Here is a 72,089-nt window from a genome sequence, read left to right as displayed (position 1 = left end):
CCACTCTTATTGTCAAACCACTTACACTTGAACAATGGAACAAAAAACTTGGTGTAATCAACCTCCCATATCTCTTCTATTATACCATAATATCTCATTGATCCAAGTACAGGAGATTGATCTTTTGATGTGGAAAATTGAAGTGACTCAGCTTCTAAACTGACTCCACTATTTTGTACTGTGCTTTTATCATCCAAAGTCTTCGTATAGAATGTGCAATTATTGACTTCATAACCTGTACAACACACGGCATCAAACTTCAAACCATTTGCAAGCCACAATAAAGTTTCAGAAGAATGTGGTTCTTTGTCAATTTCGGATTTAAAACAAGACATAAATGTTTTGTTATGCTCCATCAATTGCCATTTCTCTGATTGTCTTGGATTTTTATTCTTAACAATGGCTTTGTGTGCTTCCAAAAAAGGGATCACCTCATCTGTGTTGTTCAATATATAAAGATTCGCTTGCAACAATTCTTCGCGATCTTTTGTCACCACATTGACACCTCGGATGCTTTTACTTGTAGAAAATTTATTCAACCATGCTGTGCGAGGAACTCCTATTGGATTCGTTGATGTCATGTAATCTGAACAAAACTCGATACTTTCTTCAGCAATATACCTTTCAATCATCGAACCTTCAGGACGATATGGATTTTTAACGTACCCTTTCAAAATCTTCATATAACGCTCAATAGGATACATCCATCTTAAGTATACCGGTCCGCACAACTTGATTTCTCTAACCAAATGAACAAGTAAATGTACCATGATGTCAAAAAAAGATGGAGGGAAAAACATCTCTAGTTGACACAAGATGATAACAATCTCGCCTTGAAGTTCATCTAACTTTGTAGGATCGATGGCGTTACTACATATTGACAAGAAAAATGAACACAACCTGTTTATGGTGTGCCTAACATTTTTGGGCAAAATTCCACGAATAGCCACCGGTAACAACTGTTGCATTAAGACGTGACAATCGTGAGACTTCATGCCAACAAGCTTTAAGTCCTGCATTGACACTAAACTCTTCATATTTGAAGAGTATCCTTGTGGTACTTTGATACTCTTTAAACATACACAAAAACTTATCTTCTCTTGTCTAGACATTGTGTAACATGCAGGGGGCAAATAAGTACGTTTACCAATCTCCTTGGGTGCCAACTCTTCTCGGATATTCATGTCAACCAAATCCAAACGAGCATTCACTCCATCTTTTGTCTTTCCCTGAATGTTGAGTAATGTACCAATCAAGCTATCACACACATTCTTTTCTACATGCATCACATCTATGCAATGTCGAACATCTAACTTTGACCAATATGGAAGATCAAAGAATATTGATTTCTTCTTCCAAGGGGTCGTTACAGATGACTTCTTCGATGTTTTCCCAAATACATGATGTATTTTATTAACTTTTTCAAGAACTTCAAGGCCAGTAAGTGGATTTGGTGCTTCGTCCCTCTCTTGATCTCCATTGAATGCTTTTTTTAACCTTCGATATGGATGATTACGTTTTAGAAATCTCCGATGACGCAGATACACCGTCTTTCTTCCATGTTTCAATTGATGAGCTGCAGTGTTTTCTTCACATATAGGACACGCTTTATGACCCTTGACACTGTATCCTGACAAATTACCATAAGCAGGAAAGTCATTAATGGTGCAAAATAACATTGCACGCATCATAAAAGTCTCTGAAGCGAATGCATCAAATATTTTAACCCCATCAACCCACAAAACCTTCAAGTCTTCAACTAGTGGGCTTAGATAAACATCTATGTCATTTCCAGGCTGCTTTGGACCAGATATCATCATAGACAACATCATGTACTTCCTCTTCATGCACAATGCAGGAGGTAAGTTGTAAATTATCAATATAATTGGCCAACAACTGTGATTGGTACTCAGATTACTAAATGGGTTCATTCCATCAGTGGCTAAACCAAGCCTAAGATTTCTACACTCTTTACCAAATTCGGGGAATTGTCGATCAATATTTTTCCATTGCTTTGAATCAGCTGGATGACGAAGCAGCCCGTCAATTTTTCTCTCATCTGCATGCCATCTAAGATTTTTAGCATCTTTGGGATTCGCAAACAAACGCTTAAGTCTGGGCACTATTGGAAGGTACCAAACTACTTTCAAAGCAGATCCATTTTTTTCTATCTGACCATTATCTTCACTATTGTTTTTTGACTTGTATCGTGATAAGCCACATTTTGGACACTTTGTCAAAAATTCGAACTCTTTCCTATACAAAATGCAGTCATTGGGACAAGCATGTATCCTTTTATACTCCATACCCATTGGACAAAGAATTTTCTTCGCATCATAATTACGAGTGGGCAGTGTATTTCCATCTGGCAACATTTCATTCAACAACGTCAACAGTTCTGTAAAACTCTTATCAGTCCATCCATTGCTCGCCTTCAAATTCATGAGCCTTAACACCGCTGACAAACGTGTGAACTTAGTTGAACCGACATACAAAGGTGTTTCCGCATCAGTCGACATCGTCTCATACACATGAGCTTTGGCAAAATTTTCTGCTCCAACATCGCGGATCATGTCCTCCAATTTGTCTTCATCCGGTCGATCTTCTTCCATGGTGGAATCAGTAACATTTACAGTTTGAGAGTCAGTGGGAAAATGCATTTCTTCGCCGTGCCATATCCATGTTGTATAGCATCTTAGAAAACCATCACATATAAGATGTTCTCTAATTTGAGTTGCGTTCAACTTTCTCCCATTCAAACAGTTCACACAAGGACATCTAAACTTCACTTCATCATCACTTCTCCCCTCATTACGTTGCGCAAATTGTATAAATTCCTCTACACCTCTCTCGTACTCAGCACTAATACGTGGTAAATTAATCCAATTTCGATCCATATTCCTAAATATTACATAAAAAGATAAGCTACTAAAAATCAAACTTGCAATTTCATACATATCATTGAAACTTAGTGAATAATATTTTAAGGTTTATAAATAATACAAGAACTACAACACACATTACCAAAACTATAGCAAAAACCATACCATACATTACCAAAACTATAGCAATTTCATGCATTACCAAAATTTTAGCAAAAACTATACCATACATTACCAAAACTATAGAAATTTCATACATTACCAAAACTATAGCATTATGCAAAATCTAATGAAGAAATCATGTTAAGAATGCAAAAGGGCATAAATACCTGGAACAGGGGCGGCGAAAACGCTTGGTGCAAAAAAAATGAAATGGCAGCGGAGAGGAATGACAGTCGTTTCAAACGATTTTGATCGGCTAAAACTGTTTTTTATCGTCACAAATGAGAAATGACCGAACAATTTCAAGTTTAAACGGTGAAAAACGCGTATCTGAGATGATGGCTGTCGGAGGAGAAGAAAACGCGAACAGAAAACGCGAAGAAGACGACACTGTTCCAAGTTTTGTTTTTTAACTCTGAACTGGGGAATCTACCGCGGTTCACTACTTAACCGCGGTATAAAAGGGATATATGCCGCGGTTTCACAAGCAACCGCGGCCTATACTGATTAAAAAAATTAACCTAGATGGCATTTTTGAAATTATTTTCAAACTATATACAGCGGTTCAGCGTGCAACCGCGGTATATTCCTCGAAATATTTAAAATTCATTTTAAATTTATTTCAGGTAGGAGAATAGGTCGCGGTTGCTCGTAGAACCGCGGCCTATACCCCTGTAACGTGCTGAACATACTGTCTCCCCAACTGCCTTTTGGGGAATTTTAGTAGATGACAGGGGTATATGCCGCGGTTACTCTGCGAAACCGCGGCATATACCCCTGTAACTTCTGAAATTCTCTGACTGGCAGAGAAGTTGAGAAGTTACTGCGGTATATGCCGCGGTTGTTCTGAGCAACCGTGGCATATACCCTTGTAACTTTTGAAATTCTCTGACTTAGTCAGCCCCTGCAATAAATTGGCAGGGGTATATGCCGCGGTTCTCTGGACAACCGCGGCATATACTCTGTTATTTAAATTTTTATTCACACGTGGCGTCAAAGGGGATGGTTGACTGGAGTATATGCCGCGGTTCCGCTCTGAACCGCGGCATATGTGTTCGATTTATTTACAAAACTGCCACCGCGCACCATTATGCTGCGGTTTCCGATGAACCGTGGCATAATGTGCGCTGCAAAAACCCAATTTTTTACTAGTGTGCGTTGCTTTGGAAAACACCATATATTATTAAAGAAATGAGATCAAAAGGTCCACCAGATTGTGTCGTGCAATGATGCAGAGATTGTTAATCACGTGTTGATGTTCTGATTATTTCAAGTGACCAACATTTGGAACGTTAAACTTTATGCAATCTAAATTTATTTTATTATTGGCTAAATAATTTAATTCAAAAGCTTTTCTGCGTCCACTTTTCTTGGAAAACCTGTAAGGAGAAAAGTAAAATTTCTATTTTTTCCTTTCTTTTTGTCTTTTCAAGAAACTTTGATTTTGATGAATTAGGGGTTGGAATTTATGTCCTTCAATCAATCAAAGTTCAAGAAGCGCGACGCTGGGTATCGAAAACCCAGGCGATCCGCTAGCTTCAATCAACAGAGGAGTTCCTTTGGTGGTGCGTGCGGCAGGGGCGATGGCGGAGTCATGTTTTCTCCTTCGCTCTCCTCTAACCGAAGTTTACTAATGTAACTGCCAAGCCATTCGAATCGTCAGTTGTGCAAAGGAGCACCAGAGCTATTCCAAAAGCTCTTACCTCTCAGCCCTCCACCATGCAAGTCTGGAACCACAAAACAATTGGTGGTGGAATAAAACTACAAAACAATTCTTTAGTACAATTCAGTCTTATTATAATTTAACTTATTTGTAATGGTGATTCTTGCAAAGTGATATTAATACCAGATATTTCATTTCAACCAACCACTCAAGCAACTATAATGGGCATACTTAGGAGTAGCTTCCTTTTCATTGCTGGGACGACGGTTGGGATTTACTTGGTTCAGAATTATCAAATTCTTACTAGCAGACATAGCCTTGGTACATGCAAAACAATTTATCGCTATACGACCATTGATCTTCTTGCTGGGATCCTTCAGAGCAAGGATGGCGCCATCCACGTGGCGAAAGACCACAATGCCATAGCCGAAGATTTTGTACCATTGGCTTGGTGAAGCATATGACCAAGCATTGTTTGCATCAATAAAAGGCAAATATCCAGTTCTGTATGCAGGGAGAAATCGAACTTGGTTCGGTTCTAAAAGTTCATGATTATGGTGGTTAGTAAAGCCAGTCACACCCCATTCTAGAGCTCCAAATTCTGTTGTTTTCCTAATACGCATAGGTGTTGCCAACAAGGTGACAAACAAAGAAGTGTCAAAATTCATAAGCAGTATCATGAGCGACAAGTTAGCTACGAGTTAGCTACACTTTTGGTGTGGTTTTGCCGGGAGAGCAAAACTTGGTTTCAAGGTCTCGTCCATATTTTAGTGATTGCAGAAAAGTTTGTGCATATGGTTGATTCTCTTTTACAGATTTTTTCAGAGTATCATGAAGTGCACAGACATGGTGGGCGCAACTCACCGTAACAACCATCTTCTACGAAAATGGACAAAAATTAATATTCGCAGGTTCACAAGACATTGAGCACTAAGGTCTCGGTCGTTATATATCCAAACTAGGATTTCTCAAGACATTGAGGAAAAACGTTCAATCGAAGACCGAATGGTCTCGCTAGGCTTTATAGCCTAAACTAGTTCGATATTAACGGACTAATATCGTGAATGTGCATATGACAAGATTCTGTAAACAAATCACTTGGTCAACTATAGCCTGCCGCTCGGTGAGGAACGTTGTTCGTGAATTTTCACCTTGATCTTAGGGAACACTCCAAGTGAACTCCTAAGATCTAAAACGCTTGGTGAGGAATGTTCTTCGTGAACTCTCACCTTGATCTTTAGGGAACGTTCTAAGTGAACTCCTAGAGTCCACTGCTTGGGGAGGAACGTTCTTTGTGAACTCTCACCTTAGTCTCTTCGACCTAGGAAGCGTTCTAAGTGAGCTCCTAGAGTGCACAGCTCGGTGCAGAAAGGAACGAAGACTTAAAGCGCATCAAAAAATACTCAAGCTCACAATAATCCCTTCGCACATTATATCGTGCTTGGGCTTGGAGGGCTTGTCTACGGTAGGACCACCCGGTCAGCCAAAGGACCCGGCGACTAACCATCCAGTGAGAAAATGACCGACCGGTTTGGAAATTAATATGAGCAATCAATGGGAAGTTAATGAAAATAATTGTCATTAATTGTCAATTAATAGGAATAATTTCATTTATTGGTGATTAATGAGTCAGACCTAATGGTAAGCTCATTATAATATTTATAAATATTTGTCTAGTAGAAAAAGACAGGTAATTTTAACTCTGATCACTAATCTTTATTACAAGATTATGACGCAAAATCACTGACTTGAACGTCAGAATGTCTTTTGCAGGCACCCTCCCCCACGGATAAGACAAGAAGAAGAGAGAGAACAGTGCAACTGGATGATGGAGCAGACAACTTTTAATATTTTGGGTCAGGGATTTCAATCCTACCGAAACATTTAGTATTTTTTTGTTACTTATAAAAGTGTACTACTAATCTTCTTACTCATAGATATTACACTTAAGATATAGGAAAATTAATTATTATTTAAATGATGAGTGGATGCACGAGTAAAGGAAGTCAATAAATAATATTATCAAATCGTTTATATCGAAAATCATTTTAAATAATTCAATAAATATTTTTGATAAATATAATATAATAATGAAGAATGATTGATAATAATATTTTGTATTTCTATTTACTCTTAATAGTATTTGAAAAATTAAAAAAATATATAACAATATAAAAAAATGTATTAAACATCTTTATAGAGAGTAGAGAGTAGGGATGACAACGAGTCGGGTCGGGCATAGATAGAGCCTACCCATAACCTGATCCGCTGGATAAAATTGTACCCGCTACCCACCTTGCTACCCGCCTTAAAAAAACCCTCGGATACCCGTTGGATATCCGTTTTCAACCGCGAATATTTAAAAAAAAATATTTTATAAGTTTATAAATGAAATCCAAATTAAATTGGAAAAAAAATACAAAAAATATTTAAAACATATATCCAAGTAAAGTAAATGGATAAGTAAATAAAAGTTAAAAATTAAATTCAAATTAATACAAATTAATAGTAAAACATATATCCAACCTGACATAATAGAAGCTCGGTGGGCAGTATAACAACCCGACACTCTAAAACATATTGTAAAACCCGTGGAAAATATAGTGATTAGAAATAAAATAGTTTTGAGACTTTGGAGTTTTTGGGTTTGGTAATTGGTGTTCTTGTGTGTACATTTTGGTTAGAACATAATTGTTATGTTATTCTTTTATTTCAATTTAATAAAGTGCAACACATGTTTTAGTATGTTTGTTGGATTGTGATATATGTGTGTTCTTATCAATGTGATGTGTTGACTTGAAAGTAGAGAGGTTGTATATAATTAAAAGGTTGTGGGTTCAATTTCTAGGAAGAAAGCTTCAGGGAAACCTTAGTTTTATTTGTATTTTTGCCTAAGGGCAAAAAGGTCTTTATAACTTTATTAGTAAGGGCAGAAATTAAAATAGGGAGGGTGTAGAAGATAAAGCATGCAAAGATAAGTAAACAAAGTGAAAGATAGTTGTTATTTTAAAAATCAGTTGAGAGAAGGTAGGACGTATATAATCTTGGTGGGTTTTAGAGATTAAAAGAGATTTTATTAAAACACAAAGATGGAGATAGATTGAAAAAAATAAAAGTGAGAATAGGAGAGAGGGTTTGCACTTTTGCACCCTAAACCTAATGTGAAAAGGAGAGAAGAGAGAGAGAGAAAGAGAGAGAGAGAGATTTATTGGAGAAGGGAGAATGCACGTGTGAGGGGGAGAAATCTCTGTGGATTGGAAGGATAAAAAAAGGGATTAAAGTTGTGTGATCTTTGTTGTTAGAGAAAGCCTTAATATTGGCCAAGAAGGTACGAGGAAGCTTACCTTTGCTTTATTGTATCATGAATGTGGATATATTCTTGATTTTCTTGAGAGGTATGAGGAAGCTTACCTTGTTTGTGGTATGTTGTATGTTCTTGATTATCATGAAAGGTAATGCTTGTTTTGATACTTATGTATGTGTGAGAATATGTTTTGGATGATCATAGCCAAAAACTTGATATCTTTTTGGTAAGTATACCAAATCGTTCAAGTAATATAGTAAGATAAGTTAAGAGTATATTGCACATGAAATTTACATCAATGTATTGTCATACAACAATTTTCAATGAACGGAAAAATTAGCCTATCCTAGACATATCAAACGTACTCTTTACAGCAATTCCTTGCAGAAAGTGAAGTCTTGATGTCTTGAAAGGTCTCCTTAATGTCTCCTGAAGATAGTTTTTGTCTTTTTGTCACATCTTTTTAAGCCACTTAACTTCATTAATTCGCTCAGCGTACATGTTTGTATGCACTGTGCAAATTTTCTTAATTGATGCACTTCAACTTATGTTATTCGCACAGCGCACAAGTACTGGTGCGCTATGCAAATTTCTTCCTTCTGGCAGTGTGAATTTTGGGTTTCGCTTTCCGAGAATTTGCTGACAACAGTCCAAATAATACAACCTTTCCTGTACAATTTTAACATAACGTTCTACTACCTCTTATAACTTTCAATGAGTAACAACATGAATAAGTACCAGATTGAGTTCATTTATAAGTGTAAAAACAACTCTTTTTCACACTTATGAGGTTTATATCATGTTTGTGATGGGCTTTTCCTATGAAAGTATGTATGCCTTTGTGGAGTTTTCCTATGATAATATGTGTTGATGTCGAGAGGGGATAATTGTATGTTATTTGGTGGTTTTACCATGCAAATATATGTTGTAAAGAGTGATATGATGATTATATGTAGTATGTTGGATTTGTTTTGGGTTTTGGAGGATTTAAGTGATGTAATGTATGTATTTGGGTCTATTTATAAGAGTATGTGAGGCTTGAATGCATGTATGATGTGTTAAATATGTTTCCTCGTGGTTTGGGATGATGTATGTTTATTTTGAACACTTGATATTTGTCCAGAATGAGTTTAGATTCGACAATAATCGATTATCATTATGATAATCGATTATTTGCGCGTTGTTTTCCTTTTGAGTCTCGTCATTGGAATGATAGATTATCTGGGATGATAATCGATTACCCTTTCATACGTTGTATATATGGAAAACTGTTGTGTGAACCTTTCTGGAATAATCGATTATCATTAGGTGATAATCGATTATCCTAGAGTATTTTTGCTGGAAAAGTGTGTTTAGAGAAGAATGGAGGAGGGACATGCTTCAAGGGTTGTAGAACGTGATATTGAGTAGGTAATGAAACTGTTTGATAAGTTTGGGTCAGATTGGACTCTTGTTTGACATTAGGGCATGGACATGTGATGTGAGGCATTAAGGATTATCTGCGTGTGACACGGGATAATGACTCTCTTTTGCTATGATTGTAGCAAAGGGAGTGGTGTTCAAGTGTTGAACCTTCTTTGTGTGGAGAGAATGATGTTTCGCCTAGTTCGTGTGTGATAGGAAAACAGGTCCTTTAGCCGAAAGACAGGATGACTCGAGTAGACCTGTATGGAAAAGCTACATGTGACCTGTATGGGGAAGCTACAGGTGTGGTGAGGTAGGATACATGAGTGTGACTAGTTCTTTCATGATGGAGATCATGGTGTGGAGATGCTCTTAGTGATGACCATGATAGGGATATTCATGATGGTGTGTTCACGACGAGGATATTCATGATGATGATACTTATAATGGTGATGATGCTTTTGATGAGGTTACGTGATCGTGATGGTTACGATGATTGTGTAATAACTCGATTTTTGAGATGTCACGGGTTATTAAAAAAAATCAATAACATTCAAAATTTATCATAGTGCAGAAACGTACTTTGAAAAACAACCTTATCCAATTACATTATTTCGAGTAATAAAATAACGAATGAAACACTCCAATTATATTTTCTTAACTTGTAAAACAAAATAGCTTTAAATAAATCCCAAGGTTATTCCCTATCATCTCTCGAGTCAATTACGCCTCTAGAACATCTGTAACATTATATATTCACATATAACACATTATACGATCATCGCCGATAATTTCATTCACAAACACTCAAACATAAACATGCATGGGGTAAGCTACTGATAAAACAATCATAACAACAAGATACATACATATTGATTATATTAATCATAACCAAACACACAACAAGATACATATCTTCTGATTATACCAACCATAATCAAACACACAACAAGATACATACCTTCTGATTATATACACCATAATCCAACACCCCATACATAGTAGTAATAACAATAGGATTCCTAATCCTCTAACATAAACAATTTAATCATACTACTCGATCCTCAATCCCTGATCCTTGAAATTTGATCATCGATCTTTGATCTCTAACCTTTGATATCATTACTAACATCTCACACATAGATCCTTGTTCTATCCACTTATTAGCATACATTCTAACTACTTATTATAATCATTATAATAACACCACTATCAACATAACATCACCTGAAGCATCCTAAGTACCATGATCATCATCATAGATACGTCACCATCATGACTATCCCAATCATGAACAACAACATGAGCATCACCGTACCATAATACCATAGTGGAAAGAGTTCATCTCACTCTTGTACTCTATTGCACTGACTGTAGCTGCTCCTATAGCCCACCTGTAGCATCCCCTACAGATCATCTCCTTCCAATGCACACAAAACAAAAGGAAGTACCTATCCGTAAATAGAACCAGGATTCACGAGGTACAAGAAGTAGATTTATCCTCTCATGCTCATCAATCACATACTGAGGTACATCACAACACTCACTCATGCTTCACTCTCAACCACAAGTCAAACTGACCCTAAACATAACCACTAACATCAATCTCTGATTATCATCATGTTCCACCACTCCTCAGGTTTGGTTCACGTCTATTCTGCATCAACTTTTCCATTTTTCACCAAAATTCACTATGAATTTATTATCACTTAAGATAATCGATTATCTCAGTGAAATTTAGCCAGAAACATCACGCAAGAAGGGATATAATCGCTTATCATCACAAATAACTAATGTGAATCGATAATAACTCAAAACCAACACGTAGATAATCGATTATTCTCGAATCGAAACACATCCTGGACATGATTCAAACATTCAAACATACGTATATCAACCCTAGATCACGTGGAAACATAGTTAACACATCATATATGCATTCAAGCATCTCATACCCATGTAAACATATTCAAACACATATAATACATCACTTGAATCATCCCGATCCAATCATTGACATGTTATACCCCCAATAATAGAGTGCAAAAGAGTCTCCGATGAAAACACCAAATAGAGTTTTCAATCAGCCAAACTAACTAACAATAATGCTTACAAATCAAAACCAAGAAGATGAAAAATCTCCAAAATAAAGTTGCTGATGAGAGGCTATTTTCTCCCAAAATAGACCTCCGATTAACGGTCAGAATAAAGAACCATACGTCTAGAACTTACTGTTCAAATATCATTCTGATCCAACGGTAAACTACTTCACAACGACAAAAACACTAGTGTAGGTTTTATGAAATGCTCCAAAACAAAACTTTTGATGCAAGGTTATTTTCTCCCAAACTAGACCTCCTATTGACAATCCCAAGGGTCAGAATAAAGAACCATATCTGTAGAACCCACTGTCCAAAAATCAACCTGATCCAACGGTGAAGAACTTCACAACGATGAAAACACCAGTGCAGGTTTTATGTTATGAAGGAATGACTTCTTCTCTTCCTTTCTCTCTCACTTGCCTTTTCCCTCTTTTCAAATGACTCTAATGTGTCCTACTAATTTGACCTATCTCCATTAAAACAAAGTGAAACCTAATGGTCCACATTATTTGGCCTATTCTCCATATAGGAAGAGAACCTAATAACCCAACTCTTACAACATATATTTGTTCTCTCTTAGCATCAAACCCTATGTTGGGATAACCCAACAAAACATACATAATACATTCATAGGGAAAATCTATCACAAATATTACATAAACCATATGCTCATGCATACACAAACTCTTACCCAATAATAACCACACATAATCACAAATATTACATAAACCATATGTTCATGCACACAACAAAACTCTTACCCAAAAATATTGGTAACTTACCCCATACTTGTTTGTGTTTGTGAATGAAATTATCAACGATGATCATATAATGTATTACATGTGAACATATGATGTTACAGATGTTCCAGAAGCATGATAGATTCGAAAGATGACAGGGAAATATTTGGGATTTCTTTTAAAGTTCTTGTGTTTATACTTTTGAGACAATTTAATTGGCGTTATTTTGCTTCCTTAGTTATTTTAATTATCTTTTAATAATGTAATTAGACATGGATTTTGAAACTATTACGTTTTGAATTAATTATGCGTGTTAAAATATTGAGATTTTTGAGAAATATGTTTCTGCATTATAAGAAAATTTTGAAATATACAGTTTTTGTAATAACTCGTGACATCCTGATTTTTGGGGTGTTACCACACATCTCTTTTGATCATAATAGCCTAATTGGATTCACATCATAGTTCATGGACGTAGGTCGAATGACATGCATATACATGCTTGGCACCGAATCTATGAAGACTTAGAACCAGATTTGTGAAAACTTAGAATCGATTCCAAGAAGAATGGAATTTGTTCTCTTTTGTTTCAAACTAATTTCATGGTCTTGGAATCTATTTTTTTTTTGTTTGGAACCAATTCTAGGGTGTTGGAATATGTTCTCTCATGCTTGGAACTGATTCCAAAGCTTTCATTTGTTCTAAAAAATGTGTTGCATTGTAGGAAGCATTAGACATGTTGTACGAGGTGGTTTGAGAGCTGAACCGAAGGCTTGTGGTCGTGATTGTTCGTGGTGGAGGTGACTTCATCGTTGGAGGTGGTTGAGTGGTTTGATTTATGTGGAATTTGGTAGTTTGTGGTTAGGGAAGTTCTTGTAAGTGTGCTCATGGTGGAGGTGATAATGTTTCCATGTGTTATGTTTCATGAAAAATTATGATATTGCTTTGATTTGAATTTCATTCTTTGTTGTAGATGATAAATTGTGAAAGAAGGTGTAATGTGCCTTTTGTTTGGTGATGGAAAGTGAGTTCATACAAGCTTGTGTACACAATGTTATAGAGAGGTAAGTTATGCAAGTTTTATGTATGTAATATATTACTCTGAATGGATATTTTCGTTTTTCAATGAAAAAGTATTTACATTGAGTGAAAAATTGCATATAATATGTACATTGAGTTGTATGAATGGATTTTTTTTTAAATACTATAAATATGTATTATATGTATCTTAGTTTATACAAATTTTGAATGAGTTGGATAATAAATTTACCTGGTTTTGATATGGTATAGAAGATTATTTTATGGCTTCATCTTTATTATTTGTATGTAATATCCTTATATTTTTTATGCGGTAATATAGATGGAAGAGGAATTAGATGTGTCATATTTTGATGTTGAAGATGTTGTAAATGATGTTGTTGATGTCTACTTTAATGCAGTTGCACACTTACACTGACAATTACAATTGTGCAACTAGTAGTTGCACTGATAATGTTATGCAGTGTTGTGCATAAGTTGAATATATTGAATATATATTTCAGTTCTAGAAATAGAGTTCAGGATTTTGTCCCAGACAAATAGTGTAGAAGAGAGAAATTGATGTCTTACATAGTACATATAAATCGATGCAATGACATTATTCAAATGGAATTAGAGACATTTATTAACATATGTCAGTAGTTAAGGGCAATTGGGTTAGTGAAGGATGATATATGGTGCCCATTAAAGGAGTAAGTTGCTAAATTTTTACATGTTATTAATATAATGTGAAGAAATCATAGTGTGTCATTTTTCTACTATAATTAAAGATCGACTGTTAGTAGACATTTTCATGATGTGTTAGATGCAATTTTAACATTGGAGTCAGAGTTTTTAATTCAACTTACCGAAACAAAGGTACATCATCATATCTCAACACTAGTCGATTTTACTCGTACTTTAAGGTAATAGTCGCCATGATTGTATTTATAATTTTACAAATTACAATAGTAAAACAATCTTCATTTACATTTTTAATTTGTCTAAAATAAGACTGTAAATTAAACTCATATGTTCAAGTTGAGTTCTAATATTTGAGGCTCCCAAGAGGGAGAAAGAATTGGTGAACTCAAAATGTCGCGTATGATTTTGATACAAAATTCACGTTACTTAATTTGTTTTGTTTATAGTGCTTTCATTAAAAAGAAAATTATGAACATCATCCATAAAATTATTATCACTGTCATGTCATGAGTTTTGTTCGTTGTAGTTTTTTCAAATGAATATGAAAAATAAATCTTCGCTTCTTTTGTGATTCCTTGTGTCAGAACCATTAAATTTCCCATCGTAATGGGAAACGGGTGTCTGCAAGAGGAGAGCGAGCCTCAGGAAGTGGAAGACAGGTGGCGGCAGAAGAGTGGACGATCGGTTTTTCTGAGGGAGTATATAAGCTAAAATTTCAAAGTTGGTTCCATTCTCTGCATGCGATCTTCTCCTCCAAATCTTCTGAACTAGTTTCTCCTCCTTCTCTCTAACTTCTCTCTAAAATTATCAGTTTTTCCTCCATTGAATTTCACGTTTTCTTCCGTTTGATCATTCATCAGAGTGCACGTAAGGTTACTGGTGGCAAGGATCCTCCTTTCAACCGACCGTTTAGTGGTTTGAACTGGTAGGTCTTCCTGATTCTAATAAAGTCTAGTTTGGGGCACATGCAAACCAAGTTTTTGTTGCATGTGTTTATCTTCTTCTTCTTATAAGGTTCTGATCACGTTTCTGGTCTTTTGGGTGGTTTGTTGTACTCAAACAGTGAATCTGGGAGGTTGAGTGTTGGTCGTGGTGCAAAGTTCGTATTGTGAGCGATCGGTCTGTTAAGAGGTAAGGGAAGCTATTAAATTTAATTATGCATGTGTTGATTTTGCGTATGTATGGAATGAATGGATTGATGATTTGTATATGAGCGTGTGACTTATATGATTTCTGGATTTTGGTGGTTCTGTATAAGTCGATAAGGATTCTGCAAAATTTCGTAGAATAGTTGGGTGTTCGGTTTCAACCGTTCGGTTATGGTTAGTGAAAAAACTATCAATAGAGTTAGCATTTTGGCCTTACCAGTTTGTAGTCGTTCGTTTTATAGGAAGTGATTAATATATCAAGTGTTGATGGTTATATACTTTTATAATCAGTCTTATTCGATTAGGTATTTTAGTTTGTGATAGCTCATATATTATTATTATAGACTTCGTACTTAGACTAGGCTTAACGTTCGGTTTATGGGTATTTCAGCTAAAATGTCTTAACGTTCGGTTTCCTTAAAAGTACTAGATTTGATGAATAGTTTGTAGGAGTAGAAGCTCTAGGCGCTCGGTTTTTGTAAAATAAGTAAAATGTCGTTTGGTCTTACACCAAGGATCAGAAGTTATAAGTGTTCGATATAAGCTCTAAGCGTTCGGTTTTGTCAGATAGTGAAATAGTTTTCGTTCTTGTTTTGAGTATAGTAGAATATCGTTCGTTATTACTTTGAGGATATTGAAATACCATTCGTTCGAGTATTGAGGATAGTTAAATATGGTTCAGTCTTATATTAAGTATTTGGTTTAATTAGAGTGTTCTGTCCTTAAGTTGTGTTCGGCTCATGTCAAAGTCATATCTATTAAATAAACGTTCGGTTATATTCGTCTGTTGTTTAGATCCTTTCCGTTCGTTGGTAACTAAGGGTGGTGTTATTTGAGCGTTCGATCTTCTTATGTGAAATGTTGTTTGATCTTTCAATGCTGATGTTATGGCTTGGTGCTGGTTGTTTATTACCGCAATGATCTATTATGTATGGGAAGTATTATTGGTATTCAAGTAAAAGTTTATGTTTCAAGTAATGTGGAAGAGAATTCCGGGGAGGAATGTCTCAGTGTAAGGATAATGTTGTGGTAAAGTATGAATACGGATAGTGAAATTCACGGAGTTCATCCTGATATTCTGATGATTACCAGTTCTCAAGTAGAGATGGGTAAGTCATTGTGTTAGAATGGCGGGAGGTCCTAGCCCATAGGTTCTTGGGTGAGTTATAACGGACTAACCTCGGGTGGCAGCTGATGGTTTTCCAGTTACTCCACCACCCGAGTGCACGAATGACCTCAAGCTACGTATTCATACAATCCGGATGGTCAAGTCAAGTGTCGGTTGTATAGTATTATTATATTTCAGTTATGTGTGATATCTATATTGGCTCCTGTATGTTATAGCGTTCGTTCTGTAAGAGCTTGTAGTTTATTACATGTGTGAATACATGCTTAATTGAATTATAGTAGCTTACCCTTGTTTTCTGTTTTATCCATGTTACCGTTCGGTTTTCTATTGCAATGATCATCCTTGTTGGATGTGAGCACAAGGGGAAGAGCTTACGCTGGAACAGGAGCTGGGTGGTGAGACTCCTGCTGAATAGTTGATGACCGTTCGGTCGTATAGTAATTATAGTTTTGGTGAACCGAACGTTCACCATTTTTTGTTCTGTAAATATAACCGAACGTTCGGTTATATGTTGAACGTTCGGTAGTGGTATAGGAAGATCTTGCAAAGTTAAACGAAAAATTTAATAGGTATTTTGTAATAACTGTAAGTTTGATGTTCGTATTATAGTAATTGTTCTATCATATTATTAAATATGGACACTTGTATATAGTTGTGTGCTATATTTTTTGAATGTCCTTTAGAGTTTACGAAATGATGGATTGAGTACATGAATGTTAAATCAAAATATTGTATTCTTTAATATAATATTGGAAATTAAAATGTTAATTTTTTTAATACCAAATCTATTAAATAATAATGAGATATTTATATTGTTTTTATCACATATTAGTGGAAAAGAGATATTTTGTGTCTGTATTTTTAAGGAAATAATAGTTATTTAAATAAAATAAGGAGTGATTTGAAATGTGTTGTTATGCAATTACTTCTGATACTTATATTGTTTATTTTTATTTTCTAAAATATAATTAAAAAAAGAAAAAAATTAATATGTATTGGGGAATCCTGACAGTGTTTGAAATAACATAATATATAATAACGAATTTTTAATTGATGTTCATTATCTATAATATTAATAAAAGAGATTTCTTCTTTTTACTGGACATAATAAATATATATCTTTTAAGTGATTTTTTTTTAAATTAAAATAATTATGTTATCTTTTTATCTTTCAATAATTATTTATTTGAATTTATTATTTCTAAAATTAAATTAACTACGTACAATAAAAAATATAGAAGATGTGTTTGTATTTTATGCTACTTTTTTTATTTTTTTTTATTATAAATTGTGTTTTATAATTTAAAATAAATCAAGTAAATGATTGTGAGCGACAAATCAAGTGTATAAAAAAAGTTGATATTCTATCTTTTTAAACAATAACAAAATCTTGTTTTTAAGCAAGTTATTATGAAATTATCGAAAATAGATTTTGTAGTTATTATTTAGTTCAAGAACTCCCACCACCACATCTTTTCCGTCTGCTTTTGATAAGATGGTTTCTACGTCAATTGTTTACATTCATAGATTATATTTTAGCTTAAAAAAAAATATATATATATATATATATATATATTATATTTTTTATCTAATTGTAAAAATACCTTTTATTTTAAATTTTAAATTTAAACAAGGTTTATATTTTCAAAATTGGTATTTTCAATTTTAGATACATATTTAACATTTTTTATTAGTTCAAAACGTAAATTTTTTCTAATTCTGTTTATTTACGTGAAAAGAGAATGTCTTTATCTAAAAAGAATCGTAAACATCTTAAACATAGAAATATTTTGTTTTTCAATTAACAAATGAACATTTTTTCAACAGAACGAACATGCAACACGAAAAGTCAACAAAAAGTAACCAACCTTAAATAAATAATAAATATATGCAACACAGAAATATGGAAATTTATCCATAAATATTTAATACTTTCGTTGCATTGTAAAGAGCAGAGCAAAAGCTTCTCCGGTGAATTTTGGTTGATCTCAAACCTGCAAATTGGGATCAACCATATCAATTGATTGAATATCTTTCTCACTGTTAATTATTTGATAACATCAATTCAATTTGTTGGTTCATTAATCACTCTTAATATATCTTCTTCTTCACTTTTTGATACCTACCCATATACAAGGAAGAAGCAAAGCATCTTCTTTCAGAAATCACGCCTCTTCCGTATTTAATTTTACTTCTCAATTTTCTCTGTGAGTATTTCTACTCTTCTTTGCTTATTTACTTATCCATTGTTCTGTTTTTTTTTTCCGGTTGGGAATCTGTAATCTGTTATTCTATCTTCAGTTTGATAAAGTATCAAACTTTTTGAATTTTTCGTGAAAATTTTCAAGTAAGGAATCTAGGTTCTCAATTTAATCTCTGTATCGTGCACTTGGCTTAACTCTTCTAATCTTGGCAGAATATTGTTTTGCTCATCACTTGTGTATCGAATCTTAACTGGGTGCATAAAAAATCATGAAATTGGAGGAACTCGTTTAGCAAAGCAAATATAAGTGACTGACCAATTTCTTAATATTAACAGATCCATCCAGCATAGTGGACGATCCACTATGGCACTGCCGCCAGATACTACTCTCCTAAGTTATTGGTTGAATTGGAGGTTCTTCTTATGTGCCCTCTTTATGTTAATGACTATGGGTTTAGCATCATTTTTGATATGGAAGTACGAAGAATGCAGTAAGCCAAGGAATGAGAGAAGAGAAAGACAGAGGGAAACAGCTGGGACTCTTTACGAGGATGAAACATGGAATACATGCCTTAAAGGAATTCATCCTGCTTGGCTGCTTGCTTACAGGATATTTTCTTTTGTTGTGCTTTTGTCTTTGCTCACTACCAATCTGGTTGCTGAGGGAGGTGGCATATTTTTCTTCTACACTCAGTAAGCTTACATTCACATATCCTATCTATTCTAGTCTTGATGCAACATAAGTGATCATATATATTCATTTATTTAACAGTTATTTTTAGAACAACTGTCTTTAGATGAACCTAACTTAGAAGATGACTTTTTCAATAATGGTAGTCAATAAGGGAGTGACATGTCTTAAATGAATTAAATTATTTTTTTTTCACTTTTTGGATTTTAGATGGATGGATTAGATCATGTCTTAAATGTTCTTAGATTGTTATATTTAACTAACTTTTTGCAGATAATTTTTAATCTTTATTGCCTATTAAAATAATTCATAATGTTCAATGTATATATACACACACACAAAGTACTGACGTATCCTATATTTTGGAAATTATAACTGTTGCCATGTCTGTGTTTTTTTCTAAGCTTTGGATATAGTTATTCTATGTATAATTTGTTACAATCGTGGGACAACTTCTGCTGTAATTTTTTGTTCAACTAGTGTGCATAAATCTCAAAATTCAGTTTTCTATGAACTAAACCGGGCTGGCTGGATTCAATTCTTCTGTTCCTTCTCTCTACCTCAATCATATGTCCTCTTTAAAATGCTGCCAACAAATTGAAAAATGACACATCTCTCTTAAACATATGTTGTATTGGAGTATTCCAGACTCCTGTGATGAAAGAGTGCATGTTTGAAGAAAATGATCAAACATATGCTGATTAATCTTCCATCTTGATTAGTTGGTTAGAAATATGCTGATTACTTCTTTTTGTTGAACAGGTGGACGTTTACCCTGGTCACCATTTACTTTGGGGTAACACTTATCATCCTAACCCATCTTCTGATATTATAATAAAATTGCATTTTTTTTTAATTTTAGGGTGGAACTTGTTCTAGTTGGGTTATGATACATTTTATAAGTTACAGGATTATATGCTCCTTAGGAGAAAATTTTGAATCTGCCAGTCAACTTTCTTTTCTCTTGTTTTCATTTTATTCCTTCTCCAAGTGACTTCTGCTCTCAATTTCACTTTCAGTTTGGATCTTGTGTCTCCATATATGGATGTTTCTATAAACACAAAACAATTGATGGCAACACAGTCAATCAGGAACAGTTGGATGCTGAACAAGGCACTTATGTGGCTCCTACACTCGATGGTACTCCTGAATTACCTAACCTGTATAAGAATTCCAATACCAATCAGGAGCCTCGCACTCGGCATATTGCTGGTGTATGGGGTTATATTTTTCAAATAATTTTTCAGGTAATTTTCTTTCTGGATTTTATTGGAGTATTTTTTTGTGTGCCTTACTGTTAGGATATCTTTTGTCTCTTTTCAATGTTGGGTTCCTAATACTTACATTATTCTAAATTATATAGTGATGTATTTTAACAATTGCAAATTGACATTTAATCAGATTTTTTGTTAGTTAGGACATGCAATGCAACTGAGAATTTTCAAAGGGAATTAGTTTTGTTAAAAAGAAAGTATGATTGGAGATGGCAGCCTTAAACTAGACATAAGATATGTGAATTTGAAAAGTTATCAGGCTTATCTAGGAAAATTTTATCTGTTTGAGATGGACAAAGCATGGGTTGCTGGCTGAACAACATTTTTAAACTGGATTTTCCGAGGAGCCAAATAGAATTTTTCCAAAATTAATCATGACACTGTTACGTGCCTGACTACGTAACTGGCTTCTCACAGTGGATAAACGTACTCGACTGAATAAAAACCTCTTTATTATTGCACTTTGGAAAACACAAAACACAACCAATGACTGGGAGCAGGGTCTCCTTCAGTCACACGAGAGCATAACCTCTCTTACAGTACTCGAATAATCAAAAGCATACCCTAAGCTCTAGGTGCCTCCTTAATTAATACTAATCGCTCCTTCCAGAAAAGGTAGGAAATAATAGTAATTGCCTATTTATTATAATTATCTGGAAAGAATCATTCCATCCTTATTTACTATAGTAATTGCCTATTTATTATAATTATCTGGAAAGAATCATTCTATCCTTATTTACTATATTTATTGTATTTATTACTGTAATCCTCTGTTGACGTCCCTTGGGTCCCGCCTGTCCTTCCGCTTGCCAGTTAGACGCTCGTTGTCGTCTTCCTTTGTTCAAGACGCTCGTCCTCACTTAGGACGATCGTCCTCACTCCCTGCTGTCCCGTTCGCTCCGACCGTACGTCCTCGCTCTGTTCGCCCAGGGCGCTCGGCCTCACTCCCTGTTGCCCCGCTCGCTCGGCCTCCCCTTGCCGAGGACGTTCGTCCTCGCCCCTCGTCATCTCCGGCCCATGAGGACGTTCGTTCTCGCCCCTCGTCATCTCCGGCCCAGAACGCTCGTCCGTTACCGTACGATTAAGACGCTCGTCCTCTCCCCTATCCCTCCTATATCTTCTTCTCTCGTACACTCGCCAGGCCCTAACATTACCCACCTCCTGAAGATCAACCTTGCCCTCAAGGTTGAAGTCGGGGTATTGATCTTGGATGGTGAGGGCATCTTCCCATGTCGCCCCGTCAGGACCTCCCTCTTGCCATTCGATCAAGACTTCCTGCCGCTCGTCCTCTCCCTGGTGCACCTGCCTTCTATCCAAAACTCTGACCGGCCGTGGAGACGGTTCCTCCATCTCTAAGTCTATTGGTAACTCCTGTTCGATCCGGTGATCCCCTACTGCCTTCTTCAGCTGTGACGCATGGAATACGGGATGTATCCGAGCGGATTCCGGTAATTGCAGCTTAAAAGCGACTGCCCCCACCTGCTGGATGACCAAGAAAGGTCCAAAATAACGAGCGGCCAGTTTAGATTGTACTGTGGTCGCCATCGTCGTTTGTCGGTGAGGTCTAATCTTCAGATAGACCCAATCTCCCACCTCTACCTGGGACGGTCTCCTTGCCTTGTCGGCCTGCCTCACCATTAATTCCTGAGCCCTGGCTAGATGGAACTTTAACTGGTGGAGTGCTTCATCTCTTGTTTGTAACTCCTGATTGACTGCTTCCACTAAGGTTTCCCCCGGAACGAACCTGTGTAGTGAGGGAGGCGGCCTCCCATAGACGGTTTCAAATGGAGTGCATTTGGCCGACTCCTGGTAGCTGGTGTTGTACCAGTATTCCGCCCACGGTAACACGATGCTCCAGCCCTTGGGCTGTTCGGAGCAAAAGCATCTTAAGTACCCCTCCAAGACCCTGTTGACAACCTCCGTCTGCCCATCAGATTCAGGGTGATAGGCTGTGCTCATCTTTAGTTGAGTGCCTTGCAATTTAAACAACTCCTTCCAAAAATTACTCAAGAACAGTGGATCCCTGTCACTTACTATAGATAGCGGCACTCCATGCAACCGGACGATCTCCTTCACAAAGACTTCGGCTATGGTACGTGCGGAATAAGGGTGTTTTAAGGGTATGAAGTGTCCGTATTTGCTGAGACGGTCCACCACCACTAACACAGCATCATATCCTCTAGACTTGGGTAATTTGACGATAAAATCCATGCTTATCTCTTCCCAAATTGCGTTGGGGATGGGTAACGGTTGCAGCAACCCTTGCGGTGATGAGGTCAAGTATTTATGTTGTTGACAGACCAGACAGCTTGCAACGAAATCGGTCACGGCTTTCTTCATTCCCACCCAATAAAGAGATTGCGCCACCTTGCGGTACGTTCGGTAAACCCCCGAGTGGCCTCCTATCTGTGTGGTATGGAATTCGGCTATCAATTTGGGCACCCAGGCCGAACGGGCTGACAGCACGAGCCTCCCTTTATAGTGTAAACGCTCGTTCTCCAGCGTGAACGAAGGGTGGGAGTTGGGGTCGGCCTTCAAATCGTCAATCACTTTCCTTAGCTCCTCATCCGCCTCGACCTCTTCCAAAATTTCCCTGAAATCTTGCCAGTACGGCCGCGCAATCACCGTCAATTCCTTCTCTGCCTGCAGTTCGTCCTCATCCTTGCGTGATAGGGCGTCTGCCACCTTGTTGGTTACCCCGGATTTGTACACAATCTCAAAGTCGTAACCCAGGAGCTTCGCCAGCCAATTCTGCTGATTCTGAGTGGTGATGCGTTGCTCCAAAAGATACTTCAAACTCCTCTGATCAGTGTGGACCACAAATCGTTGCCCTAGCAGGTACGGCCTCCAGTGTTGTATGGCTAAAACCAGCGCCATTAATTCCTTCTCATATATTGACTTCCCCAACGACCCCTCAGATAGCGCTTTGCTGAAGAACGCTATGGGCTGCTTCCCTTGCATGAGTACTGCTCCAATTCCCCTTTCGGATGCGTCACACTCAATGTGAAACGGCTGGTCAAAGTCAGGCAGAATCAATACAGGAGCAGTCGTGATTGCCTTCTTCAACCTTAACATGGCTTCCTCGGCTTGTTCCGTCCACGCAAACTGCCCTTTTTTAAGAAGGTCGGTCAAAGGTCTGGCAATCTTTCCATAATCCTTTATGAACCTCCTGTAGTATCCCGTCAGTCCCAGGAATCCCCTCAAAGCCTTCACCGTCTTCGGTTTCTCCCATTCCAGCACAGCGCGTACCTTGTCTTCGTCCATCTCTACACCCTTCTCGGATATGCGGTGGCCCAAATAACCTATTTGAGTTCTGCCGAACTCACATTTCTTCCTGTTGGCTACCCATCTATTTGCCACTAGCTCCCGTAGCACCGTCCCCACATGTTCCAAGTGCTCCTCCCAGGTTCGGCTATACACCAGTATATCATCAAAGAATACCAGTACGAATTTCCGCAGATAAGGCTGCAATAGTTGGTTCATGGCACTCTGAAAAGTGGCTGGTGCGTTGGTTAGGCCGAACGGCATCACCATGAATTCGTAGTGACCCTGGTGTGTCCGGAAAGCCGTTTTCTCTATGTCGCCTGCTCCCATTCGTATCTGATGATAGCCTGACTTCAAGTCCACCTTTGAAAAATATTTGGCCCCCCTTAGTTCGTCTAGCAACTCCTCTATCAAGGGAATCGGGAATTTATCAGGTATAGTGGCTCGGTTTAAGGCCCTGTAGTCCACACAAAATCTCCAGCTGCCATCCTTCTTCTTGACCAAAATTACAGGGCTCGAATATGGACTGTTGCTTGTCCTTATAACGCCCGTTTTCAGCATTTCCCCCACCTGTTTCTCAATCTCCCCCTTCATCACATGGGGATATCTGTATGGCCTTACATTCACGGGGTCCGTTCCTTCTTTTAAGGGAATTTGATGAACCATTCCCCTATCTGGCGGTAGTCCGGTTTGTTCGTGAAATACGTCCCCGTACCTGTCCAAGATTCGTATCATGTCGAGCGTCTGCTTCCTTGTTAACTCCGGACCGAACGTTTCTTTTTCCTGAGCGTACGGTTTTTGCTCCTCTTCCTTCTCTGTCTCCCTAAGCTCCCACATTAGTAACCAGACCTCTACTTCCTTCATTTTAAGCAACGCTGCAGGTTCCACCACTCTCCGAGTTAGAGTCGGGTCTCCTTTAATTGTCATCTTGCGCCCGGCTTGCACGTACGCCATAGTTAGCTGCCCCCAATTTAAGGTTACCTCGCCAAGCTTGGCCAACCATTCTACCCCCAGTATCACATCCACTCCGCCCAACTCGAACAGGTGAAATCGTTCGTTGATCACCACCTCTCCCATGTGGATCGTTACTGCCTCACAGCACCCCCGCGTCTCCTTTCTCTGTCCATCACCCAAACTCACCCTATAGGGTGGTGTATCTACTACGGGTACTGCCAGGTCTTCTACCAATTTCCTGCTTATGAAATTGTGGCTGGCGCCACTGTCAATCAGAATCAGAACCTGCTTCGTCCCCATCTGCCCATACAGCTTCATCGTTCTGGGCTGGGTGAGCCCCCCTGCCGAGAAAGCAGATAGCTCCATTTGTTCGAGTTCAACCTCGACCTCTTCTTCCCCTCCTGGCTCCTCGTCCTCTGCCAATATCAGCATCCGAAGTCCCCTTTCTGGGCATTGATGCCCCGGACCGAACGGTCCTCCGCACCTGAAACACCTCCCTTCCTCCCTACGTTTGACGTACTCAGCGTACGGTAAATCCCGTACGTTCCTGCCTTGAGCGTTAGAGAACGTACGTGCTCCTTCTCTCCTTGGGCCTCCTTCCTTCTCAACTGTACCCGTTCGGTTCTGATTGTGGCGACTAGGATCCACCCTTGCCACTGAACCGCTCGGTTTTCCCCACGTTTGTCCTTTGCTGCTGATTCCTCCGCTTGCCCTTGCTCCAGCTTGGAATGCCTCCACGTCCCTTGCTAGTCTCATGACGTCCATGAACTCCTTCGGGTCAAGCAACCTGAGTTGGTTACGAATTCCCTCCTGTAGTCCGGCCATGAAATACCCCATCAACTGAGCCTCGGGTATTTTTTCTGCTTGGCCCACCAACATCTCGAATTCTTGGATATAGTCTCCCACGGATCCTGATTGTTTACAGGATGCTAGCCTCTCGAAGACCGTTCCTTGATTTCTGCCTCCAAATCGAACCACCAACGCTTCTTTTAATCCTGCCCATGTTCGGTTCCTGGCTTTCTCCCTCCAAAACCGAAACCAGTGTCCTGCTATCCCTTCCATACTGATGTATGCCAGGCGCAACTTTTCGTCCTCTGGTACCCCTTGTACTTCGAAAAATTTATCCGCCCTATAAATCCAGTTCATAGGCTCGTTACCTTCGAATACGGGTAACTCAATCCGCCTCCTCCAGTACGGCTGCTCCTCTCGGTGTCCACCCTCCAAGCCGCTACCGTCCTTCTCCTCCTCGTCATTCCTTCTTCCATTGACCGATCCCTGACTACCATCAAGGTGGCCATCCTCCCGTCAACCTCGCTCCCCTATCACCCTCACCAGTTCCTGGACCGCCGATTCCAGACCGCCCATGGAGATTTCTAGGGTCTCCATTCTTCCTTCCATAGCATTCAACCTTCCTTCCATGACGCTTTCCTCCCTTCAATAGGATCCGGCAGGTCGGACCAATTGTTACGTGCCTGACTACGTAACTGGCTTCTCACAGTGGATAAACGTACTCGACTGAATAAAAACCTCTTTATTATTGCACTTTGGAAAACACAAAACACAACCAATGATTGGGAGCAGGGTCTCCTTCAGTCACACGAGAGCATAACCTCTCTTACAGTACTCGAATAATCAAAAGCATACCCTAAGCTCTAGGTGCCTCCTTAATTAATACTAATCGCTCCTTCCAGAAAAGGTAGGAAATAATAGTAATTGCCTATTTATTATAATTATCTGGAAAGAATCATTCCATCCTTATTTACTATAGTAATTGCCTATTTATTATAATTATCTGGAAAGAATCATTCTATCCTTATTTACTATATTTATTGTATTTATTACTGTAATCCTCTGTTGACGTCCCTTGGGTCCCGCCTGTCCTTCCGCTTGCCAGTTAGACGCTCGTTGTCGTCTTCCTTTGTTCAAGACGCTCGTCCTCACTTAGGACGATCGTCCTCACTTAGGACGATCGTCCTCACTCCCTGCTGTCCCGTTCGCTCCGACCGTACGTCCTCGCTCTGTTTGCCCAGGGCGCTCGGCCTCACTCCCTGTTGCCCCGCTCGCTCGGCCTCCCCTTGCCGAGGACGTTCGTCCTCGCCCCTCGTCATCTCCGGCCCATGAGGACGTTCGTCCTCGCCCCTCGTCATCTCCGGCCCAGAACACTCGTCCGTTACCGTACGATTAAGACGCTCGTCCTCTCTCCTATCCCTCCTATATCTTCTTCTCTCGTACACTCGCCAGGCCCTAACAGACACTGTCAAATATTTGATCATAGTCTGGAGAGTCTTTTGAGAAACTTAATTCATTGGCATTTTAGGTAGTCACCATCCTCTGTCTGCATGTATTGTCTCTACCAAACATTTTTAGGGTGTTTCACCTACTAAAACTTATTATGGGACAGAGTTGTTTAACTAAATTTGTTTTACAGATTGAGCATCTTTAGAGAATTGTTTTTCTTGTCCTCTTAGTTGCCCTTTCCCCCCTTTTCTTTTTTTTTCTTTTTTTTTTTTCTCATGAACAACATTGGGTAAGAAAGTTCCTGATGTAATAATATTTGATCCATCATGGCTGAAAAGGACTTCTGCTCTATGTCCATGGTAGTAGTAAGCTATCCTTACCCAGATAGCCAATTAATCATTTAAATTCTAGTTTGAAAGTCCCGGTTACCTGTTTGATTTTTAGAGAACAGTGTTAAAAGATGTATTGTTAAATATAAATTTGCAGATGAAGGTTTCCACAACAACGATCATAAGTTTGTAAAAGTCTGTGATGCAATCTCTCTGTCAAAGTTGTGTTTTTTATAACGTCTTCTTATTTACCTTGCTCTTTTTTCTGCTACTTGATTAAACACTATTGCATGCTGTAAAAAAGACTAAGTACTTGCATGTTGATTATCATTGTGTTATTAACTGGTTGAACTCAGGAGGCAATCTACTGATTTATTTTCATTTTCCTTAAAATATATAGACTTGTGGAGGTGCTGTGGTGCTCACGGACATTGTATTCTGGCTCGTCCTTTATCCATCTATGACAAAATCAGATTTCCGTTTGGAATTTGTGAGTATTATTGATCTTGTCCCTGATCTGCCATTTATCTTTTGGTGAAGAAAGTTATACTTAACATACTAATAAAAGTTTTGGAGAATGTTTGGCCTTTCCTTTCTAGTTTCATTTTTGTTAAAACGCTTATGGAAATTATTGATTTAGTAATGAGTCGGTTTTCCTGCTGCAAGAATGCAGCTCATCATACCCTTTAACACAACTGTATCGTATTTTCCTTAAATGTGAGGGAACAGTTTTGTTAAAAAAATAATCATTAAAATTTTGCTTGTAGTTGTTTTGTCTTTTATTTATATGATATTCAACTCGAACATGCTACATGTACTTAACATCAAAGGATTTGGGCTTTTCTGCATGTGCTAAGCGTTGATTACCTCAAGAAAGATGTAATAAATAGGTGTGGTTGTTTGAAATACCTTAATTATGATAAAGCTAAAGAAGCCAAAGAATGATGAGTGGGATTTATGAATGTATAAATTGTTCACTTTTGGTTCTAATAGAATTGGCTGGTCCTCTGCTACTCAGAAGATATTTTCATAATGAATCCTAATGGTTGCACTTCCCAATTTGCAGATGGATGTTTGTCTACACTCCCTAAACGCTGTATTCCTCCTCGTTGAAGCATTATTGAATTGCATGGTGATTTTTTATTGCGGTTTATTTGTTTGCTTAGTCATTTCTCATTAAATACCTACTTCAAATTTACGTCTACTTCTTAACACATGCAGAGATTTCCAGTGTTTCGATTTGCATATTTTATTTTGTGGACGGCTATATTTGTGCTTTTTCAGTGGATCATCCATGCTTGTGTTTCCTTATGGTAAAAACAAGTATCCCATTTTCTGAGTTTTGCTTTTCACTTCACCAAATTCTGTTCATAATTTTCTATCCGTTGTTCCAGGTGGCCTTATCCTTTCCTTGACTTGTCATCCCCATATGCAGCCTTATGGTATGTTCTTAAATTCAGTGCATCATCACAACTCAAATAGAATCTGTAAAATTAAAATTTAACTTTAACACTATTTTACATTAGATCACCCCTTCAAATATGACAATCGTAAACTTCAAGCAAGGAGCAATTTATCATGTAACATTGCATGTTTATCTTACATGTTACCAGATGCAGCACTAGGAAATGAAATTAATTTAAGCATTCAGATGATGATATGATATTTATCTGGCTCTCTTGTGGTACTTTTAGGTACATAGGTGTGGGTGTAACGCACATTCCATGCTTTGCAGTCTTTGCTTTGATAGTTAAGTTGAAACACTTGTGGTTGTCAAAATTGTTTCCTAGTTCCTGTCAGTTTGTACGGTGATGATACATTCATGAACAGTCATCGGAGTAGAGCTGCTTTCAATATGGCTAAAACAGATTTTAACTTAGAAGATCAGATAAACACCACCTCCCTGCAAAAGTGTTTAGGATTTGTGTGGCATGTGGTTTTTATTTGCTACTTCAGATTGAATACATGGAACTTCTCTGCTCTGCTCTGCTCTAACCATGTTTATGATATCTTCCATCCAAGATAAACATTCCACAGTATCCTCCTACATTGATGAAATCGACCCTAGTAAAGTCTTACAAAAAGTGCTGTTCTTTTAGTATTCAGTATGTATATGAATAGTTTCTGCGTAGCTATGTCAATATGATTCTTCAGAGAAAGTACACGAGTTAAATTTTCAATGGATCGTAATATAAAAATTTGTACTTTGATAATTAATAAGAAACTGTAATAAAGTTGGTTTTTTTTGAAGCAGTTATTATAAAAGTTAATAAATTTATATGATATTTTGTGATTAGATGACAATGTAAAATTACAAGTATTTTTTTAATTACGTCTTCCTTGAACATCAACTATACCTTCACTTTTGATTATCACCCTAATTGTTTGGAAGAACAAAGAGAACTTATTTCTTTTTTTTTGGTTATTTTTGAAAGTGCTTTGTATTAAGTCTACATATTAAACCTTCGAATTGTAATAATAAGCAAGTCTAATATACATTCTCTGTTTAATCTAATACATCTGCGAACTACGCATGTAATTTATTCCATCTGAGTGCTGTTTTCTTTGTTTTTAAATTGAAAGTTGATTGTTTTGGTTTGTCTGCTTTTGTAATGTTCTCCCAAGAAAATGTCTCCGTAAAAATTTGCGGTAACTCGACAGCTAACTAGCCAATTCTTTTTCATATTGTGATGAGAAAAAAAAAGAAAGAGAAAACGACAAACAGGAGTGCCAATATATTAGCACGTTCCATAGGAAATCGTGAATTGAATATAAATAATTGATTTTCGCATCAACAATTAAAATTACTCACTCTTCATTGTCATAAACAGACACAGCAGGGAGAGAAATCATTTACTCGATGAATGTCATTACTCGATGAGAGAATAAAAAAATAGATATAAAAAAGATACTCAAATTCCAACTTCAAGCATTCTCCAGAAACCTCCAAGAAGCTTGTATAGGATGAGAAAACAAAAAATATTTATAAACACCAACTATTGTGGTTAGTAGATAGAAGGAAGAACCAGTTCCATATTGCCTCGGTTTGAGATTTTGGGGCCTACCACATTCTTATGCACGTGTTTTCATCAACAGAAATTCATCACTTAAATCATTTAAATACTTAGCCATAATTAAATGAGCAGCAGTTAGATGATTGCATCATTGGGACAATGATATGTTTGGAGTTCCATTTTGCCAGTATGACACCCTAGTAACTTTTCTTGGTTGTCACCTAACGTAAAGTAAAAGTGACCAAAGGAGAAAAATAGCCCAAAGAAACCAGGGATAAATTTATGGATATCGATGGGTTAAATAAATTTAATAGATAATTATATGATCACATAATGAGTTATCAAGGAGTCAATCCAAATTTATATTTTAATATTTTTAAATTTTTAAATTTTTAAATATATTTTAAACTTTATGTTCAATATGATATTATTTTGTCAAAATTTAATAATAGTTTATATAAAATCATAAACCATTATATTAATCATTATTAAGATTATATGCGCCATTTTTTTTCTTTTCATTAAAAAATCACTAATTTATGTAAAATTCTAAAAAATGGTATTTTAGAAGTGGTAGTAGTTTAAAAATAGTGAGATTCGATTATTTTAATATTAAATGGGTAATTTATAAATAGTTTTGTTATAAACGAATTTTATTATTTTAAAACCTATCATCTCTTTAGAAAATCAATTGTCTAGAGTTTTCTACTTTCTTTCTAAGTGTTTTTGCTCCTAAGTCATTTGTTTGACGATTAGGAGGTGCCCAGACGATCAGAACGTCAAGATCTACAAATCTAACCGATCAATTTCTGTTTTAGAACAAGTAAATTTCTACTTATTTTTACCTTTTTGCTTTAGTCCATGATCATGCATGGAATCTGTTTTGCATGTATCATTTAGCATTCTTTTCTTGTTTTTGGTGGATTTAGAGTTTTAAGGACTCTGTTTGTTTCCAATTTGGTGATTCGTAGGTGTTTCTAGAAATTCCTTGTGCGAGAAGTAATCGGGATGTTCTTAAAGCTTTGTATCGTCGATGTAAGGTAAGGAAAGTTAGTTTTACATGATTTTATTTGATAGACGAATTCTAAGTTAGGTTTCTATGGTGAATTATTGATTGAATTGTGAAAATGCATTTGATTGAGAAATTTAGTATGTTGAGTGGATTGTATATAATATGTGTTGATGTGAAAACTGATTTTTATGGTGAGAGGCGATGTAATCTTGATGTTAAGATTGTATCTGATAAATTTAAAGATGTTAAACTGGGTGTAGTAAGAACTGACAAATTATATAAAGCTCTATTTACATTTCAGCAGAAGAAATGAGTGGTTTTTAGGCTAAAAATAGGGTTTTGATATGTGAAAAGTTAGGAGAAGGGTTATTTTTGGTTAAAGTGTGTTTTGAGAGGGGCTAAGTGTTGATTAAGACTTGTATGAGTGTCATGAAAGCAAAATTCTTATATGAAATTGGTTGGTCATCTTTTGGATGTGTTTTGTATTATTTTAATTCATTTTAAGGGGTTTTCATTAGTGGTATTTTGATTTAGGAGGTCTGGACAAAATGTGATGTTTTGGAGTCTGTTATTGAGTCATTTAAGACTTGTTCATACCTTTAGTTTTGCAGAGTTTTGAGTTAGAAAGTATGGCTTTGAGTTAGGATACTTTCGAAGTTGTCATATGGCTTTAATGCACCTAGTTTGGGTCTAATAATCAAAGAGGTGCCTTGTTTTAGTTATAAATTTGTTTTCATATCAATTTTAGTGTGTAAGAAAACCTTTTTATCATTAGAACAAGTCTCAAGTACATCAAAGTCCATGAAAGCAGTGTGTTGTCAACTGATATGGTGCTGAGGGGCAGTTTCTGGCATTGTGAGCCACCATTCCAGGGGTGCTAGCATTGAGCACCAGCTTTCTGACGCTGAGCACCACCATTTCGGTGGCTCTAGCGTTGAGTGGTAGCTTCTGGGCGCTGAGAGGTAGCTTCTGGGCGCTGAGCGCTATCGCACCAGTTTTAGTTTCTTTTTCAAGTTTTGAAAATGCCAAATTCGGGGTTCCAAGTATCAGTTTTGGATGTTCTTTAGGTTATTTTGGGGAGGTTTTGGAACCTTCCGGAGCTGTTGGTGAGGGTTTCAAAGCTACTTTCCTTGCCCAAGTATGAGTTTAAAGGGGTTTTGTGTTGTTTGGTGGTTCTTCTTGGTCTGTTCTTGTGTATTATTAACGTATATGGAATGGTTTCTAGTGTGTTCTAATGATTTTTTTTTGGTTTTTTAATCTCTTTTAAGGTATGATTAAAGATTATATATTTTGGTATTCAATGTGAAAGTAAAGTGACATATGTATAGGGTTTCAAAGGTGTTCAAAGTTGTGAAAGTGAGTTCCAAGTTCTTAGTGTAGTTTCAAGCATCTTTAGTCTGAATGTAGGGAGCTCAGTCTTGAGGGTTATCTTCACACTCTAATTGATACATCCTAGGAGATGTAGAGAAGATGATCCGTGAGATTGGAGGTGCAAAGAGACTTGGACAGCTTGCTGAAACCAATGGAACAGTAGCATTAGCAGCTGCAGACTTGGAATTTCATGAGCAGATTGGTTAGGAGTTTTGGATGTGAAGCAGCGGATGATTGGTGATTATGGTGAATGGGTATGGAGGCTAGCTTGGAGAGGTGATTCAAAACTCAGAAGGCTTCCTAGAGTGGAAGGAAGTTGCAATGGAAATCAAGCTAAGAAGTGACTCTTGGAGAAGGAATTTACTATGCATTTCAGCAGAAATTCTTTACTACAATCCAAAAGTGATTTACAAGCTTTTCCTATGAGATTTTATAGATTAATCTCAAGGCTTTAAGCAAGCAATTTTCACGTTGCAGATCTGAACCCATGTGCTACATGTATGGCTTCTAAAACACGTGAAAATTGAGTTTTATGTGAAAAAAACATTTACTAATGCAGCCCCATAGAAGGATAAGTACACCCCTTTTTGTATAGAAATGTCCTTTTTACCCTTCTCCATGTTTTGGCAGATTTGGCATATCTTCTTGTTCTCCAATTTTCCATCCAAAGATAGCAAATAGTACTTGACCTTGAGGAGAATATTCATCTTGGAGCTTTTTGGCCATTCCTCTTGTGATGGGTCCTATGGTGTTAGACCTTCTTGTATCACTAATGGTCATTCATTCTCACATAGAGAGGATTGACACATGTGGTGAAGTAGCAGGAGGTCTTGTTGGAACAACCGGTATCGTAGAGTCACACAACGGAAATATAAAATCAGAGTTCGATGCGGTTTGTTTAAAAGCGAAGAGCTTGTTTGGTCACTTTAAAAAATGGTTCCTTTAATTTTCTCTTAAACATTTTATCGAACAGTTGATGAGCAGAAAATATAAAGAGTGTAGGGAGTAGAAAAATCACACAAATGATTTTTATCCTGGTTCGAATCAAAAGATTCTACGTCCAGTCGTTAATCACTATGAATAGTGATTAACTTTTTCACTAAAACAATTTAACAATTACAATGAAAGTGAATAGAAAATAACAATAACAAAAGCACCTTCCTTCGGCAAACGAACCGAAAGAGCTTCCTTCAACAAACGAACCGGAAGCAACAGCTTTGCCAACTTGAAGAGAACCGCTCTGACCTTTGACACACAAAGCGCGAGCTTCTTCTATTCACAAGACTTGACAAGAGCAGGAACTAGCACTTGAGAACTTCCTCAGATTTCATTGTATTCTCAAATTCGCAAAGTTGTCTTCTATAGTGTTTGACAAAGAGATATATAGTCTACTGCTTCGAAACTGAAAAGACGCATTACAACTGCCAGTGATAATCGATTATTGTAAGTGATAATCGATTATCTGCAAGACTTGGATCAGTTAGGATATTCAACTCTTCGACCGTTCGGCACCAGTTCATCTCCCTCTACCGCTCGGTTTAATTCGACACATCCTCATGTCGTTCGGTTCAACCCCTCATCACCCTCTGTCGTTCGGCAAGGTTCCTCAAAGCTTTCCAGCGATCGGTTTGAGCCCTCATGGCCTTCTGTCGTTCAGTTTGTGTTTCAACTTGTGTTCGGGCTTCAAATGCGTCCGACTCAAGTCATTATCACCTTTTGTCGTTCATCTAGGTTCCTTACAGCTTTTCACCGTTCGTCTTGATTCTTCACTGCCTTTCATTGCTCGGTCTTGGTCATAACTTTACCACTTGGTCCTATGTTGGTCAATAACGCTGCTTGGGAACGCTCGTGTCCTAACTGCTTGAGAACGCTCGTATCCTTACCGCTCGGTCTTGTTAGTTGCGTTTGGCCATGAATAGTGTTCTGCCTTTAGCTGTGTTTGGCCTTCATCTGATTTTAACCGTTCAGTCTTCATTTGCGTTTCGGTCGTTGACTGATAGTGACCGTTCGATCTTCGTCTACTTATCTGTCGTTTGGTCTGAGTCTTGCTCTTGTTCTTTTTCTTTGCTGATCATTATGCAGATATGCTTTTAAACTTGATGCAGCAACAGTCTTCATATTTTTCACTTTGTAGCATCATCAAAATTATTAACTTCAAAACACCAATGTTCCTCATTGGTAACAAGTCTTAGTCTTGGGTGCTTCCAGTATGATCTAAGGTGTGGAATAGACTAACCTTGTGAGTGTGATAAGGTGAAACCCATTAGCAATGACTTTGCAAAGCAGTAGAAGCCACCACAACTGCACAACCCGTCATAGTTCGACATTCATTCTAAGTCTAAACAATCTAGTCAAAGTATGATCATGTATAAATTGTTTAGTTGGTTGGTGTGATATGTGTATAATATTTAAATGTTTATATATATCATTAATTGTTTGTATTTTAACTTACTCTTACTTTTATGTTGTACTTTTATGTTGTTTGTCTTTGTGTATGACATATCTCGAGTAATCTCAGCGTGAAAGTGTGGGAGATAAAGCATTATAGATAGCTTTTGAAATTCTTCATGTATAGATATTTCTTCTATAAGAAATCTCAAGTTTATAATTATCATATATGTAGCTTTTATATTAGTGCTTTTATACTACTAAATTTGAGATGTTACAATTTATATCATTTTTTAAAATAAAAATGTTTTTTTCATTAAAAAATTTAATTTAGTACAAATTTGCAATTAAAAAATTCGAAAAATCCAACCGAATTGATCTCTAACCTAAATCTGACTAACCCGATAGATTAAATAATTATATGAATTTTAAAATATTAAATTCGGATTATACTAAATTGGTGAAATTGGTTCCCGACCAATGTGACAAAGAACAGTAAATAAGGTAAATACAAGTAGCGATACAATTAAACGAAAAATTATAATCCGATCAATGTACTAGAACCTACAATGAAATAAATCCTCATTGATTCCTACTCCCCAAAATCCCTTTTCTTTTAAGCCTCTACTCGTCCAGACAGCACTTGGAATAAGTACAACCAAGATAAACAGCACTACCCATTCACTAACTCAACAAAAATCCGTGAGCTTTAAACGCAATATCTAGCTTATTGCTTTACATGTTCTCTGATAAACTCTTCCAGCTGAGATATTTCCCCAGTTAAACCAGAAGCATCTGCCGCTGTTACTTTGTTAGAGCACTGGGTAAAAGAAAATGGCTCACCAGGTACCCCCAGGGTGAACTCATTTGCAATGTCAGCATCTGATATCGCACTTCTTGATGCCCGAAATTTGTCTCTGGAAAATAATTATATAAAGAGTCAACAATAGAATTGACAGCGAAATCATGAAAACAATCAGGTTATTATATATTAGAAGCAAATAACAATGCACATTTTCAAAATAAGAAAAAAAAACAGATCAGTTGATTGAGAGCGTAAACATAAGTAGGTGAATGAAATTTCAATATTATAGTAATTAAAAGGAAATAGAAAATACTTCTTCAATATGAACCAATCAATAACAATAACAGCATTGACATATGAATGTGTATACGTTCCATCCCACAGAGAGAGCGCATAAATACTATCGACTGGACAATAAAACGAAATCATAAAGTAGTTGCTGATTGATAAAGTGAACAGAGATAAAAAGATTTGGAACTTGAAGGCATACATTTCCTTCTCCATCTGTCTTCGGATAAACTCTTTTGTATGAGCAGTGACTTTGTCTGTTTTGTTGCAGAGAATAAGCACTGGAATCTTCTTCCTCACAACACTTCCTTTAGTCAATAGATCATACAGATACCTATAAATAAAAATACAATGTTAGTACCCTTGTATCTGCCTTGCTGACATCTTCCACAGGAGTGGTAGAAAATGATAAATTATTTTATATCATAATGCTAAAATATCTTTAGTACATTGATATGTCCCATCGTGGCTTACTAGTGGTTCTTGCTAATATTGACAAAATGTGCTAGATAATATAAAGATGATAATCTCGCAACTAGATGGAGGAAGGAATTACTCTGAAGCAGCTCGACAGTTCGGTAAAAAATCCAAAGCGTCAACCACAAAAACTATCCCAGCTGCTTGAGGCAAGTACTCATCCAGTTTGGGTCGGAGTCGAGAATGCCCAGGAACATCAACAATATGAACAGGTTTTATCTTGCCCTTCTGTCATAATAAAAAAGAAAATATGACACTATTTGTTCTATTCTATTGTCCGATTCCACAATCAACAAACAAACATTAGATATAACAAATAAATTTAAGCTACAACTACATCTCGAACATCGATGAGAAGCAAAATTTATTGCATCTTCAAAAAATGGCTTAACTTTGTAATTTAAGCAAGTATTCAAAGTGTAGTAAGCTAAAATGTTACCCTTGTTTTCTCATTGTGAAGAATAAAAGTATCTTCATTAGGCTCCATTGATGTAACGGTACCCTTATGAGTAGAGCCATCCCTAAGCTGCAGTAGGCATGAAATGTGAATCAAGACATGATGTTAATATGGAAATGTCAATAAAAGAAAAAGTAATGCCTAATAACACTTTCCAAGGAGTCTGATTATATCCCAATATGTAATCTACTGCTAATGTTACAAAAACAATTCGATTTTGAACAGTTCTTGCATGAATACAACATTAGTCGGCACAAAAGAAAAACTCAAGGCACATTGAAATAACAATAGAAAAACACAAAATGTGGTTCAAAACTGTGCTGAACTTTTAAATGTTATCATGAACTTTTTTATTTTGACCCTAGACAATGTCCTCATATAAGCTCCATCGGTCATAATTAATTACAACTTTTTCCTTTAATGCATTTTCATTCTCATTGTTATAATTCACAACAAACAATCCAGGCACCAGGCTATACATTTCAAAAACTTGTGAACAATGACATAACCTGACTCTGAGTCCCTCCTAACCAAGGGTAAAACCTAAGGAAACAAAATTATTTCAGTTTTCATTTTAAAAGAAAGAAACCAACCCACACAGGATTAATCCCTTAAGGTACTGAGATACATTTAAGGATCTGACCTCTTCCAATTGTCCCAACAAATATTTTTCATGCACACAAACTTGAAAGATCCTAACCACATACTTAAATGACAACGCTATCTATCAACCATCTCACACCGTGTTGGTATCGTTACTAAAATTTCAAACTGTGATGAAGGCACTGGGCTATGCATTTGAAAACCATGTCAACAATGACCTAATCTGGCCCTAAGTTCCTCTTCACCACGAGCAAAAGCCAATTTTATTTTCTAATTTTCAGAATAATGAAACCAAACCTAGCCACAAACTAAACTAGACTGATTCGAGGATTAAAATCAGAAGCAATGAACTCAATAATTGTGATTTGGAGCAAATACCTGATAGAAAATAACAGTTTTTCCACTCCCACTGAGCCCCGTCAACACAATGGTGTTTGACTTTGACCGCTTGAACAAACGTACTACAAACACAAATCAATAATGAACACCAATAAACGATTAGAAGAGTAAGAATTAAAAAACAACGCGAATTTACCAGAGAGAAGAAGCAGCGTTGTGAAAATCGCGATGGCAGCAGCAACGTAGAGCTGATTCGGGGGAACCTCGCGAAGACGATCCATGGCCAGATGCGACAAGTGAGAAAGTTGTTCCTTCCACTGCTCCAACTCTTCCATTGGGAACTCGAGTTTTTGGCCTTTCCTTTCAGTGTTGCCCTAGATATTCTCAATACAGAGAATTAAGCCCGATAAAACTCTTGATTCTCAAAAATGAAGATGCAGAGACAAGTTTTACCGCCGTAAACGGCGGTTTTCGACAGCGCTAAACCGATTTGCAGATCTGGCGTGTCGAGTGTCGAACAGGAATTCTTATCAGTATGATTCCAAACGACAGCGCATAAGTTTACAGTATTTTTTTCTAAGGTTATAGATTTAATTATCAATATCTATAGGATTTTTGTGTTGTATAAAACATTTCCTATTTTATTTTATTATTGTAATACATTAAATTATAACTAGTGAAAATATTTTGCATGCCTATATTTATATAAAGACTGAACTTTTAAGAAACATAATTATTATTTACTGATCCTTTTAAAAATAACTATTAATTTGAAATAATAGTATTAAATTATTATAATTTTGTTTTCTCTTCTTTATTTCTTGGTCATATTTGTAGTTTTTCCTTTAACATTAAATTATTTTTTATTATTTATATCTTTTTCCTCTTATAATATATATTTACATATAAAATATAAAGACAATTTTTTTTCACAACTTTTAGTTCTCTTTAATTCTTTATAATATAATTCTTAACTGAATTTTTTAGAAATATAATTATTAACCGAATTTTTGAATTTTTTTAAAGTAATCACTATTTTAAAATGTTTTGTATACACTTTTTTCTTTTTTTCTTTTTTATGATATTTATAGTTTGTATTGTTAGCATTAAATTATTTCTTAATACTGTTATTATTTTTCTTTAATATATTAACTGTGAGACCCTTGATAATTAGCAAAGATAATTTCTGACACCTCACCACTTATGCACGCCACATCATTTCTCAGCCATTAAAACCCACTCCCAACTCTGATACATATCTCTGCTGTACACTGAAAAACGCACCACGTCACACGCGCAGGGTTTTAAAAGCGCACCAAACTCTGCATGCACGCATGCCACTTGTCACGTTGGAAGTTTCTGAAATCAGAGTGGGGGTGCAGGTGTCCGAAAATGAGACGCTCGTTCGTCTGGAAATGGAAGGAACAAAAGAGATTTTTTTCGAAAACCCTTCCACTCACCTGCACCATTCATCTTCTTCCTCAGAGCCTTTCATATTCTCCAACTTCTCTCTAGAAACCCTAAACTTCTCTCTACTGTAATCCTCACATTTCTCCTCCGATCACATTTTCAGCACCGTAGGAACGTCCGCTGAACTGAGAGCTATCCACTGGACCGAACAGCTTCAAGAACTGAAACTAGTAAGTCCCCTTTCCGTAGTTCGTCCTTAGGTTTCTGGAAAACTAGGATTTTGTAGTTGCATGCAATCATGTATTCTAAGTGTTTTGTATTCCTTGGTTAGAGTTTGTTTTGGAAGAGTCAAGAACATAAGAAAAACGTAGTTGGACGAAGCCACTTTTGCATCTAGGACAAGTTTGGTTGCCAATCCGGGTAAGGGAAGCTTATATGTTTAATTTATACCTGCCTGTTGTATGATCTGAGTTGCATGTATGAAAAGTATGATGTTTGAGCTGTTAGGAACGTTCACTGATATCGGATATGAATTCTGGTTTGTTCTGCATGTTAGTTTGATACGTATGAATGATGGATGAATATTATAATGTATGAGTTATTAATGTGATGATTGTTGAATGTGAATTAATTTAGAAGTAAAAGTTATAAAGTTCATAAATTTGAGAATCATATGAAGTAGAAAGTATAAGTTAAAATGTTGAAATCTGGAAATTTGTTAAGGTTGAGAAATCTGAAACTTAAATTATTCCCTTTGATAAATGACGCTCGTCACCGTACGGTCTTAGACCGTTCGGTTTTCCTTAAAAATAACTTAGAATGGAATTCTTTCATTTGGAAAGAACTCTGCTCGAGAACGAGCGTCCCCATTTGAAGGTCTGAGCGTTCGGTTCAGCTCAGCGGTACGTAATAATTTAAACTTTAAAAATACGTAACGTTCGGTCTTATACCGAACGTTCGTTCTAAATGGCGCTCGGTCTCATACCGAAGCGTTCGTCCTAAATAGCTCTCGGTCCCATACCGAAGCGTTCGTCCTAAAAGAGCGCTCGGTCTTGTATCGAACGTTCGTCACGATTTACTTTAGGTCATCTACCTAGTGTTCGCCTTGATGAAGCGTGCGGTCTTAGATTGAACGCTCGTCCTTATCTTTGAATCAGTAACGAACGTAAATAGCGTTCGTCCAAATGGTTAGTAAATGTATATTGATGCGTTCGGTCGTTTAATGGCAGTCGATCCCTTTTAAATAAAAGGTTCCCAATGTAGCTAAGTATGCATATCGAGGTCTCTTAGCCAAGTTGAGTCACCCTGACCTCTTGGTACTTAAAAATATTCTGAAAATGATTTCATCAGTTTGGAGTCTTCCTGATTTTTAAATGGATTTTTCTAAATCTAGCTCTTAACGTTCGTCCTATTCCTTCAGAAAGTTGAACGTTCGTCTTTTTAAGAGAGTGGAACATAGAATGAAAATGTTATAAATATGAAATGGTAATACGTTTGAACACTATATTAAATGGTTATACGATTATGGAATTTGAACGAGCGTTCCAAGGAGGAACGTCTCAGATGTGTTAAATATTAAATTTGGTAAAGTATGAACATGGATAAGTTAAGACTCGCTGTCCATCCTGATATTCCGTGATACTCATCTTCACGTAGAAGGGGGTAGTCATGTGTGGGAATGGCAGGAGGTCCTTAGTCCATCACTTAGCATGGACGACAGACTAACCTCGAGTGGCAGCTGATTAGGTATATCCCGGCTACTACACCACTCGTGTGCAAGGACGCTTGTAACTACATGGTTCATACAGTCCGGACGGTCTGTTATATATATATATATATATATATATATGCATATTTATATGTTATTCTATGATAAGTTACCTGTTGTATGTGTGTATTGAAACGTTAAATGTATGTGTTAATTGTATGAAATAAATAATATAAGCTTACCCTTGCATTTCCGTTGTGTTGTCTCATGTCTATGTACGTTCGTCTTGTCTTGCAATGATCATCCATGTGGATGTGAGCAGATGGTGGTGCATCTCTTGAAGAATTACTGGAAGAAGAAAATTTGGAAGATGCAAATCTGGTCGAAGTGGAAGTAAAGGCCGAGCCTTAGAGCGCTCGTTAGTTTAGTAATGTGAATGTTAGATTAGTTTGGACGTTCGGTTAAAGACTTTGTAAAGCCGTTCGTCCTAATTATCCCTGATTCTGTTTTGGCGCGTATGTTATTTTATATCTAAGAACGTTCGTTCTAGGTTTCCTTTGTATGCGTTTATGCGCGTTTCTTTTGTACTGAAGCCGTTCGGCTCTGGAGCTTATTTTCAGTATATAAAGACTGCTTGGTTTTACTGTTAATTGTAATTAATTCTGTAATATAGTAATTACTGTATTTTGGGATGTTACATTAGTGGTATCAGAGCAGTTTTGTTCTTTTAAGGACACTGTAGGTTATGAGTGCACTATGTTTTTGCTGAGTGCTTATTGCGTGTTTAACGAGTTATTGTTTTTTTAACTCTTGAACATTATTAACGATCGTTTTTCTCTGATCCAGAGAACTAATGGCGCCTAGACTTCCTCCCCCTCCTCAACCGAACGAGTCTGATACGTCCAGCAACACTAGGTTGTTGGAAACCGTGGTTGAAAGGCTGCATCAACAGAACACAACATTACTGGAGCAGAACGCCACATTGATGCAGCAAAACCAGGCCGCTATGCAGAGTTTGGAGGCCTCTCGTGCCAACTCTGAAACAACACAAAGGCAATTAATGGAGATCCTAGCTGCTACCAGACACACCCCGGGAGCGTCCTCTTCAAACGCTGCCCAACCTACTGCTGAGTGGAGTTTGGAGAGCTTCCTTCAGCATTGCAGATGCGTGTAAAATAGCTTTTATCTGCAAAATTAAAGTAAATTAATGTTTTTCTTATCATTTTTATTGTTTTTGAACATTGAGCATGTAATGTCATTTAATATTTATTAAGAACAACAAAGTGTTTTTTTATTTCCTATCGTTAGGTACATTTTACAATTAAGCTCTTTTAATTTGAATATACCAAACACATAGATACTTCATCACAAGATGACATGTCTGTATCGCTCATGGTATTGTCTTGATTCAAGTAAAAGTTTCTTTTTGCTTTTGTCTCTTTGTAGACAGATAATGTTTAGTGTACCGTAGGATACCTAAATTCACCAACGGTCGATGGGTACCACGGACGACAGATTGTTGACCCATCTTACGATCGCAATGTCACGATCGCAGGAGTAGCGAACACTTCTTAACGTCAATTCGTTTGTTGAGGTCGACACCCATTTTGTTGAGGTCGACATACTAGTAGTCGACAAGCCAGCAACGATGTCCCGACATGTATCGCTCGCACGACGTTTCATATGTTTATGTCGACACAAACAGTGATCGACATATAGTGAACGATATCATAGTAAACGGTTCAGCAGTTAAGAATAAGCAGTTACAAATATTAGCTCACGCCACGAATCACGCCACGAATCACGCAAGTATTTGACTCAGTATCAAACACGACCTAGCAGTTACAACTTTCAAGTAGTCCACTTCGATAAACTGTTCGGATTTCCAGGTAAACGGTTTATTTTCCTGTTTTAAATATACAAAGCACACCAGAAAAAAGGTACGTTTTTTCCCCTTAGAGAAATTAAGAGAGAGAAATTACTCTTCTGCTTGATCACTTTGAACCAAAAGATTCAGGTGACCCCTTTTCTGACTTGAGCGTCGGAGTGCCTTTGCAGGTACCCAGCCCACCTTTTCCCAAGGAACAGAACGTAAAGAGAGGAAGGAAGCATCGTGACAGACAACATAAGAAGAAGCAATTCAGTTTTATTAGGTTTGTATCTCGGCCTCCACATCCCTACTGAAACATTTTGGCGCCCACCGTGGGGCAAGATTTAACATCCCAACTGTTAGCAAAAATCAAAGATGAAGTTTTGATGATGAACAGATTTGCACAAGTCAAGATCCATAAAGACAAATTGAAGATCTCTATATTTTATAAAGCTTTTATAATAATCAAAGTTGATGTAATAGTGCTCAAATATGTATTAGGGTTGATTCTTGTAATTTATATTTGATTTATTTAGTTAATCGATTATTCCTGAGAATAATCAATTAACACTAGCCGTTGGGGGTTTCAGATTTGAAAAACTAGCCGTTGGGGGTTTTAGATTTGAAAAACTAGCCGTTGTACTCATTATTAATCGATTAATATTTATGTTAATCGATTAAATGCGTTAGATGGTCCGTTTTCGAAGAATGGAAGGGTATTAGGCTGAGTCTATAAAATGGCTCACTCTTTATCTCAAAAATAACTCTTCCCTTGTGCTCTAGTACTCATAAATCATTGAGACTTGTGTGCTCTTATTCGGCTTGTGAAACTCTTGTCTGTGGAGCTGGTGAAGTGCTGCTACGGTGACAAAGGAAATAGCCGGTTCATCCTTGGTGTGTCTAAGGAGGTGTTCGGAAGAGAATCATCCTTCGTGAAGTATTCGGAGGAGGTGTTCATCCTTTGTGAAGACTCAAAGGAGGTGTAGGTTCATCTCTTGTGGTATCAAGAGAGGTGGTTTCTAAACTTTTACAAATTGTGTTTCTTTGTGATTGTAATTTGTAATTGTTTTGTGTTAGTGAAAAAGGTTTATCTTGTTTGAGATAAGCGACTGGACGTAGGATTGGTAAGATCCGAACCAGGATAAAATCATCTGTGCAAATTTCTCTCAACCTTACTCTCTTTATTTGTCTTTATTATTTGCTTGGTAAGTTTAATTGAGTAGAAATTAAAAGGCACACGTTCGTATTAAAAACCCTCTTGGTTTGTTATTCCACGCTAACAATTCCGCTGCAGCGATTCTAACACCAACTACGACCACCGGAGCTATGGAAGACTTCAACACTCGTGATTTAATCCAGCAACTACAGACCCAGATCGAGGCACAAGCACAAACTATACGGGAGCAGCAGGAACTCCAACGCAAGCAGGCGGAGGAACTGGCGACACTGAGGGTGCAATGCCCACCGCCAGAAGTATCTGCCTCTAATCGGCAGGATAATAATGAATCGAGTCACCATGGAGGACCATCTCACCCTTTTGGTGGGGGGAGGAAAGGGCCTACTTCCATGCGCCTCACCAATCTGCTTCCGTTCACAGAGGCCATCATGCAAGCGCACATGCCGGACAAACCTCCCCCAACGTTGGAACGTTATGATGGCTTCGCCGATCCCGACAATCACCTGCGCAACTTTGTAGACGCCATGGCATTCTACACAGATAACGACCCTGTCATCTGCAGAGCTTTCTCCTTATCCCTCAAGGATGAGGCCTTGGAGTGGTTCCACACTCTTCCACGGAATTCTGTAGACTGTTTTGCGACAATTGAAACTCTATTCAGAAAACAGTACGCAACCAACAGAAAACCGGAGATGACGGCCGCTGAGTTGGTAAATACCAAGCAGGAAAAGGATGAAACACTGAAAGCGTTCATGCAACGATACAACGAGACGGCCCGACGTGTGAAAGATATCAATCACACCTTCATTATCAGCAATCTACCTTCATGCTTAAGGCCAGGATATTTTGCAGAACAACTATATGCTGACCCTCCAGCATCTATGGAAGAATTGCAATCCACAATTGCAAAATTCATCCGCATCGAGGATATCCGAAATTGTCGGAAGAAGCAGCAACAAGATACCTCTAATCACGACGTCAAGAAAACCGCAAAGCGATCGACCAACGACTATAAATCAGATCGACCGCCCCAAAAAGAGTCAGGGTGGACGCCTAAGTACGATCGTTACGCAACCCTCAACGCACCCAGGGCGAGGGTGCTTGAAGAGGCATTGCACGCCGAACTCTTGACAGTGCGGCGAAAGGCCACCCCAAAAAACGCAGACAACAGCAAAACATGCCGCTTCCATATGAACCATGGGCACGACACCGAGGAATGCAACATGGTAAAAGACGAACTGGAGCGACTTATCCGTGCGGGTTACCTTCAGAACTACATCAAGGATAGAGTTTCCACTAGAGCCGTTACGAGCCACGCGGGTCCATCAAGGGTCAACATTTGGCAAACTTTGCAGCTGAGTTAATACCTGCACCAGAGGACTCAACTACAAAGTGGTTACTCAGTGTAGATGGTTCCTCCGACAAAAGGGGGGAGGAGCCGGTGTCGTCCTAGAAGGATCGGACGGTTTAGTCATAGAGCAAGCCATCATATTCAAATTTCCAGCTAGCAACAACTAGGCCGAGTACGAAGCCTTGATTGCTGGCCTATCCCTGGCCAGAGAGTTCTCGGTCGATCGTTTAGAGTGTCGGATGGACTCAAAATTGGTAGTCAGCCACGTGAACGGAACCTATCAAGTCAAGGATAATCAACTATTGCGCTATTTCCACAAGGTTCAGACCTTACTCCAACATTTCGTCGAGTTTAGTGTCATCCATGTACCTAGGGAGCAAAACGCAAGAGCATATCTCTTGTCTAAGTTAACTCATTCTAAGGAGCGAGCACAATTATCCTCAATCATTAGGATGACGCTCGACCGTCCTGTGGTGGAAGCTTTCGTCACCAATGTGTCGACACCCGTAACAGACTGGCGGCAGAAGGTCAAAGATCTCATGGAGAAGCAGGATAAAGGCGATAGCATTACTATGGCTGATTCCAAACGCATTGCACGTTTTGTGTGTATAGGTGACGACCTATACCGTCGCGGCCATAACATTCCTCTGTTGAAATGCATATCAGAGGAAGAGGCAGACTATGTACTGCGCGAGCTACACACCGGGATATGCGGCTTTCACTCTGGCAAGCGGACCCTGAGAGCACGTGTTCTCCGCGCAGGATATTACTGGCCTACACTAGACCACGATTGTGAAACATTTGTCAAGAAGTGTATCTCCTGTCAGGCCCATGGTCACGACATCCATGCACCTCCCGAAGATTTGCACAATATTGTCTCTCCTTGGCCGTTCGCTCAGTGGGGTCTTGACATAGTTGGACCACTGCCGATCGCCAAGGCGCAAAACAAGTTCCTACTCGTGGCGGTCGACTACTTCACAAAATGGATAGAGGTCGAGCCGTTGTCCATTATCAGTGCCCAACGAGTGCAGAAATTTATTTGGCACCTCATCTGTCAGTTCGGTCTCCCTCAGAAGATCATCACCGACAATGGTCGCCAATTCATCGAACGCAAGTTAGAAGATTTCCTTAGCAATTTGGGCATCAAGCATGTCACCTCGTCAGTCGAGCACCCTCAAACAAACGGCCAAGCCGAGGCCGCAAACAAAGCCATTCTGACAGAGTTGAAGAAGCGACTTGGTGAAGCCAAAGGTTTATGGGTGGAAGAGCTACCAGAGGTTCTGTGGGCATACAGATGCACTCCCCATGGATCTACAGGGGACACGCCATTCAACTTAACCTACGGCACTGATGCCATGCTCCCAGTCGAGGTGGGCGAGCCCTCATTGAGGCGTCATCTCACTGATATGCCGCTTAATGAAGAACAATTGCGGACGAATCTCGACGTCCTTCCTGAACGTCGAGAGATCGCCACCATCCGTGCCGAGGCGCAGAAGCGAATGCTATCTCGAAGGTACAACACCAAGGTCAAGCCCAGAGCCTTCAGAAGCGGCAATCTGGTGTGGCGAAAGCGGGGAGAGGCTAGGAAGAATCGAGCACACGGCAAGCTTGCAGCTAACTGGGAAGGACCCTTTAGAGTTGTAGAGGACATGTCGAACGGTGCATATCGACTCCAGCTCCTTGATGGCCAACCAGTTCCCAACACCTGGAATGCCACTCATCTTAAATACTACTTCAGTTAGCATTCATTTCTTGTTGGTTATTTTTACAACATTTCCTAATTCCGTTTCCAAATAAAGAGTACGTTTCATTATGATTAATACTTAGTGTCATTTATTACTTCTACCATGTCGAGTCCCAGGGTCACCATCTCGGGCACTTTTGCACACAAACGAATTGGGATACACTCCCACTGGTAGATGTTCACCCTTGAACACCCAGTTCGCTTGGGATACACTCCCACTGGTAGATGTTCACCCTTGAACACCCAGTCCGCCTGGGATACACTCCCTCTGGTAGATGTTCTCCCTGGAACACCCTACTCGAACCTCACTCTCAACGGTCATACACCGCGTCATCCACACACTCGACAATGACACTCAGCAGTCGTTACAGCAAACAAATTGCAAAATCGGCAAAGTTAAACGCCCTACATACAAAGAAGTTCAACTAGTTCTACGTCCACGTCAAACATTCAAAACTCAATACAGTTCGACATTCACAGTCATTAAATTTTCAACAAGTCCAAGTATACCATTTAACAATCCAAGTTTAGCATTTCACAGTTTATAAACTCCTAATCTATTACAATGTCGGGTGGGTTGCCAGCAACATCTTTAACCGCCTCAGCAGCTGGTTCATCCACAGCAACTGCTTCCACGGGTTCCTCGGTCACAACCGCCTCTTCATCTTCTTCTTCGTCCATAAAGGCATCTTCGGGAATTTCATTAAGGGGTTTCAATTCCCCCTCATACACATCTTTCCGGACATCCAACTCCACTCCATCAGTCGACACCTTCAGCAAGTGTGCAACTTGTCTCACACCTTTCCGAAACCCCCTGGTATGTTCGATCATCACCGCCTCCTTTAATTCTTCTATAAGCTCTCGGTCCTCTTTCCCTTCTGCCCTTAGCGCATCCCGCTCCTTGCTCGCCGCCACCCCTATTTTCTTGGCTCTTTCTAGCTCGATCAACAGTTCATCACGCTCCTTCCTTAATGACAAGCCAGCATCCCGGGCATCGTTCAACAACACTTGAGCCTCTCTCAGCAGTTGCTCTGACCGTTTCTGCCTTGCATCACAACCAGCATGAGCCTCAATAAGCTCCTTCAGCTGAATCTGCGCCTTGTCCAACTCGCCCCGCAGCGCACCTCTGTCGGAGGCATATGCAAGATGCCACGCTAGCATCTGTGACCGAGTCGTCATTTCCAACAAATCATCGGCCATTTGCTGCTCAGTCATGCCCTCGACCACCTTCTTCTCCGAGTTATCCAAAATGGGTTCAACCCTATGGCTCATGGTAAAGGAGGGATCCCATACACCGAGAGGAAGGGGACGTTCTGTCTCATCTACAATCTCTTTCCTCTTCTTTGACGCGGCAACATTAGCGTCGACCACTTTCCCTTTCCTTTTTCGTATCAAGGGTTGTTCTTCAGCGGTCGTGATCTCGTCAGTCGAGGCCACCACCACCACTGGCCCGGTTGGTTGCACTTGACTACGTTGTAGCCCCTGCATACGTCTAGAGGATGACCCAGGAAGATCACCTTCGGTCTTCTCGTTGTCGATAGCCTGGAACCAATTACGGCCATTATCTCTGCACAACAAAAGTCAACCTAGAAAGTCAACAACTACAACACAACAAATACAAATAACAAGAAGAGGATCATACCAAACACCCTCGACTCAGCATCGTCATGTTCAAGGCAGTTTATGAGCCGACGGGAAGAAAAGGGGCGTGGCAAGGCCCTCAACACGTTCAACACCTCTAATTCCTCGATCGTCATTACATCCTCGGCCCACGAGGTAAACCTCAGCGGATCCTGCGTCCAGTACAATGGAAACTTGGGGTTTCCCTCTCCATCAAAAAAGTGCCTCCGTCCAGTGTCAAGGATCGACACTTTGAAGAATTTATTTTTAAAACCCCTATACGATTGCAGGAACAGCTCCAACAGAGCATTACCCGGCTCAGAAATTAACGACACCCAACCCTTTTTGGCAGCAGGTCGACACCTAAAGAAATGTAAAAACAAAGCCACTGTCGGCCTAATAGCCAAGGCTCGACACAAAATAGCAAATGCCTGCAGATATCCCCAACTATTGGGATGCAATTGACTAGGCGCGACATTTAAGGTCCTCAGCACATCCATTTGGAAGGTTGTGAAGGGCACTCTCACATACAAATCGTAAAACGGCGACGCATAACAGTAAAAAAACTCATGGGAGCTATTCTCCCTCCCGTGAAACACCCTTTCATCCTCCCTACAGGCCACCACCTTCACACACGATTTGTACCCTAGGGTTCTCAGAATACAGCTATTTTCTACCCAATCTTCTAACACGGCCCTACTCCTAAATAAACTACTATATTCATCAACTTCACGCGCCACCCAAGCATAATCGCCGTCACGAGTCGGCGATGTTCCACGCGCCTCTGGACCTTCACTCTCCACATCTCCATAAAAAAATGCGTTTTCACCGAAAGGTAAAGTGGTGACATCGGGACATTCAGACGATGACGACGGGCCCGGTAGTTCTGTACCGGTGCTCCGCCCCTTTTCTTCCATTTTCGGTTAACAACAAACCACACGAGGACGAAGACAAAGTTGGATATTTACCTGGAGTATTGCGTCTGAAGGTCAGCAGGTTGAACGATTTCGCAGCACGCGGGATAGCTCTCACCGGCAGACAGATAACGTTCTCAAGTTCTGGAAAGCACAGCGCGTCTTTTCATCTTCGTTTCGTATTAAAGAAGCCAAAACCACAGATACATCCAGCGCCGTTAGATCCAGTCCCATCCAGCGGTTATAATTTCTCGTCTCTTCGCTTCCTCATAAAGGCGGGAAAACCCTAAAAATTCCAATCCCGAAACGGTGCGTATCATTTCCCCAGTACACCACCACTCGACGTCCTTCAGTAAACTCACACGCAAAATCCGTAATCGTTTACTAGGACTCGGGGGGCATGTACCGTAGGATACCTAAATTCACCAACGGTCGACGGGTACCACGGACGACAGATTGTTGACCCATCTTACGATCGCAATGTCACGATCGCAGGAGTAGCGAACACTTCTTAACGTCAATTCGTTTGTTGAGGTCGACACCCATTTTGTTGAGGTCGACATACTAGTAGTCGACAAGCCAGCAACGATGTCCCGACATGTATCGCTCGCACGACGTTTCATATGTTTATGTCGACACAAACAGTGGTCGACATATAGTGAACGATATCATAGTAAACGGTTCAGCAGTTAAGAATAAGCAGTTACAAATATTAGCTCACGCCACGAATCACGCCACGAATCACGCAAGTATTTGACTCAGTATCAAACACGACCTAGCAGTTACAACTTTCAAGTAGTCCACTTCGGTAAACTGTCCGGATTTCCAGGTAAACGGTTTATTTTCCTGTTTTAAATATACAAAGCACACCAGAAAAAAGGTACGTTTTTTCCCCTTAGAGAAATTAAGAGAGAGAAATTACTCTTCTGCTTGATCACTTTGAACCAAAAGATTCAGGTGACCCCTTTTCTGACTTGAGCGTCGGAGTGCCTTTGCAGGTACCCAGCCCACCTTTTCCCAAGGAACAGAACGTAAAGAGAGGAAGGAAGCATCGTGACAGACAACATAAGAAGAAGCAATTCAGTTTTATTAGGTTTGTATCTCGGCCTCCACATCCCTACTGAAACATTTAGCTTACTCAAACTTTCTTATATGTTTTAACAATTATGTCTTTTAATTGTTTTAGTTGAAGAAATTTTCTCGACCTATTTTTGTTTTCGAGAGAAGCCAAATACCTACTTTAGGTATTTTAAGCATTGAACGTTTAACTCAGTTCTCTCTCAAACATCTTTAGACAAGACATTGTCTAGTCATGCGTTTGGTTGTTCTAGCTTAAGTGTTTTTCTATTTCCTAGGACCTAAATGTTTTTCTATGATTTCTAGGTTTGAGATTCAAGTTCTAGTTTTTGTTTGTTTGGGGTTTTGGCTATATGTTTTTATCCTAGGTTGCTTTCTGATATTTCCATTTTAATGTTATTTGGTTAAAATACAAAACATGAGATTGTTTGTTCATATAGACGATTTTGTTTTTAAATAATCTCCCCATTTTTATGTTTAACAAATACACATTTAAACGATGGATTCATTCTTTTAGTTCAACTTTTATTCTTAAGTCTTGTGTGTTTTATAGTTTTCTCTTTTTATCTTTTGCATGCTATCAGTGAAGGCAGTCGAAAGAATATTGCATAAATGCAGATAAATACGAATAAAAACAAATAAAATTTTAAATAAGCAATGAATAAATAAACACTAAAAATAAACAACACTCAACCATTTTTATTAAAACAAACAGATTACAAGAATGTAAACATAAACTCCTAAGATGAACCCTAAGAATCCAGAGAAACTCCCTATAATTCTATATTATCTTGTGTACTCCCCTGAATACATACTCTTAGATACGGACGCTTCTACTCTTTTTTATTCTCTCCTTATTTGATAAATATAAAAGGAAATCGGAATAGATAAATTCATAGAATACACATATAACATATAATTGATTTTTATGTTAAATTAAGTGTGTTTATATTTAAAGACGGAAACTATAACAGTAATAAGTAATTTTGGTTAGGAATATATTTCTTTAATATTGTTAATTTTTTTACATCCGCTTATGTGGTAGTTTGTGATTAGTCTGTTTTAAATATACAAACTAATAAAATAGTGACACATAGTTTATTGTGAAAAAGTTGTTAAAAAAATTGTGGATTTTAACTTTTATTTACATCACGTGTTGGAGGAATTTGGTGACACATTTTCCAAACTCAAAATTTGTTCAAATTACAAGTATCATTGAGTTCAAAAGAGGAGGCCAGTTCAATTCTATTAACATCATAAATATTATTTTGAAATTTTCTCACATCCAAGGCTGTAATGTACACGTGTAAAGTAGGTTGGTTTATCGTTTACGCATCGCATTCAAATTGGTTGTGATAATGTTTGTTAAACGACAAAACTAAATTTGTTTAACTTTTATGTTTAATACCATTTATATTCATTTAAAACTAGTTTTTAATTTATTTGGATAAATTTATATTGGATGGTTTTTCTATTTTACTGTTTACTTTTTATTCATTTACTGTTAATAATTATTTGACATGTGTCCCCAACCCCACAAAACTAAACTAATAGTCTAAAAATAAATAAAGAATACATAGTTGAACGAAATCAAGTTTGATTGTGAACTTATAGACGACAAAGATTTTATCGAAATAAATAAATTTCACTTTAATAATCAATAGAAAGATTTGTTTTTCTTGTGAAAATAAATGTTTTATTAACTAATTAGAAATACCATAAGTAAGAAAACACCTTTCTAAAAAACTATAAAAGTATCATTCTTAAAAATATGTTTTTTTTCTTTATACATATATTTTCTTTCTTCCATTTTTATTTTCAATCATATTCTTATCTTTATATTCTTACATGCCATTTTTGTTAAAAATTGTGGCTAACAAAAGTTCCATATACATACATTGGATTTGAGAAAATTTATGTAACCAAGCGGTTGAATGAAAGCTGTAGCTAAGACTTTGGTCCAAAGGAAGGAGTAGTAGGTGGGTAACCCTTCATGTGTGTGCCTTGTTCTTGCCTAATTCATCTTCATTGTCACACTTCACCAACCCAACCACCCTATCATTCTCTTTTCACCCTTTTCTTCTTTTTAGATTAATCAAATCTTGCACTATATATATATATATATATATACACACACCCCATCAGAAGCTCTCTCCATTCGTTCACTCCTTTGTTAGATCTAACCAACCATCACACCCTTTTCCTCATCTAACGGTAATTCCCACCATTTCTTCTCCCTCATCACTTCTTTCATGTTTCTGCATGTTCATGTTCCCGTACAATGTTCCGAGCCTTCAAGCTTCGATTTTGATATGAATTTTGTGCCCCCTGAAGCGAATTTGAGATGGGTTCTTTCTTATTTTTTTCTGATGGGATTTGGTGTTTGAATTTGTGGTTGTGGTTCTTCAGATCTGTTTTCACTTATGATCAATCATTGACGATTGGGTTGTTTTGTTGATGAAATAGAGTAAGAAAGATGGCGCGCAAGAAGATCAGAGAGTACGACTCCAAGAGGTTGTTGAAGGAGCACTTTAAGAGACTCTCTGGCAAGGAGTTGCCAATCAAGTCTGCACAAGTGAGTAATCTTATCATGAGTAAATTACAATGAATTATAAACATTCATCTATGATCTATCAACTATAATAAATTCAATTCTAATTGAATAATATCATTTAAGTTATGTTGCTCTAGTTTATTCAAACAATCAACATGCAAAAAACCTTCACTGTATTAGTGATTATTAAGCGCTTATGTAGATGCATATGAAAAAAATTTCCAGTTTTTATAAATCAATAATTCCTGACTTTAATTTCCATGTACTGTCCATGTAAAATAACTTCATTTATATTGTCAAACAATTAAAATCATCTCAAGTGTGACTTTAGTAGTTATTATAAATGTCAATAGATTTGTCACTTGGAGAACAGGGAAAAAATCATTTTAATGTTGGTACATTCGGGTTAAATTCATAATCTTTTACCATTGTGCATGTGGCTCATGTAGATGGTGCATATCAAACTTGAGTAATGATTGATGAATTGGTTTCTTTTTGTCTCAAGATAAATGCATCAACTGATTTCACTGAGTTACAAGAGAAGGAACCTTGGCTTTCATCTTCTAAATTGGTTGTGAAACCTGACATGTTATTTGGAAAGCGTGGCAAAAGCGGTTTGGTTGCTTTGAATTTGGATTTTGCACAAGTCGTCTCATTTGTGAAAGAGCGTCTTGGAAAGGAGGTGCTTTACTACTCTTGGGATTTTCCCACTTTATTTTTCCATTGTTCTGAGAGTTTCCCTTTCAACCCTTGATTTATTTATTCATGTTTTCTCTATATATAGGTTGAGATGGGTGGATGCATAGGACCCATAACAACTTTCATTGTTGAACCTTTTGTCCCACATGACGAAGAGTTTTACCTTAACATAGTCTCTGAGAGACTCGGCAACAGCATAAGCTTTTCTGAATGTGGAGGAATTGAAATTGAAGATAACTGGGATAAGGTACTGCAATGCTACCATGCATATTTTTCATATTTCATGTTAAATATTCTATATTTTGTGCTGTAAATTTTTCCCTTAATTAAGTTACTGAGTGGCTTATTCATATTTCAGGTTAAGACTGTATTCATTCCAACTGGAGTGTCTATTACATCTGAAATTGTTGCCCCACTTGTTGCAACCCTTCCCTTGGAGGTAAATTCAATTAAATTGCTAATTTGTTTTATGAACGGATTAACTTTGGAGTCTTTAACATGCTTGTTTTATGCATCTTAGTTTGATTTTTGATGTAAACCAATCTGACGGTGTAATTAAATCCTGTACTTTTTGTACAGATCAAGGGAGAAATTGAGGAATTTCTTAGAGTGGTTTTCATTCTGTTTCAAGGTATACAAAAATATATCTACCAAGTTATCAAAACACTATTGGTTTGGGATCCTGTAATCTTTATTAAAAATTTCATTGAAATTGTACCATTTCCCTTTATTTCATGTATTTATTTATTTATTTGCTTATCATTTGTGTTAGATCTGGATTTCACTTTCTTAGAGATGAATCCTTTCACATTGGTTAATGGAAAGCCTTATCCTTTGGATATGAGGGGCGAGCTAGATGACACTGCTGCTTTCAAGAACTTCAAGAAGTGGGTTCTTTTCTTACCCTCTAATAATTGCCAAGTGTTATTTTCCAGCATAGAATACTATATTCCTATTTCCTAATGAAAAATTGATGTATGTTTTGCTGTTAATATTCTTAAGTTAACATACGTGATTGAATATGTAGATGGGGAGACATTGAATTTCCACTGCCATTTGGAAGGGTTATGACTGCCACCGAGTCTTTCATTCATGGATTAGATGAAAAGGTACACAAATGTTAGCCCACATGTACAATCTTTAAATCAAGTTAAAACCATGTACATAAGATGTGTGTCTGCATTTTTGCGCGGCTCTCTGTGTACATTGTACATGCGTTTTTCTTTTCCTTCTTACTAATTCTGTAGCTGGGTAATGAACATGTAAGATGAAAAGGCCTGTTTATGATTGAATCTTTATTCATGGATTCAATGAATAGATGCACAAATGTTTGAACTGATTTTACAAAATTGTTCCATTCAGTTAAAACTCTGTCCGTAAGATTTGTTTGTTTGTGTGTACACACAATACATACTAATTTTTCCTTTGTTAAAACTATTACAATTTCAACATTCTGAAATCTGGCCAGAGGATACAGGGAAGTAAAAATGACTTAGGTCTTGGGGGGATTGAAAGAACTCGTAGGTGCAGCATATTTGCACTTATGAAAATAACTTATGACTCATATAAGCTCATTTTGGCTTATTTAAATAAGTCTCTTGGTGTAGTATATCAAAATAAGCTCTTCACAACTTCATCAAGTTTTGCGGTCAAGTTAATAAAAAGTAATCAAATAGAGCTTAATTAAGCTATTTACCCAAACCAAAACATTTATAGTTCTCAGTATCACCTGGTCTTAATACTCATACTTCTCTAACAGCAGTCATCAATAATGTATTGATAAATGCAATAATACTATTGCTTATAGTTTTTATTATGATTGTTAATTTGCTTGCTCATTTAATATTGCAGACAAGTGCATCTTTAAAATTCACTGTGTTGAACCCAAAGGGCCGAATTTGGACAATGGTAGCTGGGGGAGGTGCCAGTGTCATCTACGCTGATACAGTGTGTTTCTCTATATTAAAACTAAATTCATGGAAAATATCCATATTTTGTAGCATTAAGTGGCATCTTATTTCATACAATATTAACACAGGTTGGAGATCTTGGTTTTGCATCTGAGCTTGGAAACTATGCTGAATACAGTGGTGCACCCAAAGAAGATGAAGTCTTACAGTATGCCAGAGTTGTAATTGATGTAATCAACTTATATCCCTGCTTTATCATTGGCCTAAATATTGATTTAACGATTCAATATTCGTTCTTATAAGATAAGACAATTCTTGTTTGAAGTGTCTAATTATATATTAGCCTATGATTTTCATAGTAACATTGAACCTGATACCACAGGCATCTTGTATGTATTATAATCTACTTTCTTTCTTTCCAGTGTGCAACTGCAAACCCTGACGGCCAAAAGAGAGCTCTTGTGATAGGAGGAGGCATAGCCAACTTTACTGATGTTGCTGCTACATTTAGCGGTATAATTCGGGCTCTGAGAGAGAAGGTAAGCCTTTGATCATGGAGCTTGGTTCAGATATGTGATGAGAATCTTCTTGTAGCAGGGTTATTCAATGTGAGTTATTTTGCTATTCAGGAGTCAAAATTGAAAGCAGCAAGGATGAACATCTATGTGAGGAGAGGAGGGCCCAACTACCAGAAGGGTCTAACTTTAATGCGTGCACTTGGAGAGGAGATTGGCATCCCCATTGAGGTAACATAATCCATGTCTTTATTATTGACATAGTATTGAACAACCAATTTATGCTGTTAGGAAAACTTGCCTTGAGGAAACAGTCTAAGGTTTTTGGTTATCTATCTTCCCCACAGGTTTATGGACCAGAAGCTACAATGACTGGTATATGCAAAGAGGCAATACAATTCATTACTGCTTCTGCTTAAGGTCTACAGCACCTTCATCTATGGTGTTTTTCATGGCAAGTCTGAAGTGAACTTGATTTTTAATTTCCATTTCTATTCCTGAAATTCGGAAATTTAATTAGAGATGTTTATGAACCTAAACCCGCCATCAAAAGTGGCCATGAATGTTGTCATTATTTTTGTAGAATTGATGGCACGACATCTAATAAATAAATAGTGTTTTTTGTTTAACATATATAGTCTATATATACTTTATTACACACTCTCCATTGTTTGATTACAATTGGTCTTATTAAACTATTTTGCATATTCTACAACCTAACCTATATCTTTAACGTCAGAAGGTGAGGGGTAAGAGATATAAGTTATATATTACCTTTTGTATATTGTGAGATTTCAATTGAACAGATTAAATTTCAGGTAACTTGAAAGGAGAGATTCATTAATATGTCCAACATAAACATATTTCAACCCCAACAAACATTCCATAAATCTTTCTAAGAAAGAAAAAATAGAACATTGTGCAGAGTTAAAAAGCATAAATTTTGAAAAATCATGAAATGGTTACTAAAATTTCTTATGGAGGTATCCAAAGAGATCTTAAATTAAAAAAAAAAAATTATCAGGGTTTGAGATGATGTCATAATAGTTCCATCATACCAGGAACATGATTCATCTACTCCAGTGAGTACCCAACCACAACCTGTTCTTGTTCCAACTTCCAACCAATCTTGGTCTTCTCATAATCCAATATTCCAAATAACATGGAAATATGGAGACTTAAATCATGGAAGACAATTAATGGTTAGAGTATGGTCAAATTTAATGAAGTAGTTAGATATTAGTTGGATTTCGGTCTTAATGTATATTCCTGACTCTAACCATATTCTAGGCTAATAAACACTACTGATTCTTTTTAGTTAGTGAATGTCTTCTTTAACATATATTTCTTTTTTCTTTTTACTTCTATTTTTATTTTTGAAGATATTTAGTGTATAAATTTCTTATCCGATTTCAGTAATGTCATCATAAAGCCTATATCTTACTAGTATCTTATTCTCTGTGTCTCTGGTTAACTTTCTGCATGTTTATGAACACTGCATGATTACGAACAAATTTATTACCACCAAACTTACATTTTAGTATTGATGGATAAGCATATCAAACATTATAGTTCAAGAATGAAATTTCCAACTGTCTAATTTCTTGCTTCAGATATGCTTTAGATTATACAATAAACTAATAATAATACTGATTCAATTGGTGACGGATCAATGAGTTTAGAACTAGTTTTTAGTTTTAGTTTTGAACTCTAATTCTATGTTTAATTATAAAATCAATGTGGGAAAAAAGTAAGTACTGATTTTACTTTGATAAAAATGATTTTTTAAAATCGTTTAATATTTTTTAAGAACTAGTCCTACTTCAATTTGTTTTTGGTAAGAATGCTTTTCTTTGTCTAAAGAAATGGATGAAGAGATACTAAGACGTTTTCAATAGATTTAAAAGGTCCCTCTATTATATAATTTACTAAGATTATATAATTTACAAAAATGATATTTGATACTTTTCAGAGTTGCAACTCTTAATTTGACTATTTTAATAAAAAAAAAAATACAATAAAGGGTATTTTTGGAATTAAGTGTAATAAAAAATTATTAAAATAATAATGGTAAGAGTTGTGAAATGGGAGTAAAAGAAATAAGGGTTGTGAAGATAAGATCAATCATTTACGGTGATGTTAGTCTGTCAATAAATTCTACACAATTCTTAATTAAGTCGTTTTTTTTTTATCAATTTCCTTTATATAATTTGATAAACTATTAATTTACATTTGGTAGATTTTGAATGAATACTTACAATGTCTGGACGGGTTTAATTCACAAATGTTTTGGTAAAAAAATATGTAAATCAAAACATTTGAAATGCACAAAATTTGGATAATAAGTTGACTATATCTATTTAAAATCTGAAACATTAGGCTATACTTATTTACAAATATAGAAAAAATAATTCAAGTATTAATATTAAAAACTTAATTTTTTAAGTTATTAGAAATAAGTAAATACATATTGGATCTGTTTGAGTTAATTCAGAATAAATTCCTTCTAGGAAATAAAATAGAAAAGAAAATTTGAAATTAGTTTCTCCATAAGAATTAACTTATGCAAAAATTTATTTATAGAAGCTCTCTTATTTATTTATTTATTTTTAAGTATGAATTGATTTTAATTTATGGAAAATTGTAATTTATTTATTTTCCTTCTCTAAGAATACTTACAGAAAATGCCATTTAAACACGTCTGTTAATTATTATAACAATAAACAAAATCAAACCAACAAAATTGAGTGATGAAGTCGACATTAAATATGAAAGCCTATACAATATGGGTTTTCAGTAAACTGAGCCCAATGGGCTTGATGACGTTGAACAGATCAATTAGCTCAATATTGGGCTAAAGAGGGAGGGACAAAAATTACTGGGTTTCCTTGTTTTTTAGATGGGTGTTACTCCCTCCACCCCCACACGTCTCTTCCTCCACCTCCCCAATTTTCTAAAATGCCAATTATATCCTTCTAAAATGACAATTATATCCTCAAAAGTTAAAATTTTTTATTTTTATTATTTTAATATTTTAATTTATTTAAAACTTCTGATTTACTTCCCTCTGCACCTCTTCCTCTCTTCCATTTCCGTTTACTTTTCTCTCTTCCGTCAAGCTTCTTCTCCATTTCCGTTTATCATTTTCTCTTCTGTCAAGCCTCATCAACCTTTCACTTCTATTTCTCCATTTCTTTCTTCTTCATTTTCCGGAAGAGCGTTTGCGGAGCAGCCGTTGAACCGTTGGTGCCTTGGTGCGGTGGAGGCCGTTCAGCTGGGAGAGGAGCGGATCTGCGGCATGCGGCGTGGTACAGGTTTGTTTTCGGTGCTTTCTGCCTTGGTGCTTGTCGCGTTTCAACAGTGTCCGCGAAAGGCCGAAACGGATGTGGGAGATCCGTTACCCTTCGACGGATGTCGGACTTCCGTCGACGGATGTGGGATATCCGTTGAAGGGTAATCGGACATCCCACATCCGTTTTGCCTTAAACGGATGTTGACATCCGTTGAAGGATGTCATCCGTCCAGAGGCAGTGTTCCTTTTACGTTTCGTTTTTATTTTACTACGTTTTGCGGCTCATGCAAGGATTATAGGCTTGGATATTAAAAGGATTATTGGAAGTATGGGAAGGGTTTAGGGTTTAGGATTATTGGAAGGATTATGACTACGTACCTGGAGAGGAACCACGACAAGGACACTACACCACAAACGCACTGCACCGAGAACAAGAAGAAGATTGTTTGATAATTCTTTTCACGATCACCAAGCTTTGAAGAAAAATATTTTACTCATACAAGGAACTACGTAGGTTATCAGTGAAATATGTTATAAATGAATAAAATTAAAAAACAACAATTTTAAAAATAAAATTTTACTGAGAGGCAAAATAATAAAAGAAAGGTGGAGAAAGGGGCAAAATAGTAAAGGGGAGGTGGAGGAAGAGATGTGTGGGGGTGGAGGGAGCAACACCCTTTTTAGATAGCCGAACAAATTAACTTCTTAAAACATAACCGAAACATTTTTACTAACTTTTCACTTTAATTTATTTAATTTAAAAATTTTAAATACCAGGATATATTTTTTAAAGGTAAAATATACTTGTTAGTTTTTTAATACTCTGATTTTAAGATATATTACTTTTGGTTCTCTAAGTAGTACATATGATAGTATTTGGACTGCATTTTAAAAATTAAAAAGAAAACAAAAATTAAACTTTATTTGTATTTAAGATATTTTAACGTAAGAAAGATTTGATTAAAAAAAATTATAATGCTATTTTAGATTTAAATTTAAGGATAAAATTTAGTTTAACTTAACTTTTAAAATATATTTTTACGATATGATGTAGTCCGCGGCCAGTAAATTATTGGTTGGAGTAAATCGCGTTAAACTCTTTTAAACAAAAATTGAAGTTCAAATTTTATTGATAAAAAAATGTTTATTGAAGAATAAGTTTAATAAATAACTGAAATACCTGTGTTTATTTTTTGTTTTAGTAAAAAATTATTAAATTATAGAATAATTTTTATTAAGAATAATTATAAAATAAATAACATGTATAATTTATTTTTGTTAAATATGTTTTACTATAATACTTATTTGAATTTTAAAAATAATTATTGAAATGATAAAAATAATAAAATAATTATTTTAATTTATGAAATAATTAAAGTTACATTAAAAATTATTTAAAAAATAGAAAAGAAATTATTTTTTTATAAACTAATGAAATAAAATTAAAAAATGTAAAGAAAAGAAATCCATGTATTAAAGTTATGGATATACTAAAGAAAGGTGGAGGAGTCCTTTTTATGTAACAGTGGCAAAACATGATCAGCCATGTGATATGATCTGCAATAGTTGTTGATATAATTATTTTAATTTTTCTTAAGGTTAAGCTTCAGTTGATAAGAATGAGAAAGGCGAGGAAAAATCTATCGACACGTTGGCTGAGAAAATCAATTCCTACTTGCATCGTTTTAAACACTAATGATTGATTCCAAGGAAAGGAGTTTTATGACAAATGATAATATTTAAGCGTACTCAAAAATAATTTCGAAAGCGACCCAATTTATGATTATGTTGAACGGGTAGTATTAAATAAATAAAATTAAGTAAAATAAATAATTATGATTAAGTAAAATTTTAAAATATTTTACTTCACCCAAATTTCTATTTTAATATTTATAAATTTATAAACAAATTTTTATTTTTAATATGATATTATTTTAGTAAAATTTCATAACAAGTTATATAAAATTCTAGTCTATTATAATAGTTATTATTAAAATTATAGACTATTTTAATATGATATTATTTTATTAAAATTAGTAGTAAGTTAAATACTTATTATATTTATATAATTTATTCATAACAAAAATAATTTTTTACATTAAAAAATTAATTTAATATAAATCTATAATTGGAAAAATCTTATCCAAATTAACTCAATCAAAAGCTTTGAATTGGATTAATCCAATATATTAAATGATGATATAAATTTTAAAATATTAAATTTAGATTATATTGAATATTAGATTTGAATTCAATCACCCAGGTCATTCCTTGGTATGCATATGTTTGATATATCTAATAGTTAATGGTTTGATGTAATTTAAAATTGAAATAAAACGATAATTCAAAATAATTTTTACTGCAATTATTTTAACATATTTAAAAAATAGTAATAATAATTTGAAATTATTTTATTCATAAAATAAAATTGACTTATGTTCAACCAAATTTGTATAAGTTTTTTATATTTATTTTTGACATTTTTATTTAGATTTGAGTATCAGACAAACCTTATTACCATGGTGAAATATATAGATTTTAAATGTTTTTACTGAAACAAAAAGTACACACATGCTTATATGTTTAGAAAGAGAAAAGTTTTGTTGAGTATACTTATTTTATTTAAGAATATTATGTTTGTTGAGTTATAGATGAAGAATATGTTATGATTCTACAAAATGCATTCAAACTTTAATTTCTAAAGGAACTCGTGTGTTTACAATATTTTTTCTTAAAAAATAAAACTCTATTGGTGGAAAAAAAATGCATAAAGGAGATTTCTTTTTGAAACCTGTTAATCTTTTCGTTTGTTATTTTCCATCTCGTCAAATATATCAAGAACAAAAGTTTTTTTAATAGTTTTCCGTTTTTGTAATTTTTATATACTACTCTATTTAAGTTATGTTTATATATGGAAATTGTCTTCCATATTTTGTACATGTTTATGTTACATAATTTGTGTCTTATTAAAAAATTGTTTTTTAAATTCTTTTTTAATACTTTATTTGCTATTATTATTGTTTTTATTATTATTACTAAATAAATTTTGCTCCAAATTCAGTAATTTTCACATATGAGTTTTTTCTTTAGGTCTTTCACTCTCTCGTTAAGAAGGTATAGACGTCTTTAAAATATTCATATAAAATTAGTAAAAATTAGAGTTGTCAAAATGGGTCACAATCTGCGAGCCAATCTGGTCCATCACAGGTTTGAATTGGATTGGGTTTGAAAAAATTGTATTTTTTTATACGGGTCAAATTTAAACCCGGCTCATTTAAACCCGGCTCATGCGGGTTGAACCCGTGGTGGGCCGGGTTGGCCCACCAACCCACCTACCTAATTTTATTTTATTTTATTAAAATTTAATTTTAATTTTATAAAAAAATATTTATTATTTTATTTTTGTTTGAAAAAATTATTTAAGTTCCTTATTTTCAAAATTAATTAAACACTCATGTTGCAAGTGAAATTTGGAAGTGAAATTTGTTTAGATTTGAATTATAGAAAGTTTGTAACTTTTTTTATTTAAAAAAAATTGTAATTAAGTAGCCAGTGAGCCAACCCGTTTACCCACCAACCCGTGGTGGGTCGGGCCGGGTTCGAATTTTTCTGGTTCACTAATAAATGAGCCGGGTTGGGTTGGTTCACTAAGTGACCAACCCGTAGTGGGTCGGGTAGGGTCGGGCTGGGTGGCCCGTTTTGAAAGCTCTAGTAAAAATGTATATAAAATGTATTTACAAATCTTTTATAAGAAAGTTAAAATTAAACTTTTAAAAAATAATTAGTATTTCATCAATTAGAAAGATTTATACTTAAACAACAATTATATTATCTAGAAAAATGATTAGCAGTTCTATTGCTTCATATGTTCTCCCACCTACACCATCATCTACTCACATTTAACATACAATAATAACAGAGTGCACAAAACACAACATAATAGACAACATGATAAACTAATGTACTTATAAGAGACCACACATATATTAAGTTTTCTCTAAGAAGACCATTAGTAGTCATATTGCTTCATGCGCTCTCCTACTTTCACCATCACTATCCACGTATAACATACGATCATAGCAAGTGAACAAACAAGGACACAACATATAACAAGGTAAACTAGTGTAATTATAAGAGATAATTCAAATTATAAGTTTTCTCATAACAATAGTAAATTTCTTGTTTCGGCTGAATTGGTCTGAGGGTCGGTCGTCCTTCCTTGCTCTGCTCTCTTTTGATCTTCAATCCTCTCCGAGAATGCAATCCACTTTGATGAGTTGTTGACCTGCAGAAGACACTCCTACGCTCAAGTCAGATATGTTTCATAAAGAAGTCTATATTTTATTATAATAGATTAATATGTCTTTACCTGGACATTAACCCTATATTTATAGGGCTTATGACAATCAAGCTCATTAATTCATATAATATATGGCAATAATGTCGTATATTCATATTTGATTCGACAATCAAACCATTAATATTTAAAATATACCTGTTAATTGCCCATAAATACCATATATTTTCCACTGATATGGTCAACAAGTGCATTAAGTGGTCATTAACGACATCCATCTTATCTGGCTCACAATCATTGAACTACCGGTCGGTGTAGATGGTCTTCTCCTAGGATGGTCGGCTACCCATGTATAGTACATTAAGCCCCCCAAGCCCCGAGCAGTTGTTTGCAGGTGCGAAGAGGTTTAACTTTTTGTAGTATAGTCGTAGTAGGAGCTATTTGAGTTGGTCACTAGAAGACCATGGTTGAATGTCTTCGCATGGCCGCCCGGGATTGCTAGTGAGTAGATCACTAGAAGACACAAGTGAGCTGATCACTTGACCGCCCAGGATTGCTAGTGAGCTGGTCACTAGAAGACCATAGTTGAATGTCTTCGTATGGCCGCCCGGGATTGCTAGTGAATAGATCACAAGAAGACACAAGTGAGCTAATCACTTGGCCGCCCAGGATTGCTAGTGAGCTGGTTACTAGAAGACCATAGTTGAATGTCTTCGTATGGCCGCCCGGGATTGCTAGTGAGTAGATCACTAGAAGACACAAGTGAGCTGATCACTTGGCCGCCCAGGATTGCTAGTGAGCTGGTCACTAGAAGACCATAGTTGAATGTCTTCGTATGGTCGCCCGGGATTGCTAGTGAGTAGATCACTAGACAACACAAGTGAGCTGATCACTTGGTCGCGTAGGATTGCTAGTGAGCTGGTCACCAGAAGACCATAGTTGAATGTCTCTGTATGGCCCTCGGGATTGCTAGTGAGTAGATCACTAGAAGACACAAGTGAGCTGGTCACTTGGCCGCCCAAGATTGCTAGTGAGCTGGTCACCAGAAGACCATGGTTGAACGTAAGTCTGGACCTTCCTGCGCATGATATTTTTACTCTCAAAAATATGTGTTAAGTAAACACTTCAATATATTATAAACTATAATAAAAAGTCACTAGAACCTGATAAGGTTGAACGACGTAGGACCGAATCTATCTGTGCAGGATATTTTTACTCACAAAAATATAAGTTAAACAAATATATTATAATTTATAAATTATAATGAAAAGTGGAACTTGTCAAGATTGAACGTAAGACTGAACCTTCCCGTGCAGGATATTTTTACTCACAAAATATGAGGTAAAAAAATATATTATAATTTATAAATTATAATCAAAAGTTGAACCTGTCAAGGTTGAACGTAGGACTGAACCTTCCTGTGCACAATAGTTTTACTCACAAAAATATGAGTTAAACAAATATATTATAATTTATAAATTATAATCAAAATTGGAACCTGTCAAGGTTGAACGTAGGACTGAACCTTCCTATGCAGAATATTTTTACTCACAAAAATATGAGTTAAACAAATATATTATAATTTATAAATTATAATGAAAAGTGGAACCTGTCAAGGTTGAATGTAGGACTAAACCTTCCTGTGCAGGATATTTTTACTCACAAAAAATATGAGGTAAACAAATATATTATAATTTATAAATTATAATCAAAAGTGGAACCTGTCAAGGTTGGACGTAGGACTGAACCTTCCCGTGCAGAATATTTTTACTCACAAAAATATGAGTTAAACAAATATATTATAATTTATAAATTATAATCAAAAGTGGAACCTGTCAAGGTTGAACGTAGGACTAAACCTTCATGTGCAGAATATTTTTACTCACAAAAATATGAGTTAAACAAATATATTATAATTTATAAATTATAATGAAAAGTGGAACCTGTCAAGGTTGAACGTAGGACTGAACCTTCTGTGCATGATATTTTTACTCACAAAAATATGAGGTAAACAAAAATATTATAATTTATAAATTATAATCAAAAGTGGAACCTATCAAGGTGTAACGTAGGACTAAACCTTCCTGTGTAGAATAATTTTACTCTAAAAAATATGAGTTAAACAAATATATTATAATATATAAATTATATGAAAAGTGAAACATGTCAAGGTTGAACGTAGGACTGAACCTTCCTGAAAGTTCTCAAAACAAAAGACATGCCTTTAGAAATTATTACGGAATATTTTACTCTTGTGGCAAAACCTGGTATTGATTCGAAGTAGCGATGTCGAGACCGAGCGCACGTCTGGTTCCTTGTGGAATCGTGGGGATGCCGCTCGGCCCCACGGTGGGCACCAAAATGTTTCGGTTGAATTGGTCTGAGGGTCGGTCGTCCTTCCTTGCTCTGCTCTCTTTTGATCTTCAATCCTCTCCAAGAATGCAATCCACTTTGATGAGTTGTTGACCTGCAGAAGAAACTCCTATGCTCAAGTCAGATATGTTTCATAAAGAGGTTTATATTTTATTGTAATAGATTAAGATGTCTTTACCTGGACATTAACCCTATATTTATAGGGCTTATGGCAATCAAGCTCATTAATTCATATTGGATATGACAATAATGTCGTATATTCATATTTGATACGACAATCAAACCATTAATATTTAGTAATATACCTGCTAACTGCCCATAAATACTATATATTTTCCACTGATATGGTAAACAAGTGTACTAATTGGTCATTAACGACATCCATCTTACCTGCCTCACAATCATTGAATTACCGGTCGGTGTAGATGGTCATCTCCTAGGACGGTCGGCTACCCATGTATAGTACATTTCTCATCATCATAACCAACTAAACACATAAAAGTAGTAACTTTCTCATTTTGATTTACTGAGACAAGCTAAAAACAAAATCAAGGTGGCGTCTAATGCCATATCCTCTAATGCTCATTGTCAAGTGAACACCTAATGTGATCAAAGTATCACCCAACGCCTTGGACCCTAGATATATCTATTAAGTGAGCTCCCAACGATCCCAAGATATTGCCCAATGCCCTTAACCTCTAAAAGTTACCACTAACTTAAGTTATTTGCTTGGTGCCCAATAGTTTTGTTGTACTGCACGACACTGTTTCAAAAAAACAAGAACACTTGATTTAACTAATTAGTTATCCAATTTGCTTATCTAGGCAACTCGAAATCTTCCTTAGTTTAAAATACTTGATTTAACATTTCATGGAATGTATAAACATATAAATAACATAAAAAATAGAAGAAGAAGGGGTGGAGAATGTGAAAGATGAGAGGAAGGATCAAATTCGGTCCCCCAAAGATTTTATAAGCTCTTATTATGTGTTTCACTATGTCTTTTTATATAGAAATCGGGTTGGACTTTTTTTGTTGTTGTAATATTCTTTCTGATAATGTAATCTCCTTCAATGATTTTCTAAATAATCCAATATTTTCAAGATATATTTAATTATTTTGGAGATCTAAAAAAATTTAAGAAGATCTTGTGAGATTCAAAATTTTTTGACATATATTTATCTTGTGATATTTACTAATATAATTAAATAAGATAATTATTTAAAAACATCTAAAGATATATTCATCCCAAATTATCTTTTATGATAAAAGTTTATCAATTATCAAAGTCTTTTTTTTTTGGAAAAAGATATAGAAAATCACAAGGTACAATTTTTGTTTCTTTTTCCCTCTTCCCGGCTTAGCCAAATTCAGTTTAGGTTTAGCCAAAAACTTTCACTTTTTTATGATTTTTTTTTCCTTCTCCATACAATGCTTGACTTGAATTTTTTTTATAGTTTTGATTATTTGTTTTTCTTGGATTTATTTTTAAGGTATCATGAAGCTTTACTCAATTTATTTTCATACCTCTGTGAGCTCAACTTAGTTGCAGTTGCACAAACACACCTCAAAATATTTGTAGAACATTTATACAACTGAAAAGTTATTTTTAACAAGTTTTTGTATGTCATGCTCAATAAAACCAATTATAAAAAATCCTATTTGAAACAGTCTTTTCAGGCACAAAAATCACATAAGAATTCAATATTAAAGGCTAAATGAGGACATAAATATGCATTCATTAGTACTCCACATAAGTTCTACTTCACATAGGTTACTCTACTTGCACACACAAAACTCTGATTAACCAACATAACACACCCTTACAATGTTAATCAAACATATATTCATCTTGAACCCTTTAACATCACAAGCAAACTCATGCACCCCACATGTAACAGATTTTCTAGCAAGACTCAAAGAAGAGTTATAGATGAACTTACTATATTCAAGAATCTTATGTTGTACTCCGATCCTCAAACAAATGAAAGATGAAGTCAGATATTAAGAAAAAAAAACAGAGAAAAGGTTTTAAAAAAGTTTTAGAAAGATGATAATTCTTATAAAATAAAACTCAACTAATAAAAAATTCTATTTGAAGTTGGACTTTTTAAATAATAAAATAATTGAATGTGTAACATCCCAAAATATAGTAATTACCATAATCAGAATTAATTACATTAATCATATAAAACAGTGCAGTCTTACGATTCTGAACGAGCGTCAAAATACCGAACGGCATAATCATACAGAAATAACGAACACTTATACAAGCAAGAGTTCAGGGACGAACGGTCTTACAAAACTATAACCGAACGTTCAAAAATAACATTACTAAAGCTAACTACAGACACCCGCGAGCGCTCTAAGGCTCGGCTTTAACTTCTACATCCACCAGATTAGCGTCTTCCAAATTTTCTTCTTCTAGCACTTCTTCAAGCGACGCACCTCCATCTGCTCACATCCACACGGATGATCATTGCAATGACAGGACGAACGTACATATACAAGGCGACAACACAAGGAAACGAAAGGGTAAGCTTATATAATTTAAATTATACATCAACACATACAATAAACATATCATTCCACACAAGCACATAGTTTTAACATATAACCATCATGTAACATTATATGAATATATATATATATATATATATGACGACCATCCGGACTGTATGATCTGTGTAGCTACAGGCGTCCTCGCACCCGAGTGGTGTAGTAGCCGGGATATACCTAATCAGCTGCCACTCGAGGTTAGTCCGTTCTTACGTCGCCCATGTTAACTTATGGACTAAGGACCTCCTGCCGTTCCCACACATGAACTACTCCCCTCTACGTGAGGATGAGTGTCACAGAATATCAGGATGGACCAAGCCTGGCTTAGCTTATCCACAGTCATACTTTACCAAATTTAACATTCAAATATATATAAGAGACGTTCCTCCATGGAACGCTCGTTCAAATCCCATACTCATAGAATCACTCAATATAGTGTTCGCAGGGTAAGATCTTATAATTTATCATCATTCTCATATTTAACTTTAAGAGCATAAAAGGACGAACGTTCAGCCCTTTGAAGAATTAGGACGAACGTCCAAATAAAGTACTGGATGGACGAACGTGACTCTCTGTTTGGTCAGTTAAATGAAACGACTCAATTTGAAGGAGTACTGATACTTAGAAAATTTCATAATAAAGATCTTGAACCAGATTCAATATAAGAAGGATGGTTAATAATACTTAGAAATCTTCTTTGAAGAAATTTGCACATGGAAGACCGATACTAGTATTAGAACGAACGTAAGAATGTGAATATTCAAATACTTGAACGAACGCTATTTTATCCAAGTGGTTATTCAATAATACGAGTGCTTAGTATGTGACAGAGCACTGACTATGACGAACGCTAGGTAGATGACTGAGCATCAATTTAGACGAACGCTTGGTAGAAGACCGAGTGCTACTCAGGACGAACGTTCGATATAAGACCGAACGCTATTTAGGACGAACGTTCGGTATCAGACCGAACGCTATTTAGGACGAACGCTTGGTATAAGACCAAACGTTTCTTAATTCAATATTATTTAATTTAAAGCATACTACAACTCTATGCTGAGCCGAACGCTCAAACATAGTAATTCAATGAAGGCGCTCGTTCTCAAACCGAACTCTTTCCAAATGAAAGAATTCTACTCTAAATCTTTGTCAGGGAAACCGAACGGTATAAGACCGTACGATGACGAACGTAATTTATCATAGAGAGAATTATCATATTCAGATTTTTCCAACTATCTTAACTTTTCATTTTTCATAAGATTCATACTTCATAACTTCACATCCAATATTAATCTACAGATCTTATAGAATTTATCACATTAATAACTCATACATTACATTAATCATCCATCTTCCATACATATCAAACCAACATGCGGATCAACCAAATAAGAATTTATATTCATCCATACAATCAGTATTCGTTCATGCATACTCAAACAGCCCACATACATATCTTCATAACATTCTTTCATACAACACACAAGTATAAATTAAACATATAAGCTTCCCTTACCTGGATAGCAGTGTATTCCCAAAGAGCAAGATTTAGTGCTTCCTCTAACAACTTCCTACCCTCAGGTTTCGCTCAACAGTTTCCACTTAATCTAAAACACCAGAAATCGGAATAACTCAACCTAGAACCCATGCATGCAACCAGAACTAGGGTTCGCATGAAACCAAAAGGACGAAAGCTTAGCAATGAGGACTTACCAGTTCAGTTCCAAATTCAGTTCGGATCAGAATGACGCTCACGTCTCCAGGAACGTTTCTACGGTTCTGAAACGTGATCGGAGAAGGGAATGGTGAGTTACAGTAGAGAGAAGGTGAACTGGTTCTAGAGAGAAGTTGGAGAAAATGAAAGGTTTGGTTATGAGGAAGAAGAAGAGTGCGTGCAGGTGAGAGAGCGTTTTTCGAAACTCAGTTTTGTTAATTTCCACGCCCAAACGAACGAGCGTCTCCTCTGCTGACACCTGCACTCTCACTTCTGACTTCCGAAACTTCTACGTGACAAGTGGCGCTCATGCATGCAGCGTTTAGTGCGTTTTTAATGCACTGAACGTGTGGCGCGGTGCATTTATGGAAGCAGTCAGGTGACTCAGCAGTGCAATAATTGACAAATTTGACAGTAATCATGGTTTAAATTTCCGAGACCTCACAGAATGTTATCTTAACTCTTAATTATATTTTATGTCCTCACAAAATGAGGTTTATATCTTCATTTTTTAAAATGACATCATATATATATATGAAATATATTTTAACAAGATTTGTTATTTATTATATTTATTGTATCATCTTTATCGAGTTATCATTAATATTTAGTCTCACATTCAGTATGTATATATCTCAATGTGAAAAGATATATTAAAAATTTTATATTAACTAAAAAGATATATTAAAAAATTTATATTAATTAAAAATAAAATAAATTTATAGTATATGTGTGGATAATTGTGGTACACTGGGCATGATTTTTTATTTTAAAATAATTGAAGTGTGACCTAAATGATCCCCACTAAAGATAATCTTTTATATGTATTTGTGGGGGTTATTCTCTGTTGACACGATTTAATCAGGCCTTATGATAAGTATTTTATGTCTTTTTCGATAAAAAAGAGTTGCGCGTGTTTCTCAAAATGCTGAGCCTTGTCTCTAAAATGTTGTGCAAAGTTAGTGATGAAGAAGCTGAACCTGTACAAAAAATATTTTCATGATGAAGATTTTGGATAAGGGTAAAGAACTTCTTAGTTGGGCTAATCCGACAGCAAAGGACATACTCAATTATGACGTTTTTTATAATATGCAACCTTTTCCATCTTATGTAATCACTATTTTCACCCAACAACAATTCTAAAACATTTTTTTATCTTTTATTTATATAAAAAATAAGTATTGTTAATATATTAAAAAATTCAATTGATAGTTGTTATTACAAACGTCAACACGTACTAGAAATTTAAACGTGAATCTAAATTTTAAACATGTAAAGTTCAACACTATATATTAATATTTTAAATTAAAAGTGGTATTAATTTTGAATAAATTAAAATCAT

At 36.4% G+C, this 72,089-nt stretch overlaps 4 protein-coding genes across 4 annotated transcripts; 3 read left to right on the top strand and 1 right to left on the bottom strand.

Annotated features, from left to right (window-relative positions):
• The first annotated feature begins 18,179 nt into the window (after nt 1–18,179).
• On the top strand, nt 18,180–29,459 carry LOC148193578 (uncharacterized). The gene is made up of 9 exons (XM_088099107.1): nt 18,180–18,463; nt 18,796–19,152; nt 19,913–19,946; nt 20,170–20,397; nt 27,610–27,699; nt 28,276–28,341; nt 28,431–28,522; nt 28,604–28,651; nt 28,904–29,459. Exons 2-9 carry the CDS (start codon nt 18,824–18,826, stop codon nt 29,019–29,021), a joined length of 1,005 nt encoding a protein of 334 aa, XP_087955233.1. The 5' UTR covers nt 18,180–18,463; nt 18,796–18,823; the 3' UTR covers nt 29,022–29,459.
• Nucleotides 29,460–35,477: 6,018 nt separating this feature from the next.
• LOC124842052 (uncharacterized) lies at nt 35,478–38,532 on the bottom strand. Its single transcript, XM_047318464.2, has 6 exons — nt 38,160–38,532; nt 38,003–38,085; nt 37,004–37,090; nt 36,644–36,792; nt 36,290–36,421; nt 35,478–35,911 (listed from the first exon to the last, which is right to left on the bottom strand). The coding sequence occupies exons 1-6, from the start codon at nt 38,296–38,298 to the stop codon at nt 35,722–35,724; spliced, it is 780 nt and encodes a 259-aa protein (XP_047174420.2). The 5' UTR covers nt 38,299–38,532; the 3' UTR covers nt 35,478–35,721.
• A 5,745-nt stretch (nt 38,533–44,277) lies between these two features.
• Nucleotides 44,278–45,492, top strand: LOC148193577 (uncharacterized). Its single transcript, XM_088099464.1, has one exon. The coding sequence runs from the start codon at nt 44,278–44,280 to the stop codon at nt 45,490–45,492; it is 1,215 nt and encodes a 404-aa protein (XP_087955590.1).
• Nucleotides 45,493–52,841: 7,349 nt separating this feature from the next.
• LOC148193576 (ATP-citrate synthase alpha chain protein 1) lies at nt 52,842–57,141 on the top strand. The gene is made up of 13 exons (XM_088098774.1): nt 52,842–53,048; nt 53,301–53,409; nt 53,894–54,070; nt 54,173–54,334; nt 54,446–54,526; nt 54,667–54,718; nt 54,860–54,974; nt 55,115–55,196; nt 55,939–56,034; nt 56,126–56,227; nt 56,420–56,536; nt 56,627–56,743; nt 56,860–57,141. Exons 2-13 carry the CDS (start codon nt 53,311–53,313, stop codon nt 56,929–56,931), a joined length of 1,272 nt encoding a protein of 423 aa, XP_087954900.1. The 5' UTR covers nt 52,842–53,048; nt 53,301–53,310; the 3' UTR covers nt 56,932–57,141.
• The last annotated feature ends 14,948 nt before the right edge of the window (nt 57,142–72,089 follow it).

This window comes from Vigna umbellata, chromosome 9 (assembly GCF_029865625.1).
Source record: "Vigna umbellata cultivar VRB3 chromosome 9, Vumbellata_1.0, whole genome shotgun sequence".
Taxonomy (NCBI): domain Eukaryota; kingdom Viridiplantae; phylum Streptophyta; class Magnoliopsida; order Fabales; family Fabaceae; genus Vigna; species Vigna umbellata.
Note: the sequence above shows the minus strand (reverse complement) of the source record. Positions and strands in the feature narration are given on the sequence as shown.

Coding starts and splice junctions, on each gene's coding strand:
- LOC148193578 (XM_088099107.1), top strand. CDS start 18,824: ATGGCACTGCCGCCAGATACTACTCTCCTAAGTTATTGGTTGAATTGG. Junction 20,398..27,609: donor TTTTTCAAATAATTTTTCAG/GTAATTTTCTTT, acceptor TAAAATATATAG/ACTTGTGGAGGTGCTGTGGT. Junction 28,342..28,430: donor AAGCATTATTGAATTGCATG/GTGATTTTTTAT, acceptor TAACACATGCAG/AGATTTCCAGTGTTTCGATT.
- LOC124842052 (XM_047318464.2), bottom strand. CDS start 38,298: ATGGAAGAGTTGGAGCAGTGGAAGGAACAACTTTCTCACTTGTCGCAT. Junction 38,086..38,159: donor AACGCTGCTTCTTCTCTCTG/GTAAATTCGCGT, acceptor TTGTGTTTGTAG/TACGTTTGTTCAAGCGGTCA. Junction 36,422..36,643: donor AACTGTCGAGCTGCTTCAGA/GTAATTCCTTCC, acceptor TTTTATTTATAG/GTATCTGTATGATCTATTGA.
- LOC148193576 (XM_088098774.1), top strand. CDS start 53,311: ATGGCGCGCAAGAAGATCAGAGAGTACGACTCCAAGAGGTTGTTGAAG. Junction 53,410..53,893: donor TGCCAATCAAGTCTGCACAA/GTGAGTAATCTT, acceptor TTTTGTCTCAAG/ATAAATGCATCAACTGATTT. Junction 54,335..54,445: donor TTGAAGATAACTGGGATAAG/GTACTGCAATGC, acceptor TTCATATTTCAG/GTTAAGACTGTATTCATTCC.
- LOC148193577 (XM_088099464.1), top strand. CDS start 44,278: ATGGAAGACTTCAACACTCGTGATTTAATCCAGCAACTACAGACCCAG.